This window comes from Azolla caroliniana, unplaced genomic scaffold (genome assembly GCF_043228905.1).
Source record: "Azolla caroliniana isolate FFs.n. ecotype wild unplaced genomic scaffold, voAzoCaro1.0.p SCAF_11, whole genome shotgun sequence".
NCBI lineage: Eukaryota > Viridiplantae > Streptophyta > Polypodiopsida > Salviniales > Salviniaceae > Azolla > Azolla caroliniana.
Genome location: NW_028230446.1, coordinates 11,745,603 through 11,817,425, shown reverse-complemented (window position 1 = coordinate 11,817,425; position 71,823 = coordinate 11,745,603). Strand labels below are relative to the sequence as shown.

Here is a 71,823-nt window from a genome sequence, read left to right as displayed (position 1 = left end):
ATGCCGTGGAATCTTCAGGCACTTGGAGGGTAGGGGGTATCCTTGCCGTGTCACGAGCCTTTGGTGATCGGCTATTAAAGCGTTTTGTAGTCGCGGAGCCTGAACTTCAGGTATATATACAGACGACAGTATAATTTATAATACATGCATACATACACACATATCAACAGTACATATTTATAAACAATGGTGAAGTTCCTTCTGTACCTTAATCGTGAGCTTGGCTATGCATGCTAATCTGTCTTATTGGGGACTATTCTGATCTTTGTACCCTGCAATGCCATATATTTCTGTCAACTTTAGGTCCTCATATTTCACATCCTCTCTATAGATATAAAGAGCATTTCCACATCTTCCCAAAGTAACTAGCAAACACAACTCTTTAGAATACCCGAGATTTGGCTGAACCTATGTAATCCAATCTCTTCTGTGCACAAACTGCACAAACTGGGGAATGATCTTGGGGAAAAGAATTTTGGAATCAATAATAACGTAACAATGCATCACAAATTAACACTGTTTTACACCACTTAACATGGAGGCATCAAATCATAGAAATTCAGGAGAAGTGGAATTATATTACACCAACAGATAGTTACATGTTGTTCTATCTCTCTCATACAATTGCGCCATTCAGGGGATTTATGTATGTTACATGACACTATCCAGTCGTTCAGCTCTAATCTCCTATTTATTGGACTGGCTGACCTGTGGTTAAACAATGCACTGCAAAGTAACACTAATTTACAATAACTAACATGGAGGCATCAAAGCATAGAAATTCAGGGAGAAGTGGAATTATATTACACTGACAGATAGTTAACTCCCTTCATTCATGGAAACGTTTCAATACTATTGGATATTTAATAGACCTGTGTTCTCTCTCATACAATTGCACCATTCAGGGGATTTATGTATTTTAATGGCAAGACACTATCTGATCATTCAGCTTTAATCTTCTATTTGTTGGGCTTGCTGATCTGTGGTCGTTGTCATACTCAAACTAGTCGTATGGCCTAATTAAGTATATATACTTTACCTATATTATATATGGCCTTACAACCAATTCACACCCACTAGACGACCAACAAACAATAGAAATTTTTAAAGACATTATTATGGAAGTGCTTGTTCTCTCATGACTTTTTATGTCACACATAAAATGGGTATAAGCATTCAGCATGGATATGCATTAACAAGAATTAAGGTAGTCTCTGTATATCTAGCTTATGTGTATGGTCCTCTTGGATAATGGTTGTGTAGGAGGAGACTATCAACAGTGAGCATGAATTTCTTGTCATTGCCAGCGATGGTTTGTGGGATGTTATTACAGACCAGGTCAGAACATTGTCTTTCTCTTTACCCAATCCACTTTCTTTCTAATATATGTTGCATGCATGGATGCCATACATATGCTTGTATATGCATGTAGGTATGTTTGTATGTATGGATTTCTATGATGTGTACACATGTATGAATATGGGAATGTTGTTTTTCTGATCAGGATGCAATTTCAATGATTCGGTCCATCCCTGATGCCGAAGAGGCAGCGAAAAGGTTGACTGAGCAAGCTATGCGGAAAGGAAGTGGAGACAACATTACTTGTATTGTTGTACGCTTCAACAATGCCCCAATTGAATCAACGTGTTGATTGTGAGCTTTTCCAAACTGTGTTTTTCTCGAATCAGGATCAATTGGAGAATGTCTGTATTTGTACATGTATGAGCAAAAATCTCAAGTGCCCTATCTTATATTGAATAAACAGGTAACTGCTGCATAGAGATGAGTGAAGTCATTTTCACAAGTTAGTTCTTTCAAACATATAGCTCCTTCACAAGAGTTTGATTTGTTCTGAAAGTGAATAATTGTAGAAATATGATGGCAAAACCTTGTATAATACCACAATGTATAAAGACAACTCTTTTTCTAACAACTTGCTTTGTTCACTCGTTGAGCCCCATCAAGAAAGGATAACCATATTTTTACTCGACATTATGTTTTTGCAAATCTCTGGAATTGCATTTTGTGGAGAAAAAGCTACAATGTAAAAAAAACTTGTGTCTTGAAATAGGTTGAGAAATTCTTTTGAGGTAATTGATCATTTCAGTTTTTATTGATTATGTCATCTATGAAGGTTAACTACTTGAAACCCTATTAACCATTTCATCAATGGTATATATACAACTTATTTAGATATCCTTGAATATTCCTTCTTGTTTTTTATGGGCTACCTAAGCCATTTATTAATATATAGTAAGCTTTATATTTCAACTCTTAATGGTCAATGTGCATTTGCTTGAGAATTAAGTTAGTAACAAGTCACAACCTTAAAATAATAAGGCACATTTCATATCTTAAATTATACAACATACATGCGTATACATATATCATACATTGTACATGTATTATACTTTTATGGCACGTACTTTAATAGTATATATGTGCCGTTGATTATATTCAAACAAGATATTTTCTTTGAAAATAAATGAATGAGTCTCATTTGACATGCTCTTTGCATAACCAAGTAAAGAGGTCCACTAGACTATGGATCAATCTTGAAGCTTGAGTAGTTTTCCCTTGACGTGAATACAATTTTTTTGACAAAAATTTCCCTTGAGCATCTATGTGCATTGTTGATTATATTCCAACAAGATATTTTCTTTGAAAATAAACGAATCAGTCTCATTTGACATGTTCTTTGCACAACCAAGTAAAGAGATTCACTTGACTATGGATCAATCTTGAAGCTAGAGTATGTTTTTCCTTGATGTGAATACAATTTTTTTGACATGATCAATCATCCATGAAACAAGCATGCACTCAATGGAGAATATCCACACCATTTAGGTCTATTAGCTAGCTACAATTTGAACAAACAATGGTAGATAAATAAGGGCAAGCAAAATGTTACATTTTCACACCTCTTTTGTGGGATTGACACATGCGATTATGTAAATCCTTTTATAACAATATAGGAATAATACTTAGCCTTGGGGTAAGAAGACATCTTTTGTCTAGGCGAGTATGAAAAGCCCTCGTTGGTGTCACATATTTGTGTGTGACTGTGCAACTTTAGTAGGACCATGAGGGACTAGAACTAGGGAGGATGTGATGTGCGAAAAGACCCTGGTGTGAATCGAGTATGCCTTGGAATCGGATTTCCTTGTAGTCGGGGGTTCCTTGGTCTCGTGGGCTTGTTGACATCTTGCACTCGCGAGTGTCTTGGGATTGTGTGATCGTGGGCTCCTTGGAGTCTCTATCTCATTCACACCCATGTTGCAATGGTGTTTGAATTTCTTAACATGGAATTTGGGTAAATGCCCTCAATTAATGCAACATGCCAAGATTAAGACCTTAATACACATGATTTTCTGTTAAATCCCTTTTTATGCTTATTTAGGGTTCTCTGAATAACACCATGAATATGGTGGTTTTTACAAAATGACCTTCAAGTTACGGTTCAACAAAATAACATCACGAATACGGTGGTTTTTACAAAATGGACTTCAAGTTCGTAAATCTCTGTGTGGAAGATACGCAAAAATACACAACTCGAAAACAACAAAAACAACAAATGGACAAATTCACAATGTACACAGTTTTACGTGGAAACCATAAATGGGGAAAAAAACACGGGAACAGAGCTCCACTATACAACAGAGAATACAAGAAAACTGTTACAACTCTTCTCTGATACTCAAAGGAATCACTTAGGGTTCTTGGCAAGTTTGTTGAACTCTGTCGTTGCCGCTCTCTCTCCCTCCCTCCCTCTTTCTTTCTCTCTCTCTCTCTCTCTCTTTCTTTCTCTCTCTCACTGCACAACTATGCTCTATACTTTCTGTTCTACATCTACCTATGTTTGCCCTAAGTGAATTTATACTTACACACAATATGGGCTATTTATAAAGGTATCCTATGCCAATATCACTTCTATTATTATAGTAATAACAATAGCAGTTAATCAGCCGACTCCTAAGTTGACTATCCAGTCGCCCCGACTAGTCGGCCTTGTCATCGACCATCTAGTGGCCCCAACTAGTCGGTCATGTCTTCGACTTGCATCACATATATAGTCGACTCTCTGTGTCTTCGACTATCGGTTCTTACTGAGCCGAACAATTGGCTCCTCCCACAGGAGGGACATATACCTAACATGGTTCACACCAAAATAACAACATGAATACAATGGTTTATACAAAATGGCCTTCAAGTTTAATTATAAAACAAACAATGCAAAGTGGTTGAGCTTTTAATGAAGATCCGAGCTTAGTGGTGTCGTCAAGGCCTCGACTACAATCAAAGAACGACACCTTTAAGTCAATGTAGTGTCTTTGAGCTCCAAGACAAGAAGAAGAGGTAGAAAATGAAGTGGTTCAACTCCACCCACACATTCACTCTCTCCCAAACCTCAAAACTCTCAAATAGAAAGAAGAAAAAGAAAACAAGTAAGGAGAAAAATATGAAGGAAAACCCTAAATCTTAGAAAATGAAAACCCAAAAATACTAAAAGCAAACCCCTAAATGAGCCCTCCTCCCCTCTTTTATAGAGAGCAAGCGCCATTTACCACATTTGATGCTCAACTACCTCGTTTACATAGAATATGTATAAAGGTAATGCCCCCCCTCACGCTAGTCAAGACTTAAACCTAGCTACCTCCTTTACATAAAAATACGTATAAAGGTAGCCAACCCTTCACACACTGGTCAAGACGTAAACCTCCAAACCGGTTTTTTGGCACCTTTATATACATAGTTTAAAGCATTAACCACTAGGCCACTTACCTTTTGTTATTATGTAATTTGTTTTCATATTTAGATACACATTTTGGTGTCTATCCCTTTTCCCTTTTCTATCTTTTTTTATACCTTTGGACCCACCATGTCGCGACACCAATAAGCCTTATTTTGTATGAGGATTATAAATGGCTCAATAAGAATGACAAACCTTCATATATATGACCTACCCCTTAGGATCAACCAAACCAAATTCAATGGATGAAACAACAACATGTGTAAAGCATTTACACATATTTCTAGAACATGCCACTTCATTAGATGAGATCATACTATTTATCCAACATGTCCGTAGGCTCTATGTTATGCTCACAATATATTTTCACATCACATGTTTAATATGTTCTTGTGAAGTTATGTGCGTGCATGTGAAATTTAAGCAAGACCACCGAGGACTTGAACCGGAGAGGATGGGTTGATTCGAGTTTCTAAATGTGGTGAGTCGAAGGCTCCCTAGAGTCGAGGGCTCATGTTATGTGCATAATCAAAATTGATCATCAGATATGTTTTCCGCAGTTTTCCCTAATCTGATGAGTACATGTGGATTAAATCTGAAAGGAACGAGGTATAAATTGTAATATTCAATTCCAGGGTGTGGGATAACTATTAAGTGTTTTATTACTTTACCCTTCAAATAAAGCAGTCAAGTGTGAACACACTAGGGCCTAGGGTTTCTACCTATATAAGGAGGCTAGCTACCTTGTTTTAAGGAAAGGCTTGACTTATGTTGGGACTATGACAATGTGATTATGGCTCTTGTTAGCTACGCACATGCGTTTCTTGTAGAACCCAATGTACGACTTGCATCAGCCCTTGATGGTATGGGTCATCGAGGAGGTGCAAGTTTGTCTCATGTCATTGCTAGGGGGTGGTCGGGTGGTTTGACACCTCGTTTTCCTTTATTTGGTCAATAATTCCTTATGTTTTGCATAATTAATTAGTTAGACTCTAACAACTCCCTAGAGTCAAGGGCTCATCAAAGTCTCTTCAGAGTAGTTGAAGGCTCCTTAGAGTCGAAGGCTCTTCAAACTCAAAGGATCCTTAGTATGGAAAGCTTGTGGGACTCGAAGACTCGTCAAACTCGAAGGCTTGTTAGAATCAAAGGTTAGTAAGACCCAAAAGCTCCTTAGAGTTGAAAGGAGCAGCACGTCGAACAATGATTAGTGTGGGATGTTAAGAACAAAACACTTGATTGGCCTAAAGAACATGAGATTACAAAGGGATTTCACAATTGTAAAGAATTGGGAGTGATTCTGTGCAGCGGAAGAGATATGTGTGTGTGTGTGTGTGTGTGTATACAAAAAAAAGGAAAACTGTATTAACAAGAGCAAGAAAAGCCAACAATTACACAGAGAAGGAGAAGGTACTTATGTAGTCACCTTCTCTCTAAATTCTCTCACTAGAACCGCCTCTTGGAAAAGAGGTGGAGTCTTAACTACTCTGTCATAGGGTATTAACTTCTATGACACATTAGTTATTATACAAAGGGGTGTGGTGTTCACACACTTGAGTATACTAAAGTGTGTTCCCACACTAAGGAAGTTGAGTTTGATTCTAAACACGCCCATTCAAACGCAACTTTCGGTCGCTAGTCACCGGATGGCTGGTTTGGATTGGTCACTGGTCTTCGGGTCGGCTTTGAGTCAACTCCGGTTTCGGCTTAAGATAGCGGGTTCACTCCTGTGTTCGTTCTGCTCCATGTTGGGCGACTCCTCAACCATACTCCCCCTCAAGCTTGGCTGGTCGATAATAGAAAGACTTAGGTTCGTCGTGAACTACTGCAACTTGTCGGCGCCCAGGGCCTTTGTGAAGAGGTTGGTCGTTTGTAGGTTCGTTTTGATGTGTTGCAGGCCGACATCTCTGGCCAAGATACACTTTTAAATGAAGTGATAATGCATCTCAATGTGCTTAGTTCGAGCGTGGAATACTGGGTTGCAAGCCAGGTGGATGTTGCTCATGTTGTTGTAGCATAGGAGAATCGAATCCTTGGTGGGAACGCCCAGATCCTTCAAGATTCGTTTCAGGCAAACAACTTCACATGTTGCCATGACCATGCCCCTGTATTCTACTTCTGTGCTCAACATTGCAACTGTTGGCTGTTTCTTACTACTCCACAATATGGCTCTGCTGTCGAGGGAGAAGACGAACCCTGAGGTAGATCCTCTGTCGGCTTTGTAGTTGGTCCAATAGGCATTGGTGTACCCTTCGAGTCGAATTGATGTGACCGATTTGTAGAGGATGTCGTAATCCATGGTCCCACTCACATACCTTAGTACTTGCTTAGCACAATCGAGATGAATGTCACGTGGAGTTTGCATGCACTAGCTAAGGAGGCTGACCGAGTAACTGAGATTGGGTCAAGTAACGATGAGGTAGATTAGGCTCCCGACTAGCTGACGATAGAAGGTCGACTCACACTCTTTTGTGCTAGACTTGGCATCTAGCGTTAAGTTTTGATCGAGAGGGGTAGTTGTCAATGTTAACATGCGGAAGCGTTAGACAGAACCGGCTCAACCGGATAGCGACAAAGAATAAGATGAAGGTTTAATGGAGAAGCTTAATACACATAGCGTATACGCGGGAGAGATAGAGAGAGAGCAGAACGTAAATGTAGATTAAAAAATGAAAACACTCTGTAACTTTGTACATACAATGTGCTAAACAACACTATTTATACAAGTCCTCAAAAGGACTGACAGAAGTACTATGTACTTCAATGCTCATACGAACGACTGACACTAACTATGAGAAAAGTAGTCTAGGCTACGACTAGGCTTCCGGTTCGCACTCGAATCCGGCTCGCCTATCCGTCTCCCCGATCCGACCGGTTGTTTCCGGATACCAATCCGGCTCATCCTTCCGTATGCCGATCTGGCTTTCGCTTATTCAGCTGATCCGGATCCGGTTGAGCTTGCTCATGATGAAAACAATGCTCGGCCACAACCGAGGAATGGGATCAACTCACAGAAAACAGGAAATACAAAATGCACAAAACAATAGAGAGAAAGGTACGCTGGATGTTTTGCGTGGAAAACCCTAAATGGGAAAAACCACGGGAGTCCTCAAACTCCAAACTATCACTATGAACAGGGATGTACACTGGTGAAGCTACAAGGCAACAACCTTGAGCTCACTGTCTTCGCCACAGGCGGCGGCAATACACAGAGGCAACGACCTCTTCGTCTCTCTCTCTCTCTCTCTCTCTCTCGGCTGCTCTCACTTTGCATAAAATGAGCAACAACATAAAACTGTTTGCCCTAAGTCATATTTATACATATATGACTTTCGGGCTATTTACAAATATAGCCTCAAGGGCTCTTAGCAAACATATTCACAAATATGTCCCTGCATCCGGATCTCTCTCCGGGTACATTCGTCATCCGGCTCCGTAGCCGGGGTCTTCATCATCCGGATCCGTATCCGGGTACTCTTCATCCGGCTTCATGCCGGGTACTCTTCATCATCCGGTTCCGTAACCGCAACCGGGCTTGCCGTCATTCATCTCCGGACATCCCATCCGGAGGGACCGTAATCCCAACAAACTTCCCCTTCACTCCGGCATGGGATGTCTCTCCAATCCGATCCTCTTCCGGCATGCTTCCAGCTTGTCGGGTGTGAGCACCTTGGTCAGCATATCCGACCCGTTCTCGTCCGTGTGGACCTTCGTCAGCACGAACTCCTTGTCTTCTATCCTTTCCCGGATCCAGTGGTATCTTCGCTGGATGTGCTTCGTCCGGGAGTGATAGGCCGCGTTCTTTGCAAGGTGGATGGCACTCTGACTGTCGCAGTAGAGTCGGTACTCCTCCTGCCGGATACCGAGCTCTCTAATGAAGTCCTTCATCCATATTATTTCCTTGCCGGCTTCAACAGCCGCCATGTACTCCGCCTCCGTGGTTGACAGCGCAACTGTCTTCTGTAGCCTCGACTGCCACGAAACAGCTCCTCCTGCATACGTCATCACATACCCTGATGTGGACCGGCTGGTATCTGCATCAGCCGACATATCCGAATCAGTAAAGCCGTCGAGTTCGGGCTTACCGGAGCCGAATCGGAGGCACACGTTTGCCGTGCCCTTCAGGTATCGGAGTATCCACTTGACCGCGTTCCAATGCTCTTTGCCGGGATTGCTCATGTACCGGCTCACCACTCCGACTGCATATCCTATGTCCGGTCTCGTACACACCATGGCGTACATCAAGCTCCCGACGGCTGAGGCATACGGCACTTTCATCATATCCTCCTTTTCAGCCTTTGTCTTGGGGCTTTGCTTGCTGGACAGCTTGCAGTTTGTCGGGAGGGTCGATCCGACCGGCCTTGCTTCCGACATGTTGAACCGGTGAAGCACCTTCGTCACGTACTTCTCCTGTGACAGCCACAACTGCTTCTTCTTCCGGTCCCGGATGATGTGCATCCCTAGTAATTGCCTCGCCGGACCCAGGTCCTTCATTGAGAAGGTTCGGTGAAGCGCTTTCTTCAGCATCCGTATCTTGACCTGGTCCCGTCCGACGATCAACATGTCGTCCACGTACAGGAGGAGTATTAGTGAGTCTCCTCCTTCGAACTTCTTCACAAACACGCAGTGATCGGACTGCGTTTTGTTGTACCCTTCGTCGGTCATGAAGGAGTCGAACTTCCGGTACCATTGCCGGGGAGCCTGCTTCAGTCCGTAAAGGCTCTTCTTCAACCGGCATACCAGGTGCTCCTTCCCTTTCTTCTCGAATCCTTCCGGTTGCTGCATGTAGATCTCTTCCTCGAGGTCACCATGAAGGAATGTCGTCTTCACGTCCATCTGTTCTACCTCGAGGTCCATGCTTGCCGCTATGCTCAGCACCGTCCGGATGGAGGTCATCTTCACTACCGGGGCAAATATCTCGTCGAAGTCGACGCCCTTCTTCTGCTGGAACCCCTTCACCACGATCCTGGCTTTGTATCTCGGGGGGTTTCCGGCATCTCCCGGTTTCAGCTTGAACACCCACTTGTTTCGAAGTGCCCGCTTTCCTTTCGGCAACTCCACAAGTTCATATGTGTGGTTCTCATGCAGGGAATCCATCTCCTCCTGCATGGCACTTAACCACCTGCGGCCCTGGGTGTCGTGCTTTGCTTCTTCAAAGCTCTCCGGCTCCCCCTCATCGGTTAGCAGCACGTGCTCTGGTTCCGGAAATCTCCGGGGGGCCCTTCTCTCTCTTAGAGGATATCTCCGTTCGGGAGCTTCGGTAACCGGTTCTTCCGATTCTTCTTCTTCATCCGAATCCATTTCGGGATCGGGGCCGGTTCCGGTATCATTTTCATCTTCTTCGGCCGGTTCTGTTTCTTCACCGTCTTCGGCCGGGTCTTCGAGTGTTAACCGGTCCCTTGCCGGTCGGGACTGCTCCTCGTAGAGTTTATCCTCACCGGTCGACTTGGAGCTCTTCATCTTCTTCTCCGACTCCCAGTCGGCGAGCGTCTTGTCCTCCATGAAGATGATATCTCGACTCCTGAATATCTTCTTGTCGACCGGGTCCCATACTCGGTAGCCGAACTCGTCGTCGCCGTAACCGAGGAATATGCATGGCCGGGTCTTTGGATCCAACTTTCCTCTCCGGTCCTTTGCCACATGCACGTATGTGAGACACCCGAACACCTTCAGATGCCGGTAGGACACTTCCTTACCGGTCCACACTTTCTGCGGCGTGTCTCCGTCCAAAGGTACTGAGGGTGATCTATTTATCACATACGTCGCCGTCGACATTGCCTCAGCCCAAAATCCCTTGGGTAATTTCGCATGCGCCAGCATACTCCGGACCCTCTCCATTATGGTCCGGTTCATCCTCTCGGCCAGCCCGTTCAGTTCCGGCGTCTTCGGCACAGTAAACTTGAGTCGGATTCCCTTCGAGCGACAGTACTCCTGGAACTGCCCCCGGTATTCCCCTCCGTTATCCGCTCGTATCGCTTTCAGCTTCTTGCCGGATTCCCTTTCCACTCTCGCGTGGAGTTCTTTGAAGACGCACAACACTTGGTCCTTTGTCTTCAACGGTGCCGTCCACAGCTTCCGGCTGTGGTCATCAATGAATGTCACGAAGTACTGGGCTCCACCATGTGACTTCGTCTCTACTTGACACACGTCAGTGTGCACCAGCTCCAATGGTGTGCTACGTCTCGTCGGTGGCCTTGAGTGGAAGGAGGTCCGGTTTTGCTTACCGGCCAGGCAGTCGGTGCACTTCTCCAGGTGCACATGCTTCACTGGAATAAGGTTGTCTTCTGCAAGCCTCTTCATCCCCTTCTCACTCATGTGGCACAGTCTTTTGTGCCACAGCTCACCGGCAGTGTCGGCTGCCACATTCAGCTCTTCCGGACATAACCGGGCATTCATCAGGTATAGTGTGTTGACCTTCCGGGCCCGAGCCACTATCAGGCTCCCCTTGCTGAACTTCATTACGCCGTTCCGGATGCTACCTGTGTAGCCTTCATCGTCTAGCCTCCCGGCCGAAATCAGGTTCAATCGAACCTCCGGAACGTGTCTGACATCCTTCAGCAGCATTTTGCATCCAGTCGGGGTTGTTAACCACACGTCTCCTATGCCGGCAATCCGGCATGTACCTTCATTTCCCATCCGAACACAGCCGTGCTCACCGGCTGTGTAGGATGAGAAGTATTTCTTCTCCGGGGTCAGGTGGAACGACGCTCCGGAATCGACCACCCAGGTCATCTCTTCGCCGGCAAGGTTCAGCTCCCTCTCTTCGGTAATGAGCATGATTTCTTCTTCACTTGCCGCGAGTGCCGTCGTTCCTTTCCGGTCCTGCCCTCGCCGATCCGAACCTCTCCGGTCCGTGGCTCCCCGGTATGCACCGTTTCTCTCCGGTGACTTCTTCGAATCGGTGTCGTCGGCTCCGTTGTCCTTTCGGTAATGCCGACAATTCTTCCGGAAGTGCCCCGGCTTCCCACAGTGGAAGCATGTTGGCCTTCCTCTTGACTGCGACCGGGTCCCCGACTTCTCCCGTCTTTGCGGACTCCGGTTCCATTGTCTTCCCCGATCCGATTCGGTAAGCAGCGCCTTCGAGTCGGAGGCCGGTTCTTTATCTCTCCGACGCGCTTCCTCGTTCAAGATGCTTGTCTTTACCGTTTGTAGAGACAAGTTATCTTCGGTGCAGGAGGTGCTGAGAGTCACCACCAAGTTCTCCCAGCTGTCCGGCAATGTACACATCAGGATGATGGCTTGCATTGCATCCTCCAACGGGAACTTGATCGCCGCAAGCTGGTTCACGAATCCCATGAACGTGCTCACGTGTTCCACCATACTCTCGCCGTCCCGGTACTTGAGGTTCACTATCTTTCTCATCAGGGAGGTCCGGTTCAACGCATTCTTCCTCTCGTAGAGGCCCGACAGCTTCCTCCACATCTCATATGCGTTGGTGTCGTTCGCCACGTGTTGTAGAACGCTCACGTCGACGTATTGCCGAATGGTTGCAACGGCTTTCCGGTTCAGAAGCCTCCACTCCGTCTCAAGTACTCCCTTCGGTATTTCCGACCTGTCAATCGGTTCGTACAGGTCCCGAACAATCAGAAGATCCTCCATCTTGATCTTCTAGTCGGCGTAATTCTGTGCATTCAGCACCATCATTCCCGGCTGCCCGCTGCCGCCGCTTTCCATTTTCTGCAGCAGTTCGCTCTGATACCAGTTTGATGAAAACAATGCTCGGCCACAACCGAGGAATGGGATCAACTCACAGAAAACAGGAAATACAAAATGCACAAAACAATAGAGAGAAAGGTACGCTGGATGTTTTGCGTGGAAAACCCTAAATGGGAAAAACCACGGGAGTCCTCAAACTCCAAACTATCACTATGAACAGGGATGTACACTGGTGAAGCTACAAGGCAACAACCTTGAGCTCACTGTCTTCGCCACAGGCGGCGGCAATACACAGAGGCAACGACCTCTTCGTCTCTCTCTCTCTCTCTCTCTCTCTCGGCTGCTCTCACTTTGCATAAAATGAGCAACAACATAAAACTGTTTGCCCTAAGTCATATTTATACATATATGACTTTCGGGCTATTTACAAATATAGCCTCAAGGGCTCTTAGCAAACATATTCACAAATATGTCCCTGCATCCGGATCTCTCTCCGGGTACATTCGTCATCCGGCTCCGTAGCCGGGGTCTTCATCATCCGGATCCGTATCCGGGTACTCTTCATCCGGCTTCATGCCGGGTACTCTTCATCATCCGGTTCCGTAACCGCAACCGGGCTTGCCGTCATTCATCTCCGGACATCCCATCCGGAGGGACCGTAATCCCAACAGCTCACTCAACACTCCCCCTCAAGCTCAACTTGAGGTCGGATTGTGGTGTTGGTGTCTGTGGCAGTCGGTTCTTCTACCCGGCTCCTTCTGGCGTCGCTCCGCCTTACTTGCACTCCTCGTTCGGTCCGGTCTTGTTTGCCGCGACCCTTCTAGTTCCGTGCAACTCGACCTCCTTGGTCGGCTTGTTTGCTCAACAGGCCCATTTTAGCTCCCTCGCTGTTGCGATTCCGACGCTTGTCGACCTGTCGGTTCCTTCGTGTTGGCGTCAACTTCCACTGCGTCTGTGTCCGCTTGCCCTTTAGTTGATCTGACTCCTCCGAATCCAACTGTTGAAGCGAATCAACTGTCTCTGATTCGTTCCCGCTCTTGTCCGAATCGGTGTTCTCCAACTCGTCTTCCGGATTTAGGCCCTTCACCACATCAGACCATGTCCGGGTCTTGGCCTTCTCCTTCCGGTCGACTCTGTCCTTCTTGACTCTGCCGCTGGTGCCGCTGGTTCCGACTTGTTCGGATGTGCCAACTTCCTTCGTAGACTCGGCTTCCTTTTTCCTCTTGTCTCCCCCTTTGTTGGTTCTTCCCTTTCTGGTTCCTTGTCCGGTGCCGTCAACAGTTTCTTTGCCTTTGCCCGTTATGCCACCGGTTTCTTTGCCTTTGCCCGTTCTCCCCCTCAAGTGCGGCACGTTGAGATGCTGAACACCAAGTAGTTCGGTGAAGTGTTGCAACTTGTCCGATCCGAGCGGTTTGGTGAAGATGTCGGCAACTTGCTGATTCGTCTGAACATACCGAAGTTTAACTTCCCCGCTCAGGACCCGCTCACGAAACAAAGTTATAATGCACTTCTATGTGCTTTGTCCGAGCATGGAATACAGGGTTCTTGGCGAGCTGAATGTTGCTCATATTGTCACAGTAGATTAGGATCGGGATCGGTACCTCGATCCAGAGGTCACGCAGAAGTCGCCAAAGCCAGATGGCTTCACAAGTGGCATTGGTCGCGGCCCGGTACTTAGCCTCAGTGCTCGACAGAGCCACTGTTGGCTGCTTTTTGCTGCTCCACGCAATAGTCGCGCTACCTAGAGAAAACATGTAACCGGAGGTGGATCGACGATCCAATCCATCACCAACCTAGTCGACATCACTATATCCAACTAGCTTCCCAGGTATACCATGTCGGTATAATAGTCCCTGGTTCTTCGTGCCGCTAACATACCAGAGTATCCAGTGTGCGCACTGAAGGTGCTCGACGGTCGGCTTTTGCATGAATTGGCTGATCACTCCAACCGGGTATTCGATGTCGGGTCGAGTGATTGTCAAGTATATCTTCCAAAAATTTGTCGGAACCGTTTCTCATCGCAGACCGGTCCGGAGTCAGGACGGAGCTTCTGGTTCCGGTCCAGGGGTGTAGAGCCAGTTCAACATTCCGTCATGCTGAACTTGTACAACATATTCAACACATAATGGCGTTGTGAGAGCAATATGCCATCGGGGGTTCGGATCACCTCGGTCCCCCAGGTTCTTCATTTCAAATGTGCCCGACAACTGGGACTTCAGTCGGCCGATTTCATTGAGTTCGGGTCCGGTGATGACCAAATCATCTACATAAAGTAAGATGCAAACCAGACCGTTCGGACCTTGCCGGATGACCAACGATGAGTCGGACTTTGAGGCCGCAAACCCCATCTTACGCAACTGATGTGTGATCTTCGCATTCCAAGCTCAAGGGGCTTGTTTCATACTGTAAAGTGACTTCTTAAGTCGGCACACCGCTGACTTGTTCATCTCTAACTGAAAACCGGGAGGTTGGATCATATAGACCTGTTCTTCAAGGTCACCTTGAAGAAATGCATTCTTCACGTCCATCTGGTGAAGATGCCACCCCCTTGCCGCAACAACCGCCAGTACCACACGAATCGTCGTCATCTTCACTACCAGAGCAAAGGTATCGTCGTAGTCGATTCCGTGGGTCTATGCGTATCCCTTCACCACTAACAGGGCCTTGTACCGGTTAACCGAACTGTCGACATTGTACTTTACCTTGTACACCCACTTACATATGATCGGTTTACAGTGTCGGGGAGGGTCAACGAGGTTCCATGTGTCGTTGGCATCGAGTGCCCACATTTCTTCCTCCATAGCGGCACGCCAATTTGCGTCCTTTGCCGCTTTTGCGTAGCTCTCCGGCTGACACACTTCTGCCACTTTGGTCATATACTCATTGTACCCGTACCGCGTAACGGGGTTCTTCTGGCGGGAAGACTGGCGTAACTTGTCATCACCCGGTTTGGGGCCCTTCTTAACTAGTTCGGACTTCGTTCTCGAAGATCCGCCTTCATCCTTTCCGGAGTCGGATTTACTCCGATCCGACTCAACATTGTCGGCTTCGTATTCCGACATTTTCTGCTTCCCTTTCTCTTTGCGCGTGAACCGTCTCCTCGGTTCCTTGCGCAGGGAGAGCACGATAGAGTCTCCACTACTCGCTGGTTCTTCATCTGACTGGTCACTTTGACCCAGTCGCTCATTCGGTCCACTCAACCGAAACGATTCTGGACTCTCTTCTAGAGTCTCAAGCTCGTCATCTTCTATCTGGACCAGTTCAGGCTCACTGGCCTCATCCTCCGGGATTGGGTCAGAGTTGGAAGTCGGAGTTGGTAGGGAGTACCACAATGTCGTCTCGTCGAACTCAACATCTTGGCTTCCTCGGACCTGCTTAGTCCAGGGGTTATAACACTTATACCCCTTTTTCTCATGCGAATAGCCAACTAGGATGCACTTCTCCAACTTCGGATCTAGCTTCCTCCGCTTCTCATTCAGTACATGCACATATGTTATGCTACTGAATATCCGAAGGTGTCTCAAATTCGGCTTCCGCCCGAAATACAACTCCTGTGCTAACACCTTGTCACTGATCCGGTTTTGAATGTAGACGGCCGTCGAGACCGCCTCAACCCAATAGAAATGGGGCATGCTCTTCTCCTCCAACATTGGCCTTGCCGCGTCGACAATCGACTGGTTCTTCCTTTCGGCCACACCGTTTTGCTCCAGTGTATCTACAACTGAATTCTCTCTTAATTCCGTTCTGTTGCAAATAACTGTTGAATTGGCCAGAAAAGTATTCTTTTTTGCCATCCAACCGCAAGCACTTGACCTTCCTCTCCGTTTCCCGTTCAACTAAGCTTTGTAAGTTCTGGAAACATTTGAAGACTTCGCTCTTCCGTTCGATGAGGTAGATCCACGTGTGCGAGTTGTAATCGTCGATGAAGGAGACGAAGTATCGACTCCCGCTAAGACTAACGTTCTGTGCTGGTCCCCATACATCCGAATGTATTAGATCAAGCTTGTTATGGCTCCGGTTTCATTCGGTGGGGAATGGAAGCCGTTGTTGCTTCCCGAGTTGGCAAGCTTCACAGATATCGGCCTTCCGGCCGCGAAATTTCGGCAAACCGAAAACAACTTGTTTCGATTGCAGGTCCTGAAGCCTCTGGTAGTTGACGTGGCCGATCCACTTATGCCAGAAATCGATGTCTGATTCAATCTTCTATCCTTTGGCAAACATGGTGGTGCCGACGTCATTGGCGTTGAGGATGAACATCCTCCCTTCTCTGCGCCCTTGCGCGATTATCCAACCTTCTTCCTCTATGAAGCACCCGAGGTGCGTAAACTGCACTTGCACCTCCTGGTTGACGATTTGTCCAATCGACACCAGGTTCTTTGTGATCGTCGATATGTGTAATACATTCATCATCTTTCCCTTCTGTCCGACATGGCTCAAAGGGACTTCTCCGACATGCACAATCGGGTGAGGGGTGTCGTCTCTGGTTTCGACGATTCCCGGTTGTTTCGGTTTCTCCAAAAAGGAGAACCACTCTTCATGGTTCATCATGTGGTTGGATGCTCCGGAATCAACATACCATACTTCCTCCGATTTGCAAGTAGTCTTCTTCATCGAGTTAGCCTTGAGCTTCATCACGAAGGCTGGCCCTTTACTGGTCTTCCCGGTTCTGGATCCTTCCAATCCTTCTGCGTAGTGCGAGCTTTGCCGGTTTTCCCGACCGGCCTTGCCGGATCCAGATTTGTCCGAATCGATGCACTTCTTCCAGCACTCGCTTTCCCTGTGGCCCTTTTTGCCACAATACCAGCATTCTGTGTCAGTTTTTCCTTGCCGGCTTCCGGCTCCACTTTGATTCCCCCTGCTTGTGGAGGGTCCGGAACTGTTGTCGGCACTACCTCTGTGCCTCCGGTCCTACTCTTATCGGCTGCCTCCATTGCGTGCCGACCCACCACTTCCATGGGGGTGATTTGTCTCCATGTACACCATCTAGTCGTCCGATTGAGTGGTCCCCGACCCACTCGCATGGTTTTCTTCAATCATTAGCATCGATTGCAAGTCGAAGAAAGTCGGTGGCTTCTCTCGGGTGCAAATCGCTGTCCGGATTGGCCCGTACCTTTGCGTTAGACGACCGAGGAAGATTTGTACCATCTCGTCTTCGTCCACCGTCACGTTGATGGACTCGAGTGCGTCACAAATCTCCTTTATCTTGGTGGTGTAGTCCATAACCGACATGTCTCTTTGTCGGATGTTGTTCAGCTCTTGTTGGAGCTACGACTTACGGGTTGTGGTACTCGCAGTGAAAATCTTCCTCAGATTTCCCCAGGCCTCCTTCAACATTTTTGCATCCTTTATGTAGCCGATCATCTGGTCATGCACACAAGACATGAGGCAGTACAATACTTGACTCACTCCTTGCTCCCATACCATGAAGTCCTCGTGTGTCGGCTCCAACACTACCTCGTTCCTTCCTTCCACGAATCTCCAATATCCATGCCCCAGCAAGTACTAGTGCATCTTGTATGACCATGGTGCGTAGTTGCTCCGGTCGAGCTTCTCTATTGGAAGTGAACTCGTCATTCCTATGTCCATATCTTCTCTTTGTCTGTTGTTACCGGGTTCTAGGGTTCGTCTACGAAAGCAAGTGTCAGTTGTAGAGGTTCTCAACCCTCGCGCTCTGATACCATGTCAATGTTAACGTGCGGAAGCGTTAGACAGAACTGGTTTAGTCGGATAGCAACAAAGAATAAGATGAAGGTTTAATGGAGAAGCTTAATACACAGAGAGACAGAGAGAGCAGAATGTAAATGTAGATTCAAAAATGAAAACACTCTGTAAACTCTATACATACAACGTGCTAAACAACACTATTTATACAAGTCCTCGAAAGGATTGACAGAAGTACTATGTACTTCAATGCTCATACGAGTGATTGTCACTAACTACGAGAAAATGATTACCTAGTAGTCTAGGCTACTACTAGGCTTCCGGTTCGCACTCGAATCCAGCTCTCCGATCCGTCTCCCCTATCCGGCCGGTTGTTTCCGGATACCATCTGGATACCGATCCGGCTCTAGCTTATTCAGCCGATTTGGATCCAGTTGAGCTTGCTCGCTCAACAGTAGTGACGGGCTTGCACTTTGTCATCCCAAACTTGTAAAGAAGATTAAGGATATAGTGTCGTTGAGAGATCATGATGTTGTAAGGAGTTCGAATTACTTCTATTCCTAGAAAGTAATGGAGCTCCTTCATGTCTTTCATTTCAAATCGACTGGTGAGAAGCTTTTTGATATGATTGATATCTACTAAATGCCCTCCTCCTATGACCAAGTCATTCACATATATTATTGTTGAGAATAAAACTCAACTTCCCGTGTGTGGCAACACACTCTAGGATACTCAAGTGTGTGACCACCCCACCTCCTTGTATAGTAACTAGTGTATCATAGAAGTTAATATCCTATGCCACATATTCTTTAAGTAGTCAAGAATCGACCTCTTTTCCAAGAGGCGACTGTAGTGAGAGAACCTAGAGAGAAGGTGACTACATAAGCACCTTCTCCTTCTCTTTGTAATTGTTGGCTTATTCTTGTTCCTTGTTAATATTGTTTTTTTGTAACTCCTCAACTCTCTCTCTCTCTCTCTCTCTCTCCACATACACAACAAAATCATCTGAATGTATTACATCAAGGGTTCCTTTGCTCATGTTCCTCTCCTTTGGGAATGGTTGTCGGTGTTGTTTACCAAATTGACAGTCTTTGCATACGCCTACAATCTCCTTCTCAATAAAGGTCGGGAGTCCAATGATGACTCCTTTTGACTGCATTCCTTTGAGCTTCTAGAGATCGATATGGCCAATTCTTTTGTGCCACGGCTCTATGTCGTTCTTGGTGTTATGGCCCTTGGCAAACATTGCCGATTTCATCTTTTGAGAATCGAGGATGAACATCCGACCTTCTCTTCGACTGCGAACGATAATTCGGCCTTCCTTTTCTATGAAGCATCTTCCGTCATTGAACTGAACTTGCATGCCCTGTTCCACAATCTAGCCGACAGAGACCAAATTCTTCATTATTGCTGGAACATGCAAGACATTCTTGATGTAGGTCTGGTTGGCCTCTTCGCCGAATGGGACATTATTGACATGTTGAATGGGGTGAATAGTGTCATCCCAGTTTCCACATAATCAGGTCATTCGGGCTTTTGTAGCTCTTGGAACCAATCTTTATGTGACGTCATGTGATTGGATGCACTCGAGTCGACAAACCATACATCTTTTGAGTTGAAGGTGTTGGTTGGGTTGGAGGCCGACTTTGAGTTCGCTCTGTGTCTCATTACAAACAATTCGTCACAATTGCTCCCCCTTCTACCAGACGTTCTACCTCGCGTTTTTGCAATGTCTTACCGATAGTAGAAGTTGTGTTCTCAGGGTTGTTCTTGGTTGTCTGCCTTGGTCAAATCGGTCTCTTTTCCCACGACCTTGCCCTCTCCCTCTGTTTGAACTTGCGTAAAGCATTTGTCCATCTGATCTGTTGCCTCTTGTTCGGACATGATTTTCTTCGACCAGTAGCATCAACTAGAGGCCGAAGAAGGAGAAAGGATTCCCCCTTACAAGGACCGTCGACCGTATGGTGCCAAACCGAGGTGTTAGACGTCTCATGCATATTTGCATCATTTCATCATCATCAATGGTAACATTGATCGACCCGAGGGAGTCATGCAATTCCTTGATCTTCAAGGTGTAGCTACTGATTGACATATCCCTATGTTGTATGTTGTTCAACTCTTGGTAGAGTTGAAGTTTTCGTGTGGTTGTGTTGGCGGCTAATATATTTTTGAGGTTTCCCCACACCTCTTTTGGCGTTTTGGCCTCTTAGAGATAGTCGAGCATGTAATCATGAATGCATGATGCAAGGCAGGACAACACGCGACTCGCTGCTTGCTCCCAAGCTGGGTGGTCACCATGTGCTGGGTTGGGTTGATTTTTGTGTGCTCCTTCGACGTAACTCCAATAGCCTTGACCAAAAAGGTATTAGGACATCTTGTACTCCCAAGATGCAAAGTTGTTTCTGTCAAGTTTCTTTGTAGGAAGAGTGCTTCCCATCTAAGTGTTCATGTTGAACTTCTTCTTCTTCTCCGTGATACGAATTGTGCAAGTTGTTGTTACAACGATAAACCAGTTCTTCTTGAACGCAGGCTTAGGCACAACACCTGCGAAGGTGATGGGCTTGGATCAAGCTACCAAACGTTCTGATACCATGTAAAGAATTGGGAGTGATTCTGTGAAGTGGAAGAGATGTGTGTGTGTGGGAGAAAGAAGGCATTGCACCGCGTATACAGAAAAAAGGAAAATTGTATTAACAAGAGCAAGAAAAGCCAACCGTTACATAGAGAAGGAGAAGGTGCTTATGTAGTCATGAACCGCCTCTTGGAAAAGAGGTGCAGTCTTAACTACTCTGTCATAGGGTATTAACTCCTATGGCACATTAGTTATTATACAAAGAGGTGTGGTGTTCACACACTTGAGTATACTAAAGTGGGTTCCCACACTAGGGAAGTTGAGTTTGATTCTCAACAACAATATTAAGTTCAAAATGACCACTTTATCAATTGAAATCGCTAGATTAAGAAAGTAATTCCCTTTATAAAATAGGATTTACAAGTTTTTGGGGATAAAAGATTACAATGATGGTAGCTTCAAGAAGTAGATCAATAACTAAGATCCCTAATATTCATGAAGAAGAGGAAAATAAAACCCTAAGATCTCAAGTATGTTGAGGAGGAGGAGAAAAAGAAGAATAACGGAATTAAAATTCACAAGTGAAGCTTCGGGCAGAAATCCTTGGGTTTTGATGCAACATCCCAACGAACAACGGGGGTCTTTCACTTCCCTCCCCTAAACAATGAGCTCTCTTCATCCTTTTATAAGTTTCGAGAGGCTCCCTCCCAAACAAAATTAGTGGGTGTTTTTTTAGTTTTTAGCATGCACCATACTTTTTTCCCCACTTGCATGCTCTACATTTCCTTTTGGCGCCTAATGTTAACAAAAAGATAATCATAATGTTTATCATCGCATTCATTTATCCACTTTATTATATCTTATGATTCAATTAAGACTCTAACCTCTAACCTGTTTCTCATAGCACATGCTTTTAACAATTGAGCTAAGCATTTTTGTTAGATTTAAATCCAACTCACAATATGTCTTTCTTACCAACCCTTCGATTTATCACTCAACCTTTTTAATATTCCTAGTTTAACTTAATTCCTTCTATGCATTTCCCACACACGACAATGTGTATATGAAACATGAGTTGGACCTCCAAGGACTTTAACCAGGGAAGATGGGTATGACTATTGAGTTGATGATTTCAAAGTCTCTTGTAATTGTCAATCCATCCACATGTGTGTGTGTGTGTGTAAGTGCAAGTTTACAAGCACATGTTTGAATATGTGGGTGTAAGTATGTCTTAACATATAAGTGTACTTATGTAATTGTCTTATATATGTGCATGTACATGCTATTATATGTTTATGTGTATCTTAATGTGCAAGGGGCATGTATGTGTAAATGTAGAGCGCGTATGTATGTGTATATGTTTACGTATATATAATGTATATCAATATACATGGAAGTGTGCATATATGTATGTGTATGTATACATTTATATGTTAAGTATGTGTATATTTATAATATGTATATGCATGTGCGTTCATGTCAATGTGTAGGTAGCATGTAATTTTTAATGTATATATATGAGTGGTAGGTATGTTGGTGTGCAAGAGTATTTATAAACTTGAGAGATAAGAAAGAATGATTTAAACTTAGAACTCCAATAAGCATAAACTAAATGCAAGTGGAGAGGAAGAAGAAAAAATGGTTAAGAAACATTTTTGTGTATCAGTGTTTTAAAGGGTGTTAGGGCTGTAGGGTTGAAGATCGTGAGAAGATTTGGGGTTAGGGTTTAGGATTAAGGATAGTGGGAATTAGTCCATAAAAGGACTTGAAAAAAATGACCTAATGAGAATGAGAACAAAAAAAAAACTAATGATCACAACAAAGGATAGAACGTTAGAAACTTCTTAATTTAAAAAAAGTAATTGCACAACATTAAAAAATTTAATGAGCACAACCAATGATAGAAAGTTAGGAACTTATTAATTAAACAAACAAGTTCATTAACACACATAAAAAAGGGCAAAAAAAGTGAAGAGATGAAAAAGTGAAAGGGAAAAAAATGTTAGTTAAACCCTAAACCCTAGACCTATTGTCAAGTCAACGTGGAGTAGAAAAGATTAAGAAGATAAGGGAACGTGAGCTACGCCGACTCGAAGCTATGGTTGGGGTACCTCTTACATGGGGACCACGGGCCACATCCACATCATGGCAACCCTTTGACCCCCCGCTTCTCTTCGAGAGACTTGGATGGAAATGAAATTAGGCCTAGTATAGAATCATTCTCATTGTAGAACATGTTTTTTATATAGAACATGTTTGTTGTTTTCTTAGAACTATTTAGCTTAAACTCTATTTTATATTATTTTTATTTTTACTTTCGATGAATGGGTAAATATCCCATTTTTGTTGTACACCATTTGTCTCATGGGCCAATTTTGGCCTTAGAAGACGTTAATATATCTTTCTTTCTTTCTTTCTTTCCCAATCAACGGTGTGCTAAATTAGCCCTACAATAGACAGTGTAAAATTAACCTACTGTCTTCCAATAGTCATCATTGTGTTCTTAATATTAGTAAAAAAAGTCATCTTGTGTGTACATCCAAATTCCCAAACCTTATTTGTGGGTAAGTGTACTAAATCGCCTCACTCTTCTCAGCAAAATCTCAAGATGCTATAATGAAAGGGTTACCTAGAAGTTCCCTTTATGTAGCCCAATGCCTTAGGCTCCCAAACCACCATATGTTTCTTCAAACCATAGGTCCTTATGAGTTTGTTCCATGTCCTTGGATAATTAGTTTCCCAATTATCCTACCCTCAAACAATTAAAATTAGCTTTAGAATTGGGCATTAAGGTTATGCCTATCACAATGTTGCTCTAAACACATTCATCTATCTCGCTTCCCATGGACTCTTCTTGATGTAAGAACAAGTTTATTGTCATAATCTTGCAGTAAGGCTTCAATTGAAAGTCGTTGACTAGATGTGGCTCAAATTTATCGTTGAGCGTGAACGTCAATCATAAATAACATGTTATTGTCTTATTGTCCAAAATATGTGGTTCATCCCACATGGTTAATGCCACACCATCGTGGGTTTCAATTGTTTAGGTTGATCGACATAATTAGTGTTTGTTTTTCACTCTTTAAATTGCATGAACTCACTTAACATGCACAATACTATACACTACTAGTTGAGGGTAAGATTAACTTAGCTACTCATGGGAACCTTAATCATTTCTTTTTTCTTAATCGTCATTTTTGGGAAGATAACACATGACTTTGAAGATCCTCCTCCATATTATAGCAAGGAGACTTAGGGTTTTTGTAAAAGTGTGATAAATATTGCTTCTAGTCTCTCGTGTGCTTATTTTGTGTGGGAAAAAGTAAAACTGCTTTATAGCACACTCACTAAAGTCAAGGTTTGTAACCACATTAGATGAAGATTAAACACATAATTACATTATATAAGCAATATCGAAGAGATGAGTTTATGTTAAGAGAACAATGAAATGACTAATAATTTCTCTCCAGTTCAAAAAGCATCACAATGTCATATTCATCAAATTGCAAGTTAATCTACGGAGAGATTGCTCTCTAGTAAGAAGTGGGGAGAATGTAGGTTTGCAGAAGTCAAGGGCAAAAGATATTTATTTTTTGGCCTTCGAGTAAATTACGAATGTCAATTACATGCAACGTTTGTTAAGACAATACATGAAGTTTGATTAAGTGAAAAGATGGTGGCCTTAATTACGATCAGCAGGAGAGATTAACAGGGAATGTATTAATTACCTCTCGATACTGTATGTGCGCTCACTAATGATGTATGCAATGTATGTATGCCGATGGATGGTCAAGAGTCCTTTGGCTTTGACTTGACCATGACTTTTTGTGAACAAGAACTGCTTTTTTCCCTTCTTCTTCTTCTTTTTTTTCTTTCTTTTTCTTGTGTGTGTGTGTGTGTCTAAATTCCTGTACCCTTTTATAACCAAATATTTCTGCCAATCTCCACTCCTCTGTTGTTGTTCTGTCTCTTCCTCCGCCGCCGCCATAGCCGTAGAGAAAGAAGGAAGGAAGAGGAAGAAGCCTCTCCTCTCCTCACAGGAAATCAACCCCACCAAACAAAACAGCAAAACAAAACAAAAAAACCTAAAAGAAATAACAGAAAACCGCCCCCCCCCCCCCCCCCCTGTCTTCGTCTCACAAGGAAAACAACCCAACACTGGCCATATCGCTACTCCACTTCTTCAGTCAAAAGAAACCCTACACCCACAAACCCTTTTGTCGAATCCGAGCCATCCCAGATTGAATCTAGAAGGCCCATTTGATCCGGCCGCCGCCGAGATTGGATCTCATCTCATCTCATTCATTCCATCCATCCATCCACCCACCCACCGGGATCGAATCTCAGCCATTTGGTCGGTCCACCATCGGACCTCAAACTATTTTTTGAACCGTATTATATCAAATCTACACCATCGAAGATGACCCAGATGGCACCGCCTCCTCAACAACCTCCTTCATCTTCATTGCCCTCTGTTGCTTTGTCTGCGGCGATTCAGGTTCAATCTACTTCCTCTTCCTCTTCTCCATCTCCATCTTCTTCGGCTTCTCTTTATGTCGGGGATCTTGATCCTTCTATTGCGGAAGCTCAACTCTATGACATCTTCAACCAAATCGGTCCGGTTCTCTCAATTAGGGTTTGTCGTGATTTGATGACTAAACGATCACTTGGTTATGCCTATGTTAACTACAACAATGGTCAAGATGGTATGTATGTATGCTTCATCACCTCTCTTTCTTTTTCTCTCCTTGCTAGTGATGTTTTTTCATTATTATAATATGATTGTTTTTTGGATTGAATCTCTATGCGGATCTGTTAGCTAGTTTTTCTGTCTGTTATACATGCTGTGTTTTTTTATGTTTGACTATATGCATTCTTGGAGTTGTCTTGATATGGCAATTGGGGATTGTGCTGAATCCCTGCATGATTCTGTTGTGGCAATTTAGATTTTGGTACCCTTTCTGATTCATTCTCAAAGATAGAAAAAGGCATGCCTATGTGCACTGTGACTAGCAGGTATAATGTGGGACAAAAAGTCGATATACCAAATTCATGAAATCCAAATTTCACAGGTGCACTTAGGAGGAACACTACAGTTATAGTTTGATGCTAATTTGATGAAGTTAGGGAAAAAACTAAGTTTTTGAAAACTAATTTCGATGAAGCTAGGAGAGAAAATGGATTAAATATTATAGTTTCGATTTCTGATCTTAATGAAGCTATGCTGCCAGGAATTTTATAGCTATAGTTTTGATGAAGCTAGAGAGGTAAAAGGGTTTAACACAATAGTTTTGATTTTTGATATTAATGAAGTTAGACTTCCAGAAAATTTACTTTTTCAGTAAAATGCGTCTAAGATTCAATGAGGTGTACAACCAAGGAAGAAAGGAGGAAAGGATTGATAATCTTGCTTGCTGATCAGTGTGACCTATGCGACCAAAGGAAACCTTTTCTATATGTGTGGAAAAGAATGTTCTACATGTACTCTACATTTCTTATTTAGAAGCTTATCTGTTATTGATTTCAAGAGGTTGCATTGTATTCAGCATTATAATAAAGTGTTTTCCTTTCTCATTCAAAAACGTTTTGATCTTTTCTTACTTTTTTGGGCATTGCATTGCAAGAGGTTTTATTTGATTTAGCCTTCTGATCAAAGGATTTGGCATTATCATTTGAAATCTTATTGATCTTAACCCACTCTATTTGTTTATGGCTTTCTCTTGACTGATGTTATTGTCAAAAATCAACAGCTGCTAATGCTATTGAGTTACTCAACTTCACCAATGTCAATGGGAAACCAATTCGGATTATGTACTCACGCCGTGATCCTAGTATCCGGAAAAGTGGAACTGCCAATATTTTTATTAAGGTTTGTTCTGTAATATGCTGATTATTTCTTATTGAATATAGCGCAAAGCACCAAAACACCTATAACGTTTTTGACATTTAGTTGAAATTAAGTTTCCAAAAATTACTAGAATTCATCTTGGCAATAGTAAAATTCGTACTGCAGAGTGGTATTGTTGTAACTTTCCAAAACTCTAGGGACATGATGCTATTTTTCCTTACCTTTTGTAATAAAAGCATAAGATTGTGAGTTGTTATTGCAGAACTTGGATAAAGCAATTGACAACAAAGCTCTCCATGACACCTTTGCTGCATTTGGACCCATCCTTTCTTGTAGGGTGGCCATAGACAGCTCGGGTGTTTCAAAAGGATATGGTTTTGTTCAATTTGAGCAGGAAGAGGCAGCACAAAGTGCAATAGAGAAAGTGAATGGAATGCTTATAAATGACAAACAGGTTTATGTTGGTCAATTCATGAGGAGGCAAGAACGTGATATGGCATTGGCAGGAACAAATTTTAACAATGTCTATGTTAAAAACCTTGTGGATACTACCACCGATGAAGAACTTAGGAAGGAATTTGAAGCATTTGGACCAATTAGTAGTGCGGTGGTTATGAGGGATGCAGATGGAAAATCAAAAGGGTTTGGTTTTGTAAATTTTGAAAATCCAGATGATGCTGCAATGGCAGTCGCAAATCTGAATGGGAAGAGGATAGGTGGGAAAGAGTGGTATGTTGGTAGAGCTCAAAAGAAATCTGAAAGGGAAGCTGAGTTGAGGCTGAAGTTTGAACTAATGCAAAAGGAACGAATGGAAAAGTTGCAAGGTGTTAACCTTTACTTGAAAAATCTTGATGATGATGTTGATGACGAGAAGCTGAAGGATTTGTTTTCTACATTTGGAACCATCACATCTTGCAAGGTAAGAAAAACTGAATTAATTTTAACAGTTGTCATTATAGAAGTGTTCTGAATGGTGAACTGCTGCTGATTTACAGGTGATGAGGGATCCTAATGGTCAGAGCAAAGGTTCTGGATTTGTTGCATTCTCATCCCCAGATGAAGCATCTCGAGCGGTATGTATATTTTCAGTGACAACAGTTTGGTTATCACGCGACTCATGCATCTATAGCTTGACAATTTCATACTTTTGAGTCTACATTAAGATGGAAAAACAAAAAAATCAGAATTTTTATGATGTGAAAAATCATATTGCTTAAGTTATTCCAACCAACGCTTCTATAGCTTGACAATCTCCTACTCTTAAGGTTACAACATTGATATTGCAAAAACAAGAAACATAACAATTATGTGGTTAAAACTGTATTCTTCAACTTGTTCATTTACAACAATGTGATTTTAAGCAACTTATACATCTATAGCATGTCAATTTTCATACTCATGAAGGTTACATTGATATTAAAGAAAACAGGAATGTTACGTGGCCAAAAACTATGTAACTCTCTCTTATTTCTCTGAGTGGTTAAATGCACTTCGTTTTATTCTATCCGTGTGTTTTTCATTTATGAATCCTCAGTATTTCTCTGCTATTAATTGATCAGATTGAGGATGTGTGGCATGTTACAGGTGAATGATATGAACGGTAAAATTATTGGAAACAAACCTTTATATGTTGCGATGGCACAGCGCAAAGATGAGAGGAGAGCACGCTTACTGGTGAGGATCCAATTCTGCTAAGGAAGAAAGAAGCACTACTCTTGTTTTTTAGTGTAACCTGAAAATAATATATAATTTTTAACAATGCAGCGTTTCTGATAGTCGATTATTGTGACAAACACATATTTATATGCTTAGGATGTTGCTATGACAGGCTCAATTTTCTCAGATGCGAAATATATCTACTGTTCCTCCTCCTGTATCGACACCTGTTCCCATGTATCATCCTGCGGGCCCTGGAATGGGACAGCAAGTCTTCTATAGTCAGCCTCATCCTGGTTTAATTCCTCAGGTATATGAATCATGTCAATAAAGTAGAAGTAAAGTGGTATTAGAAAAGCTCTTAACATGTTGTTTAAGTAGAATTTGACATTAAAAAAGATTTGAACATGTTTTATAAGTAGAATTCGACATTAAGAAAGATGTGAACATGTTTATTTGCTAAAATGGCATTAAAAAACATTGTTGTGAATATCAGAGAATGTTTTTGTGATGTATGTCTAAATGAACTTCAGTTTAGCTAGAAGGGAATGTGGGATAGGTCTAAAACTTCTGCTGAGAGCTTTTTTTTGGGCCATAAAAAGATAATGAGGGAGGAGTGTTACAAACAGTAGAGTATCATTTTTGCAAAAGAGTAGGTTTTTGATGACAAATTTCGTTGTTCTTGCCAGGCAAGTAATCTTGCCTGCAGCCTTTCATACTATGAGCTCATCTATCCTCCATATCAAGTAACCAAGTGTTTGGCTGTACAAAATCTTACACATAAATCAGTAATCAGATTATGGAGAATCCAATGGTCGATTTATTTTTGTATTTTCCAAGTGCTTCGTTCATCATCTCCTTGCCCGAATCAATGCATAAGCCAAAGAGAGTAGGTGAAAGTGGACAGCTTTATTTTACAGCCGTGTTGCTCATGAATTTCTTTAAGGGCCCGGTTTTGAGATAACATCTTAGGCATTCTATTCTACTCTATAGTCTGCTAAGTATTGGGAGGGATATCGTTGTCTTCCCTGAGAAAATTTTCTTTCCACATGAAAGGACCTTTTGAGACATAATGTGCATGCCTGTATAGAATTATTGGACTCATCACCTTGCATGAACACACTGAGCTGATGACAAGAAAGTGACTGAGGATAACTCCACACTACTTATCAGATAACCTCATGCTGCAATGACATGACATGAGTCAGGCTAGTTAATACCCGGAACTTACACCACTTCTCTTTGTCACTATAAGGATACAAAGGTCAATTTAATTCTCAGGGAAAAACAAAAGAATGGCTTTTTCGTGACCTGAAATAAAATAGAAGTTCTAATGATTTCGTGTAGACTCTGGTATGATCTGATTTCGGATCGGCTCAGGTCCGATTCCGACTCTCGGCCTCTGGTCGATCGTTTGCTTCCCGCTCGTGCTTGCTCCTGTAATGTGGGTTAAAATAGGCAGGGCCAAGCCACATAGTCCACACCTTCGGTTGTGAAAAGTTGAGATTTGAATTTATGTCACACTTATTGTGAATCAAATACTCAAAAGAACTTGTTTCTGTAATAATTTGACGAGGCCATTTTTTTCCGGATGGTATATTAAAAACCCATTTTTCTTTTGTTGTGTTGATGAGTTAACATGAGAAAATGCAGTCTTTGGTGGTAGGTCTCAGAGGCCATTATGAGGTTTTAGAGACATTTATATATGGATGAGTGGGACTCAAATGTTTTAGTGATCTAGTGAAGCTTAGATGTATATTTTGTCTTGATTCTCATTGATTGCTTTATTTATGGTTTACATTTTAGCAGTCTACTGGCATTGGATATCAAGGACCAATGGTTCCTGCTATCAGACCAGGGGCACCTCAAATGCCTAATTTTTATATGCCAGTTATTCAAAGACCAACCCAGCAGGGTCAACGTTTCGGTAACCGAAGAATGATGCCAATGCAGCAACAGTTGCCAAATATTCCTCCTGTACCTCAGCATCTACCACAGCAGGTAATGTTCATATAAACCCATTTCACTTATGCAAATATCACTACAAATCCACTTTAGAAATGCACGTAGAATGATATTTCTATATGTAACTCTTTTGAGAGATCAAAATATAACCATGTTTATATGCATAACCAATTTTGAGAGGGAAAGGATATGTAAATAGAACTATGTGTATATAGATAACAAATCTTGGAGATGCAAAACCCCATGTAGTAGATAAAAGGAGCATGTATATATAGATAACCCTTTTCTGATATAACCTATTTTAAATATGCAAATAGAGCAACTATATCGATTTCCAATATAAAATCATTTTGGATATGCAAATAGAACTATGTTCATCACATTTTAGACATGTGAATCTATAGCTATGTGACATATATATTTACATGCATACGTGAGCTTTGAATCAATTTTATTTTTTGTTCAAAACCAGAATTTCCCCCGGGGTAGCAATAGAGGATTTCGACAAATGCAGCCACCTCCTCGGACACCAGAAGTACCCTTGCAAGGAGGACTCGTTGCAGTTGATATCGGAGGGGTACCATTTAGCTCACCTGAAATCGGCTTTCCAATACCTGTGACAGCTCTAGCTTCTGCACTTGCTTCAGCTCCTCTGGAACAACAACGAGCGGTATTCCTTTATGATTTAATTCGTTGTTTGCTTTTTGATTAATCTAATTTATTTTTTAATGTAAATAGTGTGATTAACTGAGATTTTTGGTGAATGTACTTTATGTGATTGCATAATATTTTATCAATGTTTAATGCATGGTTAGTTTAAATTTGACCACAAATGTTTTTCAGATGCTTGGGGAACAACTTTATCCCCTTGTTGATCGTTTGGAGCATGATCATGCTGGTAAAGTTACCGGAATGCTCTTGGAGCTCGATCAACCTGAAGTATTACATTTGATTGAATCACCAGAAGCATTAGAGGCAAAAGTTGCTGAGGCTATGGAGGTTTTACGAATGGCTCAAGGGAGCTCGGCCACTGTTACTGCTATTGATGAGTTATCGTCGTTATCTTTGGGCGATTCCCATACGAGTTGAGATTAGTATAGTTTTAGACTTATTTATTAGACCATTTTGACTTACCCTAATTGATATGCACTATCACATGTTGAGGAGGTATTACAACCTAGATTTTGTCTTTGATTTTGGGTCGTTTTTTTTTGGTACCAAATACTAAAAGAAAGCTAAATTTATTTGCTAATTCATCATATTAGTACTGGTCTCACTTATAACGCTAGGAAAAGTTTCCCTAAAAGAGTGACGAAAACATAGGATCAAAGTTGCCTACAAGTATGGAGATAAAGAGTAAGTTTGTTAACTAACAGTACTATCAACATTTGCTAAACATTATGATATTATGATGCAAAAGAAAAGAACTTGACAAAAGAGCCAACCAAGCCAGTTTTAGATTGAAACAATGCAACGGAAAATGCATTACTTGGTTTGAATTTCCATTGAAGTTGATTTTTAGGGAACAAATGACAAGTTTGGTTTTACCGTAGTTGCGATTGGAAGGGAAGTGTTCTTTTTTGCATGAAGAGTTCATGTGCACATTTCCATTTTAATTTTTATTATAAAGATAGATTATTTCATAGAATTCCTCTTTGTCTTGATTTACATACCAAATGAGAAACAAGCTAAAATGGTGTTTTACTTGTACCCAAGCATGCATAATGAATTAAATAAAAATAGGAAAGGGAAGGTAATACAAAATCCTTCCCTAGGGTGAATGTTGGATATATGCAAACTTCTAACCTCGTGAAGTAGCACCAATGGTACATGATGCTCAAATGATTGAGGTTCTTATAATGAGAGCTAAACCCAAATATGATAGATTTTGCGTTGGGCCTTGGTGAAGGTGTATGCTATTGGTAGGAAGCATATTTGTTCAAATTTAGCATGTAGTTCAAGTAGAGTAACTAAGTTGGTAAACACTCAAACCACGTAGTAAATGTTATAACTTCATAACATTGCTTTCCTTGTCCAAAAAAGTGGTGAATGAAATAAGAACTAATTATGTATGTAACAAAGCAAGGAAATTTGAAGAAGTCCATTTATTTTGTTTGGTTACAATTTTAGTGCAGTTCAAGGCATAAAAGCAAGTAGTTTATCAAAGCGAAAGAAAGTCATAGAAGTAGTTCCCCAATGTTTAAGCAAGGTGGTTGCTAAACAACAACTTGACTTGAATTTGCAAAATCTAAGATATGAAAGACCTTGATTTATGTATATAAAGGAGTAAGAAGAAAATGAATTTGTATTATGAACAATAGTAGGAGTAATATTTCACACGAATGAGTTGAATACTAGCATTCAAGTAGAATGATTTTAGCAAGAGAATGCCTTCTTGATATATAATGCACCATCATGTTATGCATTGTCGCCAATTGATCATTATGTGTGTTGCAAAATTAGCTCATGTGCGTGCACGCCATTTAGTGAACATGTAGTATTCTCATAAGTCCATGATCGTATGCACATTGGTTAAGCCTTAGAACTATAAACCGGATATCATGGGTTTGCGGCTCCCCATACCTATGATAATTTTTATGTAACATCTTGAGAAGAAGATATTGGTTAAGACTTGGAAGTGTAGGATGGTGGCCATGGGTTAAGGCCCCCCAAAACTTTGAATTTTGTGATATCATGACGATAACTACTTACATTCAACTCATGGATGGATGGATCACAATGTTTCTTTACCTAACATGTGTCATATGCTCCATGCTTTCCATTTTCTTTCAAAGTTAGGATTCTAGTGACAAATCCCTTTGTTAGTTTGTTTGCATATTTTGCACCCTCTATATGTTGATATGGACCATATCCTAGGGTCAAGTACTACCTTTTGGTCATTTGCGAACATGAATTTTTTTACCTAAGATGTTTTATCACTTAGAATGAACATTCACCTTTCTTTTCTTGTCTAAGCAATTAATTTGCCTCTATCATCGAGTACTTCTCTAAAATAGTTATGGTTGGTGAATTGGACTTGGATGGCTTATTCCTCCATTAGTATAATAACTAGTACTTCCATAATAATGATAGAGCATGCAACATATCCTTTGTGCATCAACAATTTAACGAACTGACCATTGTGGTAGCCTAGTTAAACAAATCTGTACCATCTCTTCCTCATTGACTATCTCATCACTTAAGAAAAGAGAATCACTAAGACTTTGGATATTTATTGTATGATTGTTGATGGGCATCATCTTTTGTTGCATATTGTTCAACTCCTATTCTGCTAGAATTTATGGGAAATATATTGGAGGCAAATATTATTGTTAAGTTGCTTCATGTTGTCTTTGGTATTTTGGAATCTAGTGTATAGCTTAGAATGTGGCTAGACAACACATGATGCTTCATGCCCTCGTTTCCTATTATTGTAATCAACATCCATTGGGAAGGATGTTGTCCATTTGCATGTTCATCTCTATTGTCTCTTGGTGTATTCCTCCACCTCATCATCTCCTTATTTAACTTCCTTCTTGATGCAAGAGACATCAATGAATCTATTCCATGCAATTGATCAACCTTATTGACAAAGCAAGTTGTTTTTTTTTATAGAAATGAGTTTCAACAACAATAGATAAGCAATAAAACAAATATTACCATGTGAAGAGCTTAAGGAGGTTGTTATGAGGATCTTGATGCTATACAACTAACACAATAGGAAGTTGTGTGTGTTAAGTGAAGGAGGGAGAGAATACACGCAATGACCAAAGGCATTAACTTAGATTAATAGTGTAAAAACAAGGAACAATAACCAAAGTTAATTTATATGGGTAGGAATTCGTTTATACAACACGTTCTTTGTGCAGTATCAAAGAATGCTAAACCAATCAATCGCAACGTAATGCATTTAATGTTGAGAATACATCCTCACACTAAAAAAGGGTTATCACACACATTTTCCAACATGGGCTTGGCTTCTCAATATACCATCACAACACACCATCGGTGGTCTAAATGACCCAATCAATTACTAGATGACAAATCTAGTGGATGTAGTAGACATTTGAGGCCTATATAACCTTAGTATCTTGCCCAAACTTCTTATATATTGTGATATAACTTTTGGGCATATGAACTTGATATATGCCTTACCAAAACATAAATAGATAGGATAATAGACGATTGGCCCTATACAACACGAACTTTGGCAAGAGGGGACTCAACACCCCACTAGAAGTAGGCTTACATGACCTTATTGGTTCACTAGAAGACTTATATAGCCCCAATAAAAAGTTTATGGATATTATATTCTCGTCATGTGTAAGAACAGTTTTGGTAGGTCTATGAGTTTTTGCATAGTCTTTTGAGATTTTGGACTACAATTACTTCATATTAACATGATAGTCGTGTGGTCACGTGGGCAGACTGGTGAACCCTAGTAGCAAGTTTAGGCCAACAAGATGTGAATGGCAACAAAAGTAGGCGTACATACGATCGATTAGAAATTATGGACGGGCCAATATGAGCACCTTAATAATGAGCTAGGATACGAAATATAAAACCTCTGATACAACAATACATTGTACCACGAGACTATTCTACGATCCTAAGCAGAGAAGCCTTAGAACCAATATTTATCGGCTCGGATGATCGGAAGAAAGACATTCATTCATTCGTTTTCACACTAATTTTGTGTTTGCCTAGTGAGAGACCAAACCAAGAGCAGAGCAGGGCAGGGCAGAACAAAACAGAACAGAACAGAACAGAAGAGAGGAGAGCAGAGTGGGAGGGAGGAGGCATTAGTGAAATGTGTTGATAAGTAGAAATTTTATGCTAATTTTGGGGACCCATTAAGGCAAAAAGTTAAGACAATCGATTCTCTGTGGAGGCCTTCTGGCTATGGCGTCTTCTTCTCCTGCTTCCAAGTCGGTTTCCCCTTCTCTGTTCTGAGGTGTCTTCTTCTTCCTCATCTTCATTTATCTTATTTCTGTTGCTTCTTCTTCTGCTCCGCCCCCTCCCTTTTAAGAACAAAGAGATTAGGGTTATTGCTTCTTTCTGTGTCTTGGTTTTCCTGCTTTAAAAAGGAGTTTTGATCCATTTTATTCCTCTCCCAGGGGTAAATATAAACTAGCTTCTGTATTTTGGTTGCCAAGCTCATCTTAAAGAATGAGCCGGTTTCTCTTAAATCGTTTGAGTTTTTTCAAAATCAAAATTTCTAAGCTATTGTCTCGTGCTGAAACCCTAATCTAAACTCTGAAATTCTGAGATATGTGACTTTTTAATGCATAAAATGGGTTACATTGTAATTGTATGTGGAAGTTTCCATAGAAATAGAATTAAAATGGGGTAGCATTTAGTGTTTGTTTCATTTGACATAGGTGGCAACTCAATGCTTTATGTGGTAGATTGTAATGCAATGCACCATTTCATCTTGGAAGGTGAAGGGATTTTGCCATAGGTGGACACTTTAACACCTTTTCCTCCTAAAAGATTAGGGCAATTTGACATAATTGATTGTTCGATGCATAACATAGGGTAGATTATGATGCTATCTATCTTAGAAATTGAAGAACTTTTGATATTGGTGATTGTTTAATACATAAATGAGATATGTTGTAATGGTGTATAACACTGTTGTCCTAGAAAGAGGCTGAGTATTAATATATGAGACCACTGTAATATAGAAAGTGGGGTAGATCGTAATGGTTCATTGTGTTTTCTACATAAATTGAAGGAAGAGTTCTTGCAAAGAAAAGAGTTCATTTCATTTTCATGGAATTCTGAACAAACCTTTAGATAAACTAAAAGTAAAGAAAGCAATAATCTAAGAAGAGCATAACCGCAAAGGTGTATGCCATCTCATGAATTATCTTTTTAGTGTTTTATTTGATGACATCAATGTCTAGCATGGGGGAGGTTCTTTGTGATGGTGAATATTGATACCCTAAAACCTTGTATATGTAGGCCACGTGTCATGTCCTTTTACAATGGGATCTAGATACTGATGGATGTCTAGATTGTGTATCTCTACTTAAAGAGCCCTAAATGTCACTGGCCACGTTAATCCACCCAGGGGACTGAAAGCTCTCCTTGAAGCAGCAATCAAAACGACCATGAATCTTGTAGTATGCTGTAAAGTGTCTGGCGTAGTGCTGCTTTATCTGAGGCTCCTTTTGGCATGTTTCTCTGTATTGGGTATATCTCTATAATGAGGGGTGATAGTGTCGAAGAATGCCTGGATGGTTTTTAAAATCTTCCCTATATCTTATAATACATTGTGCATTAGCAACTATGATGCTGGTTTGATTCCACTCGCTGGTAACATAGTTGATAATAAGTATGTCAACCAGTTTCTACCTGATCCAGAGAGGTCATGATTTGTCCTATCATGCAATTTCCCTTTGGGAGCATAAGAAATTAGTGCCCATGTAAGACAGTTCGATTAAAAAATCATATGATGATAGGAATAAAGAGTGATATGAGCAATCTCTCTACCATTTGGCATTTCAGTGTTATTCTAGGTCTCTCTAATTTGATGATATCTGGCCACTCCAATCTGTTTTATCCTTTTCCCAAAGATTATTGCTAGGGACGTTGTTCCGGAATCTATAACGCAGCAATAAAATGCATGACCTTAACTTTGTTCCACTGATACTCGAGTCTCAGTATGGCAATATGATCTAGAGACACAGAGCGAGGCTGAGGCTGAAGCAGCCTATGAATAAAAATCTTATAATATGGCCATCTCCAAAATACCACATCAAAATAAAACATAGAAAATTTGATCTACACATGCAATTTGTGATCATACTATAGATTCTCGTTATCAAACTTTTATGGATTTCAATGTGGAATCTTTAAAAGTGATGATATTAGTTCTCCTTTCTCTTTTTATGCGTGCAGAATTTGGATTTTGTAGGTATTTGTGGACCTTACCACAATGATGTCTTTATCGGGATTTGCATTATCTAGTGTCTAAATGCGTGGTTCAATGTACGGCGGCACAAGCAACCATCCAAATCGTCCTTCATATGAGTTTAGACCGAAAGGTATAGTTCATGGCAATAACATGGCGACAACAGGATTGAACACTGAAACAAGTCCCAGCATAGCAAGTGCTTCAAATGCTCAAGCAAAGGGGCAGTCAAGTTTGAGGTTAGTTTTTTCCCCTTTGTTAGATGTAGCATAGTTTAATTTTGAATTATGGACATTACAGGAGTTTCCATAATAATTTCTTTGCTGTTTTAGTCTGCAAGATTGGAAGTCCCAGCTGAGGTTACCGCCTCCAGATGCACGCTATAGGACAGAGGTTTGCTACCTGAAATTCTATAAAGGAAAAAAACATTATAATTCCCCTATATCTTTAAGTTCTAAGAAAAATACTGGAATGCCCCTTTCATACAACATTTACTCTGATCTTGGGATATTTGGTAATCTTTGGGAACTGAGGGGCATTCTAATAAGTACCCAAAACGTTAGGGGTATTTTAGTGTTTTTCCCTTTTATTTATGGGGTACATGATGTGTTTCTTTCAAATAATACTAAAACCTCTTTATTCAGGATGTTACAGCCACAAAGGGCAATGAATTTGAGGATTATTTTTTAAAGCGCGAGTTGCTGATGGGTATTTATGAGAAAGGATTTGAGAGGCCCTCTCCCATCCAAGAAGAAAGCATACCCATTGCTTTGACAGGAAGTGATATACTAGCAAGAGCTAAAAATGGAACTGGTAAGACTGCTGCATTTTGTATCCCAGCAATTGAGAAGACTGACCCAAACAAAAATGTAATACAAGGTGAGGATTTCAACTGGTTTTTCTGGAAAATATTAAAAGAAGGTGTTATCTTGTGGTATACATACAGGAAATCGGTAGTAATATTTTTAGTTTGGTTCTATTATTGTTTGCTGCAGTTCTCATTCTAGTACCTACACGAGAGTTAGCTTTGCAAACATCTCAAGTGTGCAAGGAACTTGCCAAACATTTGAACATTCAGATCATGGTTACAACTGGTGGAACAAGCTTGAAAGATGACATCATGCGGCTGTACCAACCAGTTCACATACTTGTTGGTACTCCTGGAAGGGTTCTGGATTTGACCAAGAAAGGGGTTTGCAATCTGAATGAATGTGCCATGCTTGTGATGGATGAGGTATAGTCATTCTGTACATTACAACTGTCATTATTTTGAAATTTTTCATTAATAACGTCACATCTGTTTTGAATTTGAAATTATTCTGTTTTAGTTTGAAACTTAAGCATGTTTGTGTCACCTCATTATGCATTTAGAACATAGTTTTCAGTACCATAGGAAACTGGGACCAACATGTTCACACGTTTACTAAATTGGAAACAGTAAGAATATATACCCATGAGCAATGTAAGATATGTCTAAAGCACTTTTAAGATTTAATTACTTCTCATTCAATGTAAATACCAGATAAAAATATACCAAACTTGATGGTCAACTATAATGAAGACAGGTACAAGAGATCCTAATAGATAAAGTGAGCAAATCCTTGGTTTTGGGGTTATGACAATCTGCTCAAATCAGATACTTTGATGGAAACTATGTTGCATGGAGGCATAATAAATGCAAGAGGGGATAAATAGCAAATCCATATTGGAAAATTTACAGACTAGTTTTTCATGATACCTCATCAAAAGAGCACACAATTCAAAACCACTTACAAATGTTGTCAAAAACCTGAAAAGTTCAAAAAAATAGTTTTTTTGTGGGCTGGCCAGAATCTACTAAGATCAGTAATTTTAATGGAAATTATATTACATAGAGGTGTAGTAAAAGTGGGAGGAGATCAATAAATAGCCTATATTGTAAACTTTGTAGCTCAGCTTTTTATAGATCACTTATCAAAAGAACACCCAAACCATCAAAACCAGTTTCAAACATGTTCAAAAGACATGGAAAATAAGTGAAAACTTTGAGTTTTGTGGATTGATGAGGTTCTACTAAAATCAGAGTTTTTTCGGGAAACCATGTTACATGGAGGTGTAATAAAAGTGAAATGAGATCAATAGCAAGTCCATATTGGAAAATAGTGTCTCAGCTTTTAATGACCTCTCTTCTGAAATGCACACAGACCATCAAGAGCGCTTTCAAATATGGTCCAAAAACTGGGAAAGGAATCTAAAAACACAATTTGACTGCAGGAAAGATTTGTTTCTGTTGTCATACAAGATGAAGTGGCAAGATACTAAAATGTCCAAATTGGAATACCTAGTGGAGGGTGAATTTCACTTACTTACCACATGCTCAGCAAATAAGGTAATTCATGAGGAATATGACGACTTGTCAGACGGGCATGATAATGTAAATCTCATACACAAATGTCCATCAAGAATGTTCAGCACATATGTATGTGCATTATTTTCGCACAGAGTTTTTACTACAACGTAGTAACTCCCCTTTTTAGGAAGGAGTCACACACAAGATGATATGTTGATTTGGCTTCATACGTCAAAATTGGCCACCTCATGGACATCTATTCTGTTCTATGGTTCCGCAATGCTATGATTGAGATAGATGATATTAAATGATTGAAGCAGCTGATGGGCATGCTTTCTAAACCTTTCCTTAAAAAAGGGTACAAATCTAATGGAAATTTTGAAATGCACTCTCATTATATTTAAATACTACATGCTCTAATTTTGTTTATGTTCTAAGCATTTTTATTCATTTTGGCAACCCCTTGTCACTACTTTCAATGCACATAATGTCAGTCAAGTTTATGTGTCCTGCTTTTCAAATCTGAATCCTGGTCTAGCACGCATGTGCATATAATAGGATTCCAGAATGGTTTATGTGTTACAGCATAAATTATGCTAATAACTTAAGTCTTTGGTAGGAACCCATGTTCTAAAAGTGTATAACTAAGAGGAATTAATTTATAAACGTTGTAATAGGACAGATAACAAATGTGCAACTGTGGATTGTAGAATTCTTTGACGTTTTGTGTGTGCTGACCAGCATTTGCTTGTGTGCATCTAGTTGTGTTTGTTCTTGATTGTGTCACTGTTTCTACAGAGCTAGGTTTTACAACATACTAATATTAGGGGTTTTATTGTTTGCGAAATTATGTGTTTCCAATTTTAGGCTTTTGAAAACAAAGGTTTCAGCTAGTAGATTATAAATTTCCTGCGATCTGTTGTGGTTTGTTAAAAAATACTCTCCTAGCTTGTTAGAAATCTCTTTAATTTTTAGTTTTGATTAATGATGAAAATTTCTACTGTCTATATTTTTCTTGTTTGTATATCCATGTATGATATTAATCATTTATTAATTGTTCTTTTCCTCGTAAGATTTTTTTTCTTTATAATATATCTGGGTCATTTCTTGCAATAAATGGAAGAACTTGCATATTGTAGGTTCTGCTTTCACACTCTCAGTATCTATCCAGTGAAAAAGATCTAGATTCTAGTTATATTGCATCCATTAATCACGTACATTATCATAGAGAACTTACTGTAAGAATATGAAATTCTCTGGATGTATAATCTATATATGTATAGCAAACAATCCCCTGGTTATATACTTGCGAATTACATAGGGCTAGCTATCTATTTAGGTGCAGTTTTATATTGCTCTTTAATGTCGCTAACAGGTATTGCCTTTAAAATCAAGATAGAGTATCAGAATTTGCTCGTAATAATCACAAATCCCACCTAATAAGTTTCCCGTATGTACTTGCGAATTACATAGGGCTAGCTATCTATTTAGGTGCAGTTTTATATTGCTCTTTAATGTCGCTAACAGGTATTGCCTTTAAAATCAAGATAGAGTATCAGAATTTGCTTGTAATAATCACAAATCCCACCTAATAAGTTTCCTGTATGTATAATCCCCTGGTTATATACTTGCGAATTACATAGGGCTAGCTATCTATTTAGGTGCAGTTTTATATTGCTCTTTAATGTCGCTAACAGGTATTGCCTTTAAAATCAAGATAGAGTATCAGAATTTGCTCGTAATAATCACAAATCCCACCTAATAAGTTTCCTTTAAAATTTGTAGTGAAGATTCCTGCAAGATAATCTTTCTTTGCTACATTTATTATAAAAAATGCTGCAACCACAACCCAAATTAATCTAAAAGGTAGTTTCTACAAATTTTACTTCTTATTTGTGTAAGAGTGAAAGTCATTTTGTGTCATTATAGTCCAGTCAATGAGTATTCTCTTGTCACTTCCTTGGCATGATTGATAATTTATTCAATTCTCAGGGAGTTGATCTGAGAAAGAAAGATGGATATATCAACATTTTTTAAGAGGTCAAAATGGCCTTAAGAGGTCATTTAGACCAAGGGTCTCTCTAAATCTTTCTAGTTATTTGCCTTGCTAAGACTTGGTCCCACGTTTTTACCACATAGAGAAGAGTTGGTATCACAAGTGTATCAAATAGCCATAGTTTAGTTCGTGGCTCCTGAAACTGCAAATGTGCAGAGTCTTTTTTCCACTATGAAGATGCATTTTTCCACTGCGTCTTGTCCTTTTTCTAAATTGACTTTTAGAGCTACTAATTCAACCTTATTTGAGTTTATTTCATCCTGGTAATGTGCCATGTCATCCTTGAGCGCCAAATTTGATTTCTTGACAAGTCTTGTGATGTCTTTTCGTATCTCTTCTAATAATTCAATCTTGATAGAGACATACAACTCTGTTTTCTGTTTCTCTCTCCTTTTTCATTTCCTCGCTTAGTGTTGTTTCTATATCATTTCTCATGATATTTATCTCTTGTGTAATCAAGTGGCGTAATAGATCATGAACTGTGCTAACCGTCCTTGTATTAATCTAATTTTATATGAGAGAGAGAGAGAGGGAGTGATGTCTTGTTATCGACATTTTTAATTACAGGCAGACAAGCTTCTATCTCCAGAGTTTCAGCCCATCGTGGAGCAACTTATTGGGTTCCTACCAAGAAACCGGCAAATCTTATTATTCTCAGCAACATTCCCTGTTACTGTAAAGTCCTTTAAGGACAAGTTTTTGCAGAAGCCATATGTGATTAATCTGATGGATGAATTGACGTTGAAGGGCATTACTCAGTATTATGCTTTTGTAGAGGAAAGGCAAAAAGTGCATTGCTTAAACACCCTTTTCTCTAAGGTGTGGTTTACACACATTTTATCCATTTTTCTTTGTTACGTTTTCTTCAAATGCTGACTCTGAATTTTGGCAGCTTCAAATCAACCAATCAATCATATTCTGTAATTCTGTGAATCGTGTTGAGCTTCTTGCCAAGAAAATAACAGAGCTTGGATATTCTTGCTTCTACATTCATGCAAAGATGGTACAATCACATCGTAATAGGGTTTTTCATGACTTCCGGAACGGCGCCTGTCGGAACCTTGTTTGTTCAGGTCTCTTCATGACCTCAATGCAATAGAAACTCTATTCTATTCAGACAAAAGAAGATGCTAAATGTGAAGACATGTTAAAGAAATCAAAAGTTGATTTGGAGAAAAGAAGATGCTAAATGAGAAAATTTGTTAATGCATTTGAAAGTACTTATATAGTTGAAGAAATAAGGTTCTAAATTAGAAATCCGTTATTGCCTTTTTTGAGCTTACTAGAAAAAAATATTTGTTTTGCAGATCTTTTTACCAGGGGTATTGACATTCAAGCTGTTAATGTAGTTATCAATTTTGACTTCCCCAAAACTTCAGAGACCTATCTTCATAGAGTAAACTTCTTACATTAAGTTATAACCCATTTCTTCATGTTTGCCTGTTTGTATTACATTGGTTGATTGAATTTCTTTGCTAGGTTGGACGTTCTGGAAGATTTGGACATCTTGGACTAGCTGTCAACTTAATCACTTATGAAGACCGATTCAATCTGTAAGCTCTCATAAGCCAATGATTTTAGTGGTTCTATTTCTCATATGAGGGAAATCTGATTTTAAAAACCCATGTCTTTTCTAGTCTGATTTAAATTTAAAAAAAGCTGTAGTCATAGTTTCTATAATCCCATTTAGATTTTTGAAAGGCCATAATTACATATTGTAGTTCCGTTTGATTTTAATAAAAGTTATAGTTAGAGTTTTTAGGAAAAAACACTCAAAACCCCAACTTTTTCTATATTTACCCTAATGCACATAAGTTTCCATTATTTCCTAATGCCCTGGTTGAGGAATCAACCATCAAATTTTTTAATAGCAGATGTAATTGCTCAAGGGGGGTTGACCCACGGCATTTGTTGAAATAATGAATGGGCATTTGGGCAAATAAAGAAAGACTTGGGTAGTTTGGAGTTTTTGGAGTTCCAGATGTTTTAATATCAGAGATGATTTTATGGCTTATTTGATTTTAAAAAAAAACTGTAGTTAATAGTTTTTGTAAATCTCATTTAATCTGTATAGGATGTAAATATTTCTTCCTTTGATTTTCTCACAAGGTTCAGCTTTTAGCCTCATTTTTGTCATCAGCTCCATTCTTAAAGTCTCATTTTCAATTTATTTTGCAGATATAGGATTGAACAGGAACTGGGTACTGAAATCAAAACTATTCCACCTCAAATTGATCAAGCCATATACTGTCAGTGAGCTCTTTCTAGTGATCTAGTGATCTAGTGAAGGTTGCACATACAAGGTTGCATATACATACTCGAGCTCAAAAACTTTGGTTGTGTACTGAAATATTGGGGATTATGAAGGGGTATCATCAATACATATCTTTTGTGATATTTGGACAATTTTTATGATTTACTTTTTTTTCTCTTTGCCGCAATTTGGGACATACTTGACAAAGGATGTCATTTTGACTTGACTTTGACATTAATCCATTTTTCTCTTTTATCCTGTGAATTATGTATGTACTAGAAATGAAAACGGTACAAAGTTATCTGGTTGTCATTCAAGTTCTGGAAACCATATAAGTGAATTACTCTTGGTGCAATTATCTTGTATTCGTCTTTTGAAGGAATGTAAAACTTATTTGTTCTTGGAACCTACTTATTTCTTGTCACTGAAGACTTTTCTTCATTGTACGCTTTTAGTTTTGATTGAAATCGTTTTTGTATGTATGGCCTTCAGTTTTTCACTGTATTCGATTCATCATGAATGGGTGCTCTTCATTCAAAGCATTAAGTTTTCATTGACTTCGTTTCAATTGATTTAAACTTTTTAGAGAATATATTTTTACTTTAATGAGAAGAGACCAGCAATTGATTTTTAGAGAATAATTGGCATCAAGATTGTAATTGGCTAGAAATCCTGTCCATGCAACACATGTCTAGATCATATGCTATAGGAACAAGATAATTCTGCTAAATTGTGTAATGTTTTTGTTAGGCACTTGATTTTGATGTGATTATGCATTTTGCAAGAAAACACATTTCAGCACTATAAAGATTTATGTCAATATGTGTTTTTTGTACTTGCTCATGGAAAGAATTGTGTGGCAAAATGTAGGATGCTAGACTACATTGTCGAAGGCAAGAAGTGAAGGATGCTAATTGTCAATCACATAAGGATGAATCATATACACGACATATTGTGGTAAGGTTAGAGAACAATGGTCTAATGTATTTTGATCCTCAAGAAATTGTGAAGAAATGTATAGAATATTATACACAATTGTTGGTTGTACAAGTGAGTATTGATGATAATGTTAAAATGGACAGAGATTGTTTTTTAGTAGAGTGAAAAATCATGTATCATATGATGTGGCACAATCATTAGATGTTAATATTCTAGAGGATGAGGTGGAACACGTAATGTCAAATCTTGCTAACAATAAGAGTATCAGGTGAGATGGATTAACAAATGAACTCTTTAAGAATATGTAGGTAAGTTAAAAGAGTCTTCTACAATGTTATTTCAGAAGGTGTGGACATTAGGGGAAATGCCTCATTCTTGGAAGATTGGTTATATAAGGCTTTTGTCGAAGGTGTGTTCTCCTTCTTCCTTTTCCTTTGCTTAGTGGAGGCCTATTTCATTTGCTTAGTGGAGGCCTATTTCATTGATAGGGGGAATGTACAATATTTTTAGAAAAGTGATGGCCAATAGATTACATAAGGTTTTCCTTCTATTATTCATAATGCCCAATACGGCTTCTTTGCAAAAAGAGACATTTTACATAATATTTTAAATGTTCAAATAGCAATTGACTATGCAAAGGAGTCTAAACAAGAAATAATGTTGTCACAATTGGATATTCAGAATACTTATGATAATGCGGATTGGTCAATTGATATCTCATATGGGTTTTGATGATCGTATGTTTAAGTTGATCACATTGAGGGAGGGTTTTGTTTCACATGTGATGTTTAATGGATGAGTAACACAACCTATTTCTATTTGAAGATCTTTTAGACAAGGATAGTTGATCAGTCCTTTATTATTCATTATTGTGACATCCTATTCTTGTTAAATTACACAATATGTCTATAAAGAAAGAATTATTGGGACTAAGGTTGCCATCAAGGAAGCCATGTCTTATTCAAGCTCTCGCAGTTGACCATATCATGTTTTTGGCACCTATTTGCAAAAATATTAGTAAGACGAGATGTGTGGCAAAGTTTTTTGAATTCTTCAAGGTTGAGAATTGATATGCATAAATTTGTCCTCATTTCATGTACAAAACAACATGTGTTAGGGTTGGGGTGGTCATGAATGATAGTACATCGTGGTATGAATTGTCATCACCTCGGATATCCAATTGGGGTGAAAGTTTCTCATGTGAAACTTAATGAGTGGGTATCCAAAAGATTGGAGGATAAGTTTATGTATTGGAGATCTCAATTTTGGCCTTTCCATGTACGACTTAAGGTTGTTCAATCAATTATGGTCTCTATAGTAACTTATTATCTTCCTTTGCTACCATGGTCAAAGAAAGCGCTTGAAATGGTGTCACGCTCACTGCGGATGTTGTTATGGAAGAGAAAATGGAAAAGTGTCATGTCGTGGTTCGCATAGATCATGTTTGTACTCCAAAGCATCTTGGTGAGGGCATCAATATTGAATTTATATGAGCATATGGTGACTCGTTGATTGACATTCTTTCAATTTATGTTTGAGGGTGTACAACTTTGGACAGAAATGGCAACATACTTTTTCAAGAAGACGGGAATTTTGACAAGGATGTCAAAGGTGCAAGGTCTTTGATAATTAATCATTTGTTGACATCTTGGAAAAGTATGTTGGATTTTGTGCAATGATATCATCCACAAGAAAGGGGATGTTCGAATTCCTTACAAATGGAGGTTTTGGCAACACATCAAGGTACATAACTTATAAGTGAATGGAAGAATGGGTTATAAGAATATGGGGTTTTCGTAAGGTCATTGCCTGGTGGTTTCATGTGATCAAGGCAAGTCAGTGTTCTCGATTGATGCTACAAGCTAAGGTATTCATTTGGAGAGCTATGGTTGGAGCTTTACCATTGGGGGATGCATTAAACAAAAGAAACATTGTTAAAGTAATATGTTTCTTTTGTTTAGTGGAATTTGAACATAGTACGCATCAATTTCTTTCATACCCGGTAGTTGGAATGGTTTGGATTTGTATCAATTTCGTGTGGATCTTCATTTGATTGGTTTTTTGCACATATGGAGAGCAGTGAAAGGATGCCTCATTCCAAATTATTTTTGAGTTCTTGGGGTGTTGGGGGCTATGGTTCAATTGGAATATGTGGAATGTCTTCACTTTTAATTCACAAATTGGGGTGGGGAAATATGTTGTAAAGTTGAAAGGACTTCTTTTGTGACAATTGATAGTGATAGAGAAGTCACGAAATCTCAATCATGAAGAGAGAACTCTGCTTTGTCACATATCGTCATATTTGACATTGAATTAGTGTAGGGTGGAATTGAGTTTGTAGTCGTAGTAGTATTTAGATCCCTAAAAGAGTTCTATACATGGTGGTGCTTTTTTCTTTCATGATGAAGGCCATTATTTACTAAAAAGAGAGAGGGAGAGAGATGTCCTCTTGTTAGAGAAAGCATTGATGTCTTATGGAAATTGATGCATCCCCTCTAAATGATTGATTGGATGTAAAACTATTGATCAAAATCCTTAATTTAAGCAAAATTCCCATACCGCCTTGTATTCAATAATATTTGAGTACACTTTTTCTTCATAGTTACAAATACAATTGATGTATTGTATACCATTTGCTTACACCATTCTAACCACTCCATTGTTGATTGCCTATTCATACATTTTTGCATGAGATATTATACTCTACTACTTCGAATGTCAAGAAAAACTTAAGTCACATTTAGATGCTTCCTTTTTTATCATTTGTTTGTTTACACCATTCTAATCACTCCATTGTTGATTTCCGATTCGTACATTTTTGCATGGGATATTAAATTCTACCCCTTCACCTTCACATGTCAAGAAAAACCTTGAGTCACAATTAGATGTTTTTTTTTTAGCACATCACCTAGGCATTTCAGCAAATTAGCCTTCAAATCACCAATCACTCTTTATGCAAATACAACCACAATTGATTAGAAAGTTTTTTTTTTTAATTCCACGATTTTTCTTTGTGTCTATATTTACATCAAAAACTAAAAAAAAAGAAAAAACATAGGACTTGTGAACCAGAGACCATGTACGGGGCAACTATATACAAGTTCTGGAAGAAATGAACCACCATCACACATCTATACAATTCAAACAAAATCAAATCTTGTTACATCAGTGAATTTTCATGCAGGCATTCCATGTCCTTGAATTGGGGCCGGAATCCGAGTCCCAGATTTCCATTGCAATATGTCGGATAATGTTGAGAGATGTTTGTTTTTCTTAATGACAAGCACTGAAGGAAAATCCTTCTAAGGTGTGCATTCATTTGATGAAGGCCTCATGACTCAGAAGAACTCCGCACACATTGCCGAACCTTTCTGGTAAAGAGCCAAAAATTTCAAAATAGAACACCTTGAGCTCAGGATACATGGAAGGAGCAATGAATGTAACCAAAGCACATAAATTCAACAGAATAGTTTTTGGTTGTTTTTAACACTGTTTATGCAAGTTTCCACACATCAATTCTGTACAGTGCGGTTGTTTAGATACAGTCACAAGAATATTGTACAGAAATGTGGTACGAAACTAATCTTTTTTCCAACAATCTTACAAATGACTACCAAACTTTCTTCTTTCTTGCCTAATTCTTTATCAGTCTCTTCCTCCTCTCTAATTATTTTCCTTCTCTTTTGTTTTTTCTCATTATAAGTAGTTAAGTCCCAATTCTTAACATCTGCATTAAAAGTTCAACCTGAACGCTCTTCCTCATCTGTTTCTCTTTAATTAATAATCATGTTGAAAAAAATCCGCTTCTGCATCAATACACAAACAAACTCCTACTCTACTATTCAGGAAGGAAAAGAAGGTTCATGCTTTTTGAGACTGCCCGAGAAACATGAATGTTTTGGATGCATTGACTGATGAACAGTTTAGTAGCATCTCCAGTAGGAACCTATTTCTTACAAGTAGCAGAAGCTGCAAAGGGAAAGGGACATTTTTGTTTGTTAAATACACAACAGGATTCCCTAAAAGGACATTTTAGTCCAACATTTTAAATTGATGCATTATACGATATATTTGATGAGTTCAATGAGTTAGCTAGGTTTGATGATGTATGTACTTGAGGAAATTTCTGGATTTGATGAAATTGATCCTTTTGATGGATTTCCTGGATTTCATGTAATTCCAGAAATTCGTAAAATTTCTGGATTTGATCTCAACCTTATTCCTGTCTCAAATCTGAGTAGTTGCTCTCTGATCCTTCCAACCAGCAGAACCAGACAACTCGTTCCACTTCCACATATATTTGTGGTAGGTATTTTGCAAATTATAGGTTCAGTTTCAGCATAAGGTCATCTGCTTCTAAGACCTTAGATTTCAAAAACCTTATTATATGGCCCATATAGGTTGGACCCGAAAATGTTGTCCAAGTGACAGATAATGCCTCAACTTGTACAACCATGCTGAATGGCAGAGTTTCCTAAGATCATAAGGGCTCCCTGTGTAGGTCACTGTTTGATTTGCTTATGGTGTACATACACAAATTGCCATGGGTTAAAGACATTATCACAAGATTCTGTAGAGATTGTAGCATTCTTAAAGATATAAGGTCTCTGCATGCTTAGGGAGCAAAATAAGATTGAAATTGTTAAGTTTTCTTTGTCTACATTTGCTTGCATGTGTATTACCCTGGAAAGACTCTATGATGTGAAATCTACTTTGTGTCAAACAATAGTGTCTACAATGTGGAATGGTCGAGATGAGTAATAAAAAATAGAATGTGAGAATCACAAAGTAAATGTTTCAACGAGGCTTTTGGGTTAAATTCTGCGTTTTAGTTATCGTAATGACACCAATTTATCGCACTCCTTGTGCGTTTCATGAGAGAGACAAGACTTGATTGAGAGGCTGTTCCTAGGATAACCAGTTTCTCGACTATCTTACCTCTCTAGTGGGGAGGTTAAGCTCTCCTCGTCAGATCCATTATTCAGCAACCAATGTATCACATAAGGTAATATTCAGTGGTATGGGATACCGACAGCATTTTATGTTTGTTTCATGTCATTCGCTCGGGGATAACCGGTGTCATTAAGCACCCTTAATCCATTCCTGTCCTTAATCTCTTATTCTTTTGCTCATCATTAGTTCGATTCATAATAGAGGCACATGGAGCACTTGAAGATCGAGAAAAGAAAAAGATGTTCGATCTTTTTTAGAAGAGGTATAATTCCATGAAGTCAATACAAAGATCCCTCATTGGCATATGACATTAAGTCGTTAAGACAGTAATGCATTCATTCGAAAGACATTCATCAAAGAGTCTGATGGGAATTTTAAACAGAACCTCATTAATTGAAATAACCAAAGGGATGGACTGGATTTTGCATCACCAGTCACTTGAAAGAGAGAGTTTCTTGGGAAGCCTCACTTTAGCATATAGCCATTCTCATCCACAAAGGGCGGCTTCAAGGATTCTAGCTCACGATTGCTTATCAATAGCATGTGAGAGAAATTGGTGTGCATTTCCTCTTATTCGGAGTAGATTTGAGCACTAGGCAATAGGAGTGATTACCATTTCAATACACGCTTGCTTACACTTAAAGAAGTATGTAATCAAGAAGAAAAATAGTAAAAGGAAGTTGTAAAGACTGATTCGAAAGATAGCTCGCACTGGCAGTGGTTGGCGACAACACTAAAAAAGAGCATCCAGATCAATTGGTGCAAAAAAGAAGATCAGTGTGCCCGAATATGACAGTGAGGGAAACTTAGTGAAGGTGCATTTATTACGGGCACTAAGGAGGATTAAGATAGTGATGATTAAAATTTTGGATTTTGGATAAATTAAAAGTAAATCCACTTTCTAGATTGTACCATTTGTTGTTACTCTACTCTATTGAATCTTAATGTTTAGGATATTTTTATGCTTCCATTTAGTGATTGAATTTCTTACTCCCATATACAATATAACTCTTAAAATAATGCAAATACACCATGCTTCACATACAGTTCATGTACAATTTCATATAACTTAACGCCTTGGACTATTTTTTAGCCATTCTTTTTACACGTTAATTACAGAAAGAGGTTTTTATTCATGACACTCTGTAAACACATGTGATATAAGGTAGTTACATGTAGTGTGCAGATCATACAATTTCTTGAGATTAGGCTAAAGTTCCCACCTGTTGTATGCCTTGATGTCTGTTTGATACAAATAGGCAGCTTCAGGGTTTGCTGGGCTCTTGGCGTTCGGATCCGTGAGAAGAGACTAAATCACATCACAAGAAAAGGAGAAAAATGGTTATTATTAAGGCCTAGAATCATGCACAAATGTGTGAAACAAACACAGTAGAAGTATTATGAGATTAACTGGCAACAGAATTTTGGAATCGTATGGATGTGTAGGAAACCAAAGCCTGCTTGGTCCAAAAAAGAAATTACCTGGATGGAGGTTAGAATTGTCGAGACACTGTGACAAGGCGACCACGCATCTTGGATGATATCCATGCATAACGTACCATCATTATACACTAAATGCAATACAATACAAACATATATTATTGTCAGAATTGGAGTAAAAATAACAGAATTAACATTAATTTTAATTTGTTTAAACAAGAATCAAATCTCACTTAAAACCATATTTTGTGTAGGATTATCATCTTAATAGTATATTGATTGATTTTAATCAAGCAATAGTCAGTAAGAATGGGTAAGAGATTTAATCAAATGTCTACTTTTCAAGGTCTTTTGACACGTTTAGATTTTTTAGGATCAAGAATTTTAAAGGTTAAGTAAAAAACTTTGAGGAATCAGCTAAGGATTTACTAGCCTAAAAGAACTAAATGTTATGGAAAGTTTGATGAACGTTTAGGCCAACAGTAAGTAGTTAGAGTGTCATTAATATATATGAATTTTGCCCAATTTATACGTAACATATATTAAGCATTAGCTAATCAGTGGCTCCTAATTTAGGGTTATCTGTGTAAACATAATAATAAATTATATGCATGACAATTGCAGCTTTATTTATTTACAAAAACATTTTAGAGACAAAAGATATCAAAAGGAATAGTGTAACTAAAAACTCACCATTTGGATGATAAACCTCCGATGTAAATCTCACTTTTGGTGGTTTCTCAGGATAACATTCTCCAAATATCAACCGCAATGAGAATATTCCACCTGGAAATGATTCCCAATCTTGCTACATTTGGCTGAAATAAATGCAATACTAAAACAAAATCCTCACTCGACAATCAACAAATGTGATAGAAAAAAATGGTTTACCTAACGTTTCTAAAAAGCCATAGAAGCAATTGAATAGTCAGTAGACCTATTTCCTTCTAATGGTTTAATTCTATCTACTACAAGTACAAGCATTAACCCAGTACCAATTCTTTGTGACACATAATATCTTTGATTTCTCTAATTTCCAGTTATTTCATGGGCGAAAAAGGAAAAGGAAACAAAATCAGACAGATACATGTTTTCCTTGTAATACCCTATTTTTTCTTATACATGAAAAGGAAAGGAAGAAACGGCCGATTAATGAAGAAAAATATTATGAAACACCTTTAATAATAACAATATGCAGGTCAAAATTTGAGCCCACCATTGGACCAAAGCCCAATAGAACTCTAATAGAAAAACATGTTTTCTCGTATTTTCTCATGATTTCCAATTATTTCATGCATGAGTAAGAAACTCAGCTGATAGCGAAAAACAAAATCCTAAACACAATGGAGATAGAATTTAATAAAAAATCATAGAAATGGCAGATAACAATAATGATGTTAATACCTTCCCATGGCGTATCTTCAGGGCCAAACACTGTAGCATTCCACACAAACAGATTTTCATCACCATATGGACTTGCGCTACAACCCTGTCCATAAAAGAAGGAATTTAAACTAAGAGAATCAGAAGAGAAGCCAATTGACACAATTGCAAACAATTGAAAAACAACAAGAAATCTGAAGAAAAGTGAAGTGAAAGAATTATGAGAGGATCCAATTTCAGAGTGGTAATAATTATAATAACCAAGAAATTGGACAAAATCTTAGTTTAATTAGAAGGAAACACTACTTGAAAAAAATGAAATTAGAAATTGGAAAACACAAACTAGAGCGGGAAGAAATGCAAGAATTGATGGAATCCCATTAAAATTAGTAATTTCGATCAGAACCCAATTGAATCCCAATAAGAGAAGGATTAATTAACTAAAATCATTAATGCTATGACAAAAACAAAATGGAAAACTGAAGAATGAAAGAAAAAGCCCATTACAATCAATTAAAATAGTGATAAAAAAAAGAGAGAATCCAATTGTAAAAATAATTAGCAACACAAAGAAGAGAAAAACAAAAGGCACAGAAAAACAAAAAGAAGCCCATTGAAATTCAAAAGAACTAGTAGGGAGACCAATTGCAAAACAAAAACGGTAGAAATTGGAATAAAAAGAAAAATAGAAACTGCTAAAAAAAGTTATATACTCCGAGAAAACCTTACATTGCAAAACAGAAACCCTAGAAATTGCAAAGAAACATTAGAAAACAAGACATAAAATTAAGGAACCGAAAGAAAAATTAAACAATACAAAAATAAACCGCTACAAATTGCAAAAATAAAATCTGGTTATTGCGCACTAAAGATCAGAGAATTACCAAAAAACAAATCGAACTCCCAACCTGCAATTTTCAAAAAACAACCCTAGCGATCGCCCAGAAAAAAATAGAAGTCGCAAAAAAATAATTAGGAATAGCGAAATTTAAGCCTAGAAAGTGCGAAGAGGAAAATATCCTACAATTCGATAATAAAATTTGGAAATGTGGGAAAAAAAGGAAGAAATTGGAAGGAAAAAAACTACAGACTGCAAATACATTAGTAAATAAGTAACACGGAGGAAAAGGGGGGGGGGGGGGGGGGGGAAGAGAGAGAGAGAGAGAGAGAGGGATCCCTTAATTACTTGCCTCAGGAGGTTCATTGTAGATAGCCTTGAGATCAGACATGAGGCGAAGCTGAGCAGAAGAGGACGCCATCACCACACACAGAAGAAACGAAGAAGAAGAAGAAGAAGGTAAAACGAAACTCTGCTTAATCTCTGATTTTTGAATGGAGTTGGTTTTGTTTTTTTGAAGGATTCCAAATCTACTTCCTTCCTTCCTTCTTTCTCCATTGCTTTTGTGTGTTACATATTTTCGGCCTTTTTTTCTTTTCCTTTTAAAAAAACAAAATAAATAAATAAATAAATAAATAAATAAATAAATAAATAAGGGTGCCCCTCTTCCGATCTCCGGTGTCCACCACCAAATAAAAATGGATGCACTTCATTTGTGTGTGCGTGTGTGTACGTGTGCGTGCATGTGCGCGTGTGTGCGTGTATGTGTATGCGTGTATGTGTATGAGCGTGTGTGTATGTGTGTATGTGTATGTGTGTGTGTGTGTCCACCAAAGAAGAAGAAGAAGAAGAAGAAGAAGAGAATGAATCGATCACAAGCTGCACTCATCGCTCGCTTTCAGCCCAACTGGGGGGCTGGAGGCGTGTCCCTTTCAGACCCTTGAAATCCATGTGTGGTGATGGAGGATGAATCCCCAGCCTCCTCACGTACACATATTTGCGTCGAGACTGGAATGAGAAATTGTCTCGAGAGCTGACAATGTCACGTACTACTAGTGCCAATCCCAACCAACCTTTGCTCGATGGCTCTCTAATTAACCCCGTTTGTATCTATCACACATATGGTGTAACCTTTTCAAAGCACGCCAACTGATTCTAGATCCCCCCTGTCTAGTTGAGCTAATTTCATCTTCCCTGCGAATAAATTATGTCTGGTCCACGTCTCTTTTTGGAATGCCTATTACTCCCTCACACATGTATTTTCCTAAGGAGGGCGCCACTTCGGTTCGGAGGGTTGCTTGCTTTTGGGCAAGCGACTTTGGTCGTCTTTCAGTATAGTGAATACACCCCTCTGTCCGACCTGATTAACCCTGCAAACATATTCGTGGGATAGGAGGACCTAGAAAGGGTGGGCGTCCAAGCCGTGAACTGAATTGAAAATCTGAATGTTTGTCGTTTTATGTGTTACATGAAAAGTGCCCATTCTCGAATCGAGTGTTGATTTGCCCACCTTATATATTCCTCATGACACGACCATTAGCATACCTTGTTGAAGAATTGATGCTTCTTCGACTCTAGTGTTGTTGGCATATTTTTTCTGAGGCTTATCCAATCTACACATCTTTCTCGTCAGAGAACCCACCTACAATAATGTGTTATTAACTTACAAGTGATCCACCTTTACCAATCCTAAAAAGCATTCTTTTCCCCATTCATATTTGAACTTTTTGAAATCACACTCTTTTTGTCACTAACAAATATAAAGCAACACGGTGTGGTAACTAGACATTTCTCCATCAAGTGATGAGAAGAAAAACCGGCCACCTAAACCGCATCTTTAATTATATAGCCTTTTCTTGTCAAGAAGGAACAAAGACTCATATTTAACCATTTGGAAGAGAGAATGAGAGTCGGATGGAACATTGACTAAAAAGTGCATGCACGAAAGGAAACATTAACTTTTAGGTGCCTTTTGCTTAGGGTAAAGAAGTGTAGAAATCTTAAGCAAAAATGGGGCTAGTTAAGTAAGCTAATAACTAGAATAAAACAAATAGCTCGGATAACACATCGATAACTAGATGTGGCTGCTGGGATTCGAGCCCAGGTCTCCACGGCCACAACGTGGAATTCTAACCACTAAACTACAGCCACTCATGGTGTTAAAGAATTTCTCATTTTATATATATCCAAGTTAAATAGTCTTACAATGCAGCATATAATGGGGACATTGTCACGAGTCAAAATGACTATGCACTAAAATGGCTCAAGTATTCCACCAAAAGTCAGTGTGTAAATAAAATCTTGAACATAATACTCCGATTAGCACTTTCATAAACATGACACTCCCACCATATGATTCCTCGTTTCTTAAATGTAGGAAATCAAAGTTTGAAATGATTCCTGAGCCAACTATGATGAGCATGTCAACATGTATGACTAAGTTAATGGGTGTTGCTTATATATTTGTTCAAGGTTTATAAGTCCTATTTAATCCAAGCTTGCTCTCTCTTGTATCAAAGTTATTTATCCATTAATTTAATCTTTCTCCATTTTCATTATGTTATTGGCTTTTGTGTTCAATTCTCTCTCTCTCTCTCCTCCACGTTGCCCACACACATACACCACTCACTTAATCTATTATGATACATAGAGCAATATTCTCTAATTATTTATGTGATATCATAGTGCAAGGGTTATTCATCTCATAGCCTCTCTAGTGTGTGTGTGTGTGTGTGTGTGTGTTGTTGTTGTTGTTAAGAACCTGCATGTTCATATCGATGAGGTTGACATACATTAAGTCTTCGTCTTCCATCCTCGTCCTCCCCTGTCGCCCTTTCACGTCAGGTTCACCAAAGGATGTTGCGGAAATCCGCGGCTTGCGAGTCGGCTTGGACGGGACCACCGGGGTCTCAGACTAGGGAGAAATGATGATGGGAGAGCCAAGCTTCGTCGGTGTCGTTCACCCCGACTAGGACGCCGGCCTAGTCGTCATCTCAACCGTGCCGAATGCAACGGATAGGGAGAGGGAAGGGTACACACACGCGTACACGCACACACAGATTCTGGTGGGAAGAGAGAGAGAACAATAAACATAGATACCACATGATATGTATAACTGTAGTCGTATATATAACAAGATTTATTACACACGCGACATCGAGTAGGACAACACCAAATGAGGTACGATGATTACACGGGCAAGCCACCAGTCGGGGAGCTCTCGGTCTCCCAACCGCGAGGGGAGGCTTTGCACCGTAGTCACTGTAGAACCCATAAACCCTAGAGGGAACTAAGCCCTAACGTTGTGAGGAAGACCAAAACCCCGACTCCTCTCTTTAGAAGAGCCCCTCACCTCCTTTTATAGTCCAAGGAGGGAGGGACGTTATAATAAAGGAGGTCAAAACATTTCTCTCCTTTTCAGAGGAGGATATTTTTCTTATTCATCTTATGAGTACCCCAGGAATATGCTTGGTTTCGACTTGCTGTCGAGCTTCGACCTCTGATCCTTAGCTACATGCATATATGCCAGACATCCGAACACCTTCAAGTGTTGATAGGAGACATCTTTGCCTGTCCACACCCTCTATGGGAAATCACCTTTCAGGGGCATTGAGGGAGACCGGTTGATTAGATAAATAGTTGTGTGCATTGCCTCAGCCCAATATGATTTCGGCAGCTTTGCATGCGACAACATGCTCCTCACTCTTTCCATGATAGTTCAATTCATCATCTCTACAAGCCCATTAAGCTCAAGGGTCTTAGGCACTGTGTATTCGAGTCGAAAACCTTGGGACTTGCAATACTCTTCAAACTGTGATCTGTACTCGCCACCATTGTCGGTTCAGACAAACTTCAGCTTTCGACCTGACTCTCTTTCAGCTCTGGCCTAGAATTCTTTGAAGAACGATAGTACTTGATCCTTTGACTTTAGTACGAAAGCCCAAAACTTTTGACTATCGTCGTCTATGAACGTTATGAAGTATAGTCCACCACGATGCGATGGAGCATCCATGTAACACATGTCAGTGTGTACCAGTTCTAGTGCAACTTCTCTTCTCTTTGGTGGTCTCGAGTGGAATGTAGCTTTGTTTTGTTTTCCAACCAGGCAGTCGACACATCTCTCCAAGTGCACTCATTTTACTTCTGGAAGAAGTTTCTGGTCGGCCAGGATATGCATGCCTCTCTTGCTCATGTGGCCAAGTCTCTTGTGCCATATCTCTCCACTTGAGTCGGCTGCCATGTTTGCTTCCTCCTTGCACAACTTGGCATGCATCATGTACAAAGTGCCATGTTTTTGTGCTCGGGCTACTATGAGATTTCCCCGATAGAACTTCCATTTGCCATTTTGAAAACTACCATTGTGGCCTTCATCGTCCATTCTTCCAGTCGATATCAGATTCAACTTGATATATGGCACATGTCGAACATCCCTCAGGGTCAGTCGACAACTAGTCGACGTTGTCAGGCATACACTTCCAATGTCGGCTATCTTGCACTCTCCATTGTCTCCCATCTTTACATGGCCGTAGTCACTAGCTGTGTAAGACGAGAAACACTCTCTTGAGGGAGTTATATAGAACGATGCACCCAAGTATATCACCTAGGTATACTCTTCATTTGTATGATTTGCATTTGCTTGCTCGCAAATGAACAAAAGCTCTTCTTTGCTTGTAACCATGACCAAAGTGCCCTTCTCTTCAGAAATCTTTCTCAACATCAGTCGAAGCACCTTTTTCCCTTTTAAGGTGTCGACAACCCTTTTGGAAGTGTCCAGGTTTTCCACCATAAAATCATGTAAGCTTTCCTCTAGACTTGGACCTGGCATGAGACTTTTCTCTCCTTTGTGGACTTCTCTACTTGCTTCTTCCTCTGTTGTGCCACATTTGCCTCTAACTAGAATAGGACACCCTTTTCCTTCCTTCTTGTCTCCTCGTTCAGGATACTTTTTTTTACCACTTGTTACCCGGCCGACAAGAGAGCTAGAAGATGTCCAGACCAGAGTGTGAAAAGGGGAATTGTTATTTGGGAATCTATTGTAATTATTATTCTTAATATATTAATATGTGGACGGACCGACTGAATCGGTATGCCGATCCGGATCCGGGCCGATCTCGAATAGGTGCCGGTTGGCACTGTTTTGTACTTCGCACCGGTGACCTATATAAAGGCCCAGTTACAATGCAGTCATTAACGCAAAAGTAATATAAACCTTTTGATTAATCATTGAGTATTGTTCACCATTTTGTGCTTATTGTATATCTTACGCGTGTTAATGACGTATTCCTAAGTAACCGATTAAGGTCCAATTAAGCGTTGTGTCGTAAGTTATCTCGCCGTAACACCCTTTGGTGAAGTGTCTTAAGTGGACACCCTGCGTTAGGCTGTTGTCCGGCCCTAAGGATTAACACAGTTTTTGGCGACCACAATTCCTGCACAATTGCAGTGAACAGTGGCGGGAATGGATGACTAGGCCAACAGACGACCCGGTTACGGAGAGAGCACGAAGACTTGCGGAACGACGAAGGTGGCGAGAGGCTTTCTAGCAAGCGGCGGAAGAAATCCGATCGGATCGATCATTTTCCAAAGTTATCCGGAAAGTGGCGGAGGAGTCGCTCCATTTGCCACAAAACGCCTACTCGGACGAAGGAAGTAGCTTAAGCAGTCTCCGGGAAGCGGAATCCCTTCTCCAGGCCTTTGTCGGAAGAGACGGCGAATCCAAAGCATTTTCGGCGCTGGAATCGGATTCGGAAGGGGGTTACAGCGCGCACACGAATTATCGCAGCAGTAACGACACCCTAGGAGGACCGGAGGACGAGGAGTTGGATACATTACCAACACCGGAACCAGAATTGTCATATCGGGAACCTCCGACACTAGACGTAGAGCAACCTCCGGAGACGGAAGAGGACAAAGAAAGACCTCTGACATCGGAAGTCGAGCCGGCAACACCGAAAGAGGACCGGCAAAGACCTCCGAATCTGATAGAGGACCAACAACGACCTCTGACGCCGACGGAAAAGCAGGAAAGACCACCGACACCGCCAGCCCGCGCACCAACACCGGACGACGACATGTCGTTCCAGTACCCCAAGTATAGGGATGACTTGGACGCGGAGGCTCATGTTCACGCTTTTCAACAAACATGGGAGGCGAACCATGTGTCACAACGGTTAACCGCAACCGAAGAGGAACGATCTAAGATAGCCGAATTCGGCGTGACATTGGAAGGACCAGCTGCCAAATGGCACCGGATGCAGGACCCTAGCACAATCACCACCTTTGCGAACCTGAAAGCTAAATTCTTGCACTTCTTTGAGAAGGAGGTGGACTAGAGAGAAATGGTGGGCCTATTTTATACCATCCGGCAGGACCCTGGGGAGAGCATTCCGCAGTTTGTCATCCGGTTTCAACGGATGCACAGTCAGCTTACCCGAACACCTTCGGAGGAAGAAACACAAGCTATATTCTTAGCCGTGCTCCGGGAACCTCTACGGACGGTATGCACGGTCATCGACTTTCGCACAAGTACCGTCGACTAGGTCATCGACCGGGTTAGAGAAATGGTGAGAACAAGCTCTTGGCTAACAATGGGAACACTCCAACGAGCGTTACCAACCGATGAGGATCTCCGGTTTCGACAGGCCATCCAATGCACAACATGCCTAAATGCCGAACACTTGGCACTAGAATGTACCATGCGGTCGCAATGTCTACTGTGCCATTCTAGGAACCACAGAATGGAGCAGTGCGAGTACAATTTGTTGAATCGCCAAGCACCACCGGTTTGGCAAATCGAACCACGGAGTACCAAGGAGGAGGAAGAAGAACGTTGGAGGCGAGAAGAGCGATACCGACCGGCACAAGATGTCTGGTACAGGGACAACCCTGACCGGTATGATAGATATGATCGGTACCGGGATTATAATGGACGGTATGGAAGATACAATCAGGACCAATCCCCCAGTTACAACCAACGACGGGAAGCTTACGACAGACAGGTCCTCCACCGGGGACAGGAAACAACGCCGAATCCAGCACTACCCAGAAAGCATATTGCTACTATTGCTGACAAGAAGGACATTATAGTAATCAATGCCCGGCAAAGAGCTATGATAAACGACCGGCGGTGAACATGGTAGTCGCCGAAGTCGCAGACCTGCAGCAGGTAACCACAAGATCGAAGGGTAAGGCAACGGAATGGGAGGCGCAAGAGGCCATCCGCAAGCAGGCAACGGAATGGGTAAAAAAAGCGTATGCACGAAACATGGCAGAGCTTGCGCAGCAAAAGGATAATACCGAAGAGCTCACCGGCGGCAGTCAGCTCGAAAATGCGATATGGCAGGCATTGCAAGAATGCCAAATCATGCTGCCATTAGGACGGCTCCTGCAGCTAGTGCCCAGATTCACAGAAGGACTCAAGACAGGCATAACGACAGGAGAAACACCACCGGCTCCAACATTCTTCTCAAATCTGGAGGAGGGACCGGCGGTAATAGACACAAACAGTCCGGCGATCATAGCCATCATGAAGGGAAAGGAGTTACCCGGAACAGTAATAGATGGAGGATCCGGCGTCAATGTGATTAGCCTCCGAACGTGCAAAACCTTGGGAATCCAAGAGTGGGAACCATGCCCGTTCTGGCTGCGGATGGCGGATACAAGCTCAGTGCGACCGACCGGCTTGATACGAGATTTGGAAGTAACGATCGACGGCCACACATTTCGCATCTCGGCAGTAGTGCTACAACTACAGACACAAGGAGCTTACCCACTATTGTTGGGGCGGCCGTGGTTGAAAACGACGCACATTAAACAAAACTGGAGGAAGAATATAATCACCTTCCTGCGGGGAAAAGCAAAAGTATGGGTACCAACACAACCACGGACGGGTACCGGGAAGGAATTGACACCCCTATATGCCGAATGCGTCAATATGCTGGACGGATTAGCAGACGAAGAGGTAGATCAATACTTGCAAGATAATCCAAAGATCGTACCTCTGTTCGAAATTGACGTAGCCGAAGCCATATCACCATACATACTGCCACCAGACAGAGCCGACGAGGAACCAAATAAAGAAGTGATCCGGGAGCTACGACAAGCAGAAGAGGTGCTGGAAAGAGAAATGGCCGTATCGCAACGGGTTAAAGCATCCCAACTAGAGGAGGTAAATCTAGGAACTACGGAAGAGGTGAGACCGGTGCACATCGCCAAGGAAATGACTCCGGAGAACAAAACGGCGATGATTACACTTCTCAAAGAATTTTGGGATGTGTTTGCCTGGTCTTACGAGGATATGTGAGGGCTCGATCCTCAGCTATATCAGCATCAGATACATTTGAGCAAAGATGCCAAACCGGTAGCACAGCGGTGGTACCGGATGAATCCAAATTACGCCGCCAAAGTCAAGGAGGAAATTGACAAGTTGCTGAGGGTTGGCTTTATCCGCCCAATAAAGAAATCTACATGGCTGAGCCCGATTGTAGTCGTACCAAAGACAAATGGCAAAATTAGAGTTTGTGTCGACTACCGTAAGCTTAACGTGGCGACAGTAACAGATGCATTCCCACTCCCATTTACGGATGGAGTTTTGGACGCAGTCGCTGGCCATGAGGTATACAGTTTCTTAGACGGTTTCAGTGGATACAACCAGATCCGGATGCACCCCGATGACTAGGAGAAAACGGCTTTCGTCACTGAATGGGGAGTGTTTGTTGCCGTAGTAATGATGTTCGGACTAAAAATAGCACCGGCAACGTTCCAGAGGATCATAATGGAAATATTCGGAGAATTCATACCGACATTCATGCAGGTGTTTCTGGATGACTTCGCCGTCTATAGTCGGGAAGGCGATCTCTTTCAGCACCTCCGACTGTGTCTAGAGAAATGTCGGGCTTACCAGCTAAGCTTGAATCCGGAAAAATGTGTATTCGGAGTGTCAAGCGGGGCGCTATTAGGACACATTGTGAGCAAGGAAGGAATTGTCGTGGACCCAGACAAAGTAAAAGCAATCTTGGAGGCACTGGCACCAGCAACGGCCAAAGCATTAAGCCGTTTCTTAGGCCAAATCCGGTGGCATAGCCGAATGCTCCGGTATCTGGCGGACCTAGCTACACCGCTGCATGCTACGGTACACCGAACACCGTTCCAGTGGACCGACACCGAAGACAAGGCGTACCGGGCACTCAAAGTACTATTGTCGCAAGCGCCGACAGTGCAACCCCCGGATTGGGCTAAGGAGTTTCATGTGTTCGTGGATGCGTCTGACATTGCAATCGGAAGTGCGTTGATGCAACTTACGGAGCCAAGGTGGTACCGGCCAGTGTATTATGCAAGCCGAAAGTTATCCCAAGCCGAACGAAATTATTCCACAATGGAAAGGGAAGCTTTGGGCATGATCTACAACGTGACAAAATTCAGACATTTTTTGCTGGGAAGGAAATTTTCCTTCCACGTAGATCATTCGGCACTCCTTTATTTAGTTTCCAAAGCGTCACTAATCGATAAGTTGGCATGGTGGACGTTACTGTTGCAGGAATTTGAGTTCGAAATATTCCACCGACCCGGCAAACAGCACGCAGTAGCAGACTATTTGAGCCGGTTAGATTCCAGCGAGACTGGTGACGGAGTCCCGAACGAGTTTCCAGATGTTGAGCTATTTCGAGTCACCGCGGAAACGACAACAGATGAAACGGTGGCACAAGAAGATAAGTGGCTAACGAATATGCAACAATTTCTGAGCACCAGATTGCTTCTGGATGAGATGAACCGGGACGAGAGGAAATGCCTGGCAGTACAAAGCCGGCACTTCTGTTTAGTACGGGACACGCTATACCACAAAGGCGCGGATGGTATATGGCGATGGGCGGTGCGCAACGACGAGAAGGATATAATACTACGAGAAGCACACTGCGGAGTTGCCGAAGGCCATTACGCCGGAGATGCTACGACAAGGAAGATATGGTAGAGTGGCCTATGGTGGTCGACAACATTGAAAGATGCGGTCCGGTACGCTAAAGAATGCGATCTATGTTAGCGAATGGGCCAACCAACCGAACAAGCTAGGATGCCGCACCAGCCGGTACTACCGTTAGAACCATTTCAGAAATGGGGGCTGGATTTTGTGGGTCCATTCAGACCACCGGCAATGAGAACCGGCAACCGGTATGTGATCGTAGCTACGGATTACTGCACGAAATGGGTAGAAACCAAAGCCTTGCGCGACAACACCGCGGCGTCGACGGCGAAATTCTTGTATGAATACATCTGGTGCAGGTATGGATGCCCGATCGAGCTAATAAATGACCAAGGAGGGCACTTCCTCGGCCAAGTGGTGGAAAGATTGGCGTCGTTCTATGCCGTAGTGCATAAACGGAGCACGCCATACTATCCGCAAGCAAACGGGCTAGCCGAGTCGACGAACAAAACACTACAGAATATCCTTTGGAAAATCGTCAACGAAAACCAGTCATACTGGGATACGAAGTTGCACAACGCACTTTGGGCTTACCGGATCTTCCTTGTCGTAGCATCTCCGACATGCCCCTACAAAACAAGCATCCAAACCACACCGTTCCGGCTAGCATTCGGATTGGAGGCCATCATGCTGGTAGAGTTCCAGGTCCCGAGCTTACGGATTCAGATTAGGGAACGGTTAAACGAGAAGGAATCAGAGGCAATTCGGTTAGCAGCTCTGTGTGAACTAGAAGAACACCGACTAGCGAGTATCATGCACCTAGAACTGGAGTAGCGACGAAGAAAGGCGTTTGTGGATCGCCACCGAAAAGGAAATGAGAAGGTGTTTGGAATCGGCAAGCCGGTACTAGTGTTCCAGACCCGGATGGGAAAGATGCCGGGGAAACTACGGTTTCGGTGGATTGGACCGTACTGGATCACACGCGAGTTCAATGGATCCTACCAGTTAGGGACACTTGCCGGCGAGGTCCTGGGTAAGTGGGTCAATGGATTTCGACTAAAGCCATACAAGGGACCCATGCCGAGGAACCCATTTGAACAAGGAAAGGCTGATGCCGAACCAGATATCGGCATACCGGAAACAACGGCAACCCGATTAGCAATCGGCAACAACGAAGCCGGTAAGGGGGACAAAGAGCAGGCACACGGGTTGGATAAAAGGATGGCAAACCGTCACGATGCCGGCAAGATTCCTCATTCGGGTAAGGGTCCGATAGGACCGGAGACGAATTAACCCAACAATTGAAAAAAAAAAAAAACGAAACGAATCAAAGAAATCATGCAAAGGAGTGGTGTGAATGGGCATGCAAATGAGGAGTTAAGAGGCACTTCGAAAAGGTACGACGGGGCTATGAATAGGGCATTAAACCACCGCCACATGGCACGTAATGCTATTATAGTATACGACCTGCACACGTGGAGGCTCGAAAAAGGCGCCAAGATGTAGAGAGAAAACCCCCCACGCATCGAGACCTTCTTCTTTCGCGAACCAAGGAGCACAAACGCACACGGGCGCTTAAAGATCATCAGAAGAGAGCCAACACACACAGAGCTTCCTCATACACAACCCTCACCACTGTCCGACCTTGACGTAGACATGGATTGCCAGACTCTCTCTGAGACTGCCAAGAAATGGCTACGACAACACGGATTGGAGGGGTTCCTCACAATCATGGACGCACCACCACACAAAGAAGCCGACAAGATCGTCAAAGAAATTGACACTGAGCTGATCACGGAGGAAGCGATCCATGCACTGACAGGCCTTCCGGAGGGGGGCATCTATACTATTGACAACCCTACCTCTAAACGGCTCATCAAATACTTCGGCGAGTATTCTTTGGCCAACAAGGGCTACAGGACACAGAGCGGAGAAGATATGTTATTCCGAGAAATTGTCCATGTACTCCATGAGTTCGGCCACGTATACCCTCGACCCCCGTTATGCCTCAGAACCGAGCAGGCTTGATCATCGCAACATACGAAGGGGTTAAGGTGGATTGGCCGGTGATGATCGCCGACGGATTGTGTGCGGCTATTGACACCATAAGAGGTAAGGAAACCAAAGAAGGCCGGAAAATATGGCATGCGGTGGCGCAATGGCTCACCCTATTGGCGCCACATGTCGAGCCTGTCTAGACCAAGAAGCGGGGAAGAGTAATGGAGGACACCCCGAAAGCTGCTTCAAAACGACAACAGTTGTTGGCCACCAAGACCACTAAGGGGAAGACAGCCGACACGGAGCAGGTGGCGAAGGAGCACGCCATCCGGGAGCAGCCGATGGACAAGCAGGAGGAGACACCGGCACGGCCCCTGAAGAGCACACTCCGCCGACCGGTGCAGCAAGAAACAGACACTCTGGCCGCAAGAATGAATGCCGGGACTTAGGAGGAGGAAACAGAGGAAGAACCTACGGAGTACCTCTAGCGGCGGCCGAAGACGAGCACTGCAGAATCAGCCGGGAAGTGTTCGGACCCACAGAAGGATGAAACACCTTTACCCCACACTGAGAATCCCACGCCAAGGGAGGAACCGGAACTGGTTTGGACGGAACCGGTCTCACAAGCCCCTGCACAACATGCAATACCGGTGTCGTGAAGATTTTCGGCAATAGTGTGAAAATCCCATAAAACGTACAAAATCGAGTATGAATCACGTAATACAATAATTGTGAAGATAACATTTATAATATCTAAGTACAAAATGATGGAGGTTTCGAATGCACTTTATTACACGAGAAATGGACAACTAAATGTCAAGATATGAGGGTATAAAGTTTGTGAAAAGAAAAGAGAAAATTGTGAGATATCCCACATAGGCACGACAAATACGGCTCTCATCATATATAAGGTGGAGCAAAAGATATTATCTTTGTGTCTATGTGTGGAGCATAGAGAGTTCAAGGTAACTTGAACTTAGAGTGGAGGTGGCTAGCTACTCGTAAAGGGTTTTGGCCAACCAAAACCGGACCGGCGATGGAGCCGGTGATCCGACGGCATCCGACGGCAATCCGATGGCGGCATGCGGCACCGGTATCCGGCGTCGGTATTCGGCGGCGGCATCCGGCGTCGGCGTCGGCATCCAACGACGGCATCCGGTGACGGTATCCGGCGAACCGGCGACTAGATAAAATAAATATATAAAAATATATACATATTTACATTTACAAGGAGGGCAAGTATGGATTCGAACCTTGCACCTCCCAATTAGGAGTCAAATGGCTTACCATTAAGCCATAGTATTTAGTTGAAATTATATTTCTATCATTGTACTTTTACATGTAAATTCTCATCCATGAGTGCTAAAATGAGTGACATGGTTAGCATGCACCACATGTAATACTTAAGCGCCAAATGGAAAACATGCAATTTATGCATGTCTTGTACCCTCACATGCATCATATGCATGAGAGCATCTATAAAAGAGGGAAGGGGGAGGAGAAAAACATGGTTTTTTTTTATGAAAATTAAGAGGAAGAAATTCGTTTTGAAATCAATCATGTAATCTCATCTTCTCTCTTTCCCAATCTATCTTAAGTACTTTCTCGCCAAAGCTTGTATCGACTCTAAATCCTTCTGGTCCAGAACCCCGGCGGTTCCGCCTCACGATCCGCGCGTAGTGACGGATCTTCACGACATAATCAAGTGGTGAACCCGACGTGAAAGAGGCGGTAGGAAGGATCAAGTCGAGATTAATACTTGGAGATGGCATCCTCAAGCAACCAAGCGGGAGAGCTCGAAAGGATGATGCTAATCGTCGAGCAAATGATGAGATCTCGGGACAACGACGCGAGCGTGGAGAAGGCTGTTGATCGTGTCGTAGAGCTCGAGGGCCAATTCGATGGATGGAACGTTACGAAGTTCCTTGATGCATATAAGAGGGAGATGAATCAAAGGGACGTGTCCGAGGCACGTCAAATCGCAAGCTTCAAGAGAGTTGTCGCCAACAACATCCAAAGACGCGTCATCGAGCTTCAAGAAGGAAAGACAACATGGTCCGAGTTCGAGAAAACGATACTAGCGGAGTTCGTGACTGAAGACTCAACGAGGATGACTCGACATGCCCTGATGAAGTGGATAGAGAAGAAGAATAAGAAGATGAGCGTCTCGAGGGTGTACGACGAATTCGACCAGATGTTTAGTCGTCTCCCCAATACGGACCAAGTATTGCTTGAAGAGGACAAGACTTTGTACTTCTTGAAGGCCGTGGACATAAAGGATAGACGGGAGTTGGGGACTCTTCTCGAAGATGATACCCAAGCAAATGGGCTCGTAGCGGACTGGATCGGGGTGAAGCGGGCATGCAATAGGCTCGACAAGCGTCGCCAATGGGTTGATGACACCGACTTGATGGGACCGACTACCACGGAGAAAGCAAGACCGCCGAAAGTAGCTGAGCCGCCGAGACAAAGTAACATGGAAGAAAAGAAGATTGATGACGACATCATTGAAGAGCTAGCGAAGAAGTTCGAGAAGGTCACTCTAGCCAACATGAATCGTCGGGGCCCTAAAGGAAAAGAACCCTTTAGATGCGTGTGGTGCGATAGCATGGACCACATGAGAAGGGATTGTGCGAGCCTTCGAGAGGCGATTCGACAAAATATCGTATACATAGAGGACAACATGATCTGCTCAAGCGAGACTAGAAGACCCCTACGGGTGAATTTCGGAAGAGGAGGAATGAAGAGATCTATGGAGGATGCCGATGCGACTCATGTGGATGCGATGCACTATGCTGCGTCGGCCGGAATAAGAGTCGGGAAAGACAAGACTGAAGCTGCTAGAGAGGGAGCAAAGTTTTGGACTTCCGTTCTCGAATATGAGAAGAAGGGAAAAATCACACCGAACGAGGTAGAGCTTGCGGACCGAAGCGTGCAAAGCATAACCGGGTGGTCGGATTCGGTGGACGACAACACCATACTCGCGGAGGTGATGTGTGACAACCACGAGGTGTTCGTCGAAGAGAAGAGAAAGAGAATAGAAGAGCAAGGGCCATCAAAAAGACATGAAACAAGGAACGCGAAAAAGAAGGACGATGCGGAGATGAGTCGACCTTTACAAACGGAGGAACGAGAATCAAGCCGAAAAGGGGAGCCGAGCATACGAGTTGAAGAAACGGTTCGGCCCGTGAAGGTTGGTGTCGAAGACCCCGCTCGGAGGACAAGGACCATACCTACCTATAAGCTAAGGTCGGACATAGAGCAGACGACGGACCTAAAGAAGATTCTCGAAGAACGAGTTCTTGATAGCCACGTAACTTTGTCCTTGAGGGAATTGCTTGGCATTACGAAGAAGGAGTTCCATGACACGATCGTGGACCTTGTAAAGAGAAAGAGACAACAATCGGACGAGGAAGAAGAGAAGCCGCAGAAAGCAAAAACGAATGCCATAACGATGGCAAGAGACGAAATCGATGAAGATATGGTGGACAGCCACTACACTCGACCTCATTGGGCACGAGCGACAACGGAGACGCCGGTGAAGATCGGGGAGAAGAAAGAGACCGTCGTAGCCTTGATCGACCACGGCTCGGAGATCAACCTCATGTCAACCGACTTCTACAAAAAGGGAAGATGGCCAATTAATACAAACCACAGATGGAAGATTCGCGCGGCAACAAAGTCTACGGAGGACTTGTACGGAGCTTGTCCCAATGTCAAAGTCACGATCGGGGATGTGGAGATGGATCAACACTTCTTCGTACAAGAATCGGCATCGCATCCTGTCATCCTAGGGCAACCTTATATCACATCATCTCGAATGGAGACCAAAGTGTTCGATAATGGAGCAGCCTTCGCACGAATAAAGAGTCTTGACAACCAAAGATCGGTCCAATTCCTAACAGTGCGAGCCAATCATGAAAGGAATCGAGATAGTCTCGGAGGCGAATCCTCGGATTTTTAGAGCAGACTATTGAAGCATGGGGCACAAATAGTCCGAGCAATCACAAGACCCCACAAGAAAGAAGAGCGCGTGGATTGCAAGGAGAAGCAACATGTGTCACACCTAGTGGCGCATGTAAACTAGTACTACCCGACAAGAAGCACAAGCGCCGGATACAAGAATTCGAGAAGATGCTGAAAGAAGAGAACATAATAGAAGAAGGAGAGTTCGTGACTCATATCATGGAAGAAGCCTCATTTAACGACACCATCGGCGAAATCGAGGACATCGTGGACTTGAGCTATCTTCACAACCAACGAGTGATTTCGGTTAACTCCGTCAACATGTACGCTATCATCGATGAATACCGTCGTGGCATCTCGATGAATGAAGCTGACATCAACACGAAATATAAAACAGTGGATAAGAAGATCAAGCCAGTTGCGGTTCCGCTACCGGAAGATAGCTGGCAAAAGATGAAGGAAGTCGCTAACGATCCAAGCTTAAGAGATCCGAAGAAGATAGGTCATGACTTCACCAAAGAGACGAAGGGGAAGCTACGAGTTGGAAAGGAGGATTTCCTTCTCCCTGAAGAGGAGCGAATGTTTCGCGATATGCTTGAGAGACATGGGAAGGCTTTCGCATTCTTCCCACGAGAAATCGGATGCGCCGACCCAAAGGTTATAGAGCCGATGGTGATCTTCACGGTGCCTCATGTGCCTTGGAATTTGAAACCAATACCGGTTCCGAGAGCACACCTTCCGAAGCTGATCGAGCTCTTAAAGGAGAAGGTGAGTATGGGAATTCTAGAACCGTCGAATGCTCCTTATTCCAATAGGTGGTTCACGGTGCCGAAGAAGAATGGATCATTGCGATTCATCCAAGATCTTCAACCCGTCAACAAGGTGACAATTCGAAATGCTGGAATCGGTCCGAGCGTGGACGAATTTGCCGAAGCGTTTGCGGGCCGGTCCATCTACTCCATTGGCGATCTCTACTCCGGATATGACCAATTCCAGTTGGCGATCGACAGTCGGGACATTACAACCATGAGGACTCCGATCGGGCTTGTGCGGATGTGTACCTTACCCCAAGGCGCAACGAACTCGGTGGCTCATATGGTGAATGCCATGAATAAAGTCTTGAAGGATTGCATTCCGGACATCACGATGCCATTCTTGGATGATATTCTGATAAAAGGATGTTCGGATGAGGAGAAAGATGAATCGAAAGATAAGGAAGGTTGTAGAAAGTTCGTTGCGGATCATATGAAAGATTGCGAGAAGGTGCTTCAAAGGCTCGAAGATGCGAATTTGACATTTTCGGGAGAAAAATCCGCATTCGGGCAACCGGAGATCTTGGTGGTAGGTCACTTGTGTGGAGCATACGGCCGGAAGCCCTCGCCATCCAAAGTGAACGCAATCTAAGACATGAAAGAAGAATGCGAAAACCAAACGGAGGTTCGAAGGTTCCTTGGAGCGTGCGTGTTTTATCATATATGGATTCCTCACTATGCTCATGTCGCTGAACCGTTATATGGACTACTAAAGAAAAGAATAAAGTTCAAATGGCGAGATGAGCACACAGAGGCGATGCAAAGATTAAAGAAACTGCTTCTTGAAGCTCCGGCACTAAGGAAGGCCGACTATGCCGAAGGGAAACCAATTTACGTGACCGTAGATACGAGCCCAACCGGAATCGGGTGGGTCATCAATCAAGAAGGTGAAGATAATGCGCGATATGCCGTCCGGTTCAGAGCAAAGGTTCTCAGCGAACGGCAACAAAGATATGCCCAAGTCAAGCGGGAACTTTGGGGTATTGTGTCGGCAGTGAAGACGGACAAAGATTACCTGATCGGGTCAGAAGTGATAATAGAGACAGATTGTCTCCCAATTCTTGGAATGGTCTCGGGATGTGCGACCCCAGATCTTGCTATGCTAAGGTGGATCGCCTACATCAAGTCTTTAAACCCAGAGATCCGTCACATCGCAGGGAAGAAGAACGCCATGGCTGACATGCTGTCGAGGGCAAGATTTTCAAATGAAAGTAACATGGTTTCGGAAGATGAAGATGTCGCCCTCGACTTCTTCAAGATGGCTCGATTGTCGGCGGAAGACCAGGACACACAAACCCTCCACGCCTTCAACGAGAACGAGTACGAAGGAGAGTGGTTACTCATCGGTAGATTCCTAAGAACATTGACGACCGATGCTTCGTTGACAAAGGAGGAGGCCCTACGAATCCGGAAGAAAGCTTATCGATACTTCTTGAAGGGAGGATTCCTTTGGCGACATCCAAAAAGAAGGACAGGAATACCACGTCGAGTGGTGGTAAAGAAAGAAGAGCAAGAGACGCTGATGACCGAATTCCACGAGAGTGCTTGGGCAGGTCATAGAGGAACATGGGCGACGTTCGAAAAATTGAAGGAGAAGTACTGGTGGCCAAGCATGTACAAAGATGTACTCCATTTCGTTTCCACATGTGAAACTTGCCAAATATATTCAAATATACGTCATCGTGATGAGTTAAAGCCGACATACCCACTCACCATTCACTTCAAATGGATGGTGGATCTGGTCTCGATGCCAATGGGAGTGGGACAAATGAAGTACTTAGCGCTCGCAAGGGAAGACATGACAAATCAAGTGGAAGGACGAGCCTTGACAAATAAGACGACTTCAGCCGTTTGTAAATTTTTACTTGAAGATGTTGTTTGCCGATATGGATGTGTAGGGAAGATAGTGGCCGAC

At 41.5% G+C, this 71,823-nt stretch overlaps 4 protein-coding genes and 1 non-coding gene across 9 annotated transcripts in view; 3 read left to right on the top strand and 2 right to left on the bottom strand.

Moving 5' to 3' along the window:
* Positions 1-1,949, top strand: part of LOC147857791 (putative protein phosphatase 2C 59) — a 4,710-nt gene extending 2,761 nt beyond the window's left edge. The window contains exons 7-10 of one of the 2 annotated variants that reach the window (XM_087327153.1): positions 19-110; positions 1,264-1,338; positions 1,505-1,653; positions 1,766-1,949. In XM_087327153.1, coding sequence (XP_087183279.1) covers positions 19-110; positions 1,264-1,338; positions 1,505-1,651 — 314 coding nt within the window. In that variant the 3' untranslated portion in view covers positions 1,652-1,653; positions 1,766-1,949. Of the gene's footprint in view, positions 1-18; positions 111-1,263; positions 1,339-1,504 lie in introns of both variants that reach the window. The other variant, XM_087327152.1, reaches the window with a different exon arrangement.
* A 23,019-nt stretch (positions 1,950-24,968) lies between these two features.
* Positions 24,969-31,359, top strand: LOC147857790 (polyadenylate-binding protein 2-like). The gene is made up of 9 exons (XM_087326989.1): positions 24,969-25,342; positions 26,387-26,505; positions 26,747-27,403; positions 27,480-27,557; positions 28,069-28,158; positions 28,313-28,450; positions 29,950-30,141; positions 30,578-30,775; positions 30,949-31,359. The coding sequence occupies exons 1-9, from the start codon at positions 25,057-25,059 to the stop codon at positions 31,192-31,194; spliced, it is 2,004 nt and encodes a 667-aa protein (XP_087183115.1). The 5' UTR covers positions 24,969-25,056; the 3' UTR covers positions 31,195-31,359.
* A 3,530-nt stretch (positions 31,360-34,889) lies between these two features.
* On the top strand, positions 34,890-44,018 carry LOC147857789 (DEAD-box ATP-dependent RNA helicase 12-like). Of its 4 annotated transcripts, none has more exons than XM_087326898.1 (10): positions 34,890-35,059; positions 37,081-37,263; positions 37,357-37,417; positions 37,669-37,903; positions 38,020-38,258; positions 41,977-42,228; positions 42,302-42,482; positions 42,717-42,805; positions 42,889-42,962; positions 43,588-44,018. In XM_087326898.1, the coding sequence occupies exons 2-10, from the start codon at positions 37,088-37,090 to the stop codon at positions 43,664-43,666; spliced, it is 1,386 nt and encodes a 461-aa protein (XP_087183024.1). In that variant the 5' UTR covers positions 34,890-35,059; positions 37,081-37,087; the 3' UTR covers positions 43,667-44,018. The 4 variants fall into 4 exon arrangements, with proteins under 4 accessions (XP_087183024.1, XP_087183022.1, XP_087183021.1 ...); XM_087326896.1 differs by having other exon boundaries at positions 34,891-35,059; positions 37,028-37,263; XM_087326895.1 differs by having other exon boundaries at positions 34,891-35,059; positions 37,012-37,263.
* Positions 44,019-47,552: 3,534 nt separating this feature from the next.
* On the bottom strand, positions 47,553-53,704 carry LOC147857788 (ubiquitin-conjugating enzyme E2 2-like). The gene is made up of 6 exons (XM_087327717.1): positions 53,569-53,704; positions 52,400-52,484; positions 51,689-51,781; positions 51,038-51,126; positions 50,779-50,864; positions 47,553-47,973 (listed from the first exon to the last, which is right to left on the bottom strand). The coding sequence occupies exons 1-6, from the start codon at positions 53,635-53,637 to the stop codon at positions 47,934-47,936; spliced, it is 462 nt and encodes a 153-aa protein (XP_087183843.1). The 5' UTR covers positions 53,638-53,704; the 3' UTR covers positions 47,553-47,933.
* Positions 53,705-55,295: 1,591 nt separating this feature from the next.
* Positions 55,296-55,367, bottom strand: TRNAH-GUG (transfer RNA histidin (anticodon GUG)). Its single transcript has one exon. It is a non-coding gene; the product is annotated as a tRNA-His (tRNA).
* Between the last annotated feature and the right edge of the window lie 16,456 nt (positions 55,368-71,823).

Excerpts from the sequence above, each read along its gene's own strand:
- LOC147857790 (XM_087326989.1), top strand. The coding sequence starts at position 25,057 with ATGACCCAGATGGCACCGCCTCCTCAACAACCTCCTTCATCTTCATTG. Across the intron at positions 25,343-26,386 it reads CTACAACAATGGTCAAGATG|CTGCTAATGCTATTGAGTTA; the intron begins GTATGTATGTAT and ends AAAAATCAACAG. Across the intron at positions 28,159-28,312 it reads AGAGGAGAGCACGCTTACTG|GCTCAATTTTCTCAGATGCG; the intron begins GTGAGGATCCAA and ends TTGCTATGACAG.
- LOC147857789 (XM_087326898.1), top strand. The coding sequence starts at position 37,088 with ATGCGTGGTTCAATGTACGGCGGCACAAGCAACCATCCAAATCGTCCT. Across the intron at positions 37,418-37,668 it reads ATGCACGCTATAGGACAGAG|GATGTTACAGCCACAAAGGG; the intron begins GTTTGCTACCTG and ends CTCTTTATTCAG. Across the intron at positions 42,483-42,716 it reads TCGGAACCTTGTTTGTTCAG|ATCTTTTTACCAGGGGTATT; the intron begins GTCTCTTCATGA and ends TTTGTTTTGCAG.
- LOC147857788 (XM_087327717.1), bottom strand. The coding sequence starts at position 53,637 with ATGGCGTCCTCTTCTGCTCAGCTTCGCCTCATGTCTGATCTCAAGGCT. Across the intron at positions 52,485-53,568 it reads TCTACAATGAACCTCCTGAG|GGTTGTAGCGCAAGTCCATA; the intron begins GCAAGTAATTAA and ends TTTTATGGACAG. Across the intron at positions 51,782-52,399 it reads TGAAGATACGCCATGGGAAG|GTGGAATATTCTCATTGCGG; the intron begins GTATTAACATCA and ends AATCATTTCCAG.